The 72,089-nt window shown below is 34.7% G+C and overlaps 3 protein-coding genes across 4 annotated transcripts; all 3 read left to right on the top strand.

Moving 5' to 3' along the window:
- The first annotated feature begins 5,998 nt into the window (after positions 1 to 5,998).
- LOC112706051 (uncharacterized) lies at positions 5,999 to 12,035 on the top strand. The gene is made up of 4 exons (XM_025757140.3): positions 5,999 to 8,423; positions 9,011 to 9,225; positions 9,702 to 9,925; positions 10,703 to 12,035. Exons 1-4 carry the CDS (start codon positions 6,794 to 6,796, stop codon positions 11,496 to 11,498), a joined length of 2,865 nt encoding a protein of 954 aa, XP_025612925.1. The 5' UTR covers positions 5,999 to 6,793; the 3' UTR covers positions 11,499 to 12,035.
- A 7,298-nt stretch (positions 12,036 to 19,333) lies between these two features.
- On the top strand, positions 19,334 to 22,739 carry LOC112706050 (protein disulfide-isomerase). 2 transcript variants are annotated; one of them, XM_025757139.2, is made up of 11 exons: positions 19,334 to 19,705; positions 20,082 to 20,112; positions 20,219 to 20,506; positions 20,584 to 20,772; positions 20,875 to 21,000; positions 21,157 to 21,294; positions 21,378 to 21,497; positions 21,651 to 21,768; positions 21,859 to 21,971; positions 22,107 to 22,331; positions 22,405 to 22,739. In XM_025757139.2, the coding sequence occupies exons 1-10, from the start codon at positions 19,521 to 19,523 to the stop codon at positions 22,326 to 22,328; spliced, it is 1,530 nt and encodes a 509-aa protein (XP_025612924.1). In that variant the 5' UTR covers positions 19,334 to 19,520; the 3' UTR covers positions 22,329 to 22,331; positions 22,405 to 22,739. The 2 variants fall into 2 exon arrangements, with proteins under 2 accessions (XP_025612924.1, XP_025612923.1); XM_025757138.2 differs by having other exon boundaries at positions 19,356 to 19,705; positions 22,433 to 22,739.
- A 15,410-nt stretch (positions 22,740 to 38,149) lies between these two features.
- Positions 38,150 to 69,046, top strand: LOC112706048 (solanesyl-diphosphate synthase 1, mitochondrial). The gene is made up of 12 exons (XM_025757137.3): positions 38,150 to 38,490; positions 56,795 to 56,881; positions 57,658 to 57,738; positions 57,867 to 57,938; positions 58,176 to 58,310; positions 64,203 to 64,289; positions 64,714 to 64,785; positions 67,023 to 67,108; positions 67,354 to 67,486; positions 67,693 to 67,782; positions 67,986 to 68,084; positions 68,658 to 69,046. The coding sequence occupies exons 1-12, from the start codon at positions 38,425 to 38,427 to the stop codon at positions 68,832 to 68,834; spliced, it is 1,185 nt and encodes a 394-aa protein (XP_025612922.1). The 5' UTR covers positions 38,150 to 38,424; the 3' UTR covers positions 68,835 to 69,046.
- The last annotated feature ends 3,043 nt before the right edge of the window (positions 69,047 to 72,089 follow it).

The raw sequence follows: 72,089 nt of genomic DNA, 5'->3' as shown, positions 1-72,089 counted from the left end.
AAAAGATTACTCATTTTTTAAATTGGTCCTAAAAGATTTTTTTTAATCAAATTTGTCTTTTAAAGATTTTGAATTAGTCATATTAGTCTTCGGTCACTTTTATTGTTAACGGTATCAAAGTTTATTGATGTGGTACATTAAATAACATCACAACACATACCTAGTAGTCCTAATTGACTATTAACATGATTAATTGATGAAATTAGATCAAATCAACTTCAAATTGAGGGATTCCAATAGCTTAAGTTCTCTCTTCAATTAAGTTTTAATTTGATCTAATTTCATAAACTTATTATGCTAATAGTCAATTAAAACTCATAGGAGTGTGTTATGGTGTCACTTAACATGTTATATTAGCAAATTTTGACACCTATTAATAAAAAAATTAATGAAGTGACTAACATAACTAATTTAAAATATTTAAAGAACGAATTTGATTAAAAAAACTTTCGAAAATTAATTTAAAGAATAAGTAATTTTTAGAAACTAATTTAACCATTTATTCAATAAAAATACACTACTAATCCATAATTAAACATGACACGTGCTCATTTTCCACTACGAAACAAAATGAGCCCAATTCAATTCATATACTTAGATAGTTTAGATGATTACTAGATAATTAAAGTGACAAATATTTAACTGAAAAGATATGATAATAATTGTAATTAAATATTGTAGAAATTGTAAAAGGCAATTACTCCATGTGAAGAGAAAACAAATAAATAATAATAAAATTATACATTTAAGTAAAATACTTAACTAAATTTAATTAAGTTTTTTTTTTCTGTTGCTTTTTTATTTTCATTCTTCTTCATTTTTAAATTTGGGCATACAGATTTTTTTTCTCTTTTTCTTTTTTCGTTTTTTTTTTAAATTTGTACACGCATGTCTTCTTTTTTTTTCTAATATTACTTTTTTTTGTGTTATTGTTATTACTAATAACACTAATATTTTATAAATATCTTTATTAATTTTGATTTTTTATAAAAATAAAAATAAAAAATAATATATATTTGTGTTTAAAATGTGTGTATATATACTAATGTGATAAAAATAAGTTTTATTAAATTTAAATTAATTTAATTAAATTTAATTAACAAAAATATTTAAATGTATAACTAAACCGAGTAAAAAACTTGGTACTGTACTAATAGGACATTGGAATACTAACCTATACAGGTATTATTTATTATGGAAAAAATTTCACTAATTTCCACACCTTGTTGTTAAAAGGCGGGGATAGGATACTTGACGCGCATTTATTGGTATTTATGCAGCCAAGTCAGTGGTCGCCCGCTCGCGGTACCGAAATTAAAGGGTAATTATCTAAATCAATTTTTAAGAATTTTAAAATTTGGTATTTAAATTTTTAAAAGAAATTAATATATAAAATAATTTTTAAGATTTTATTTTAGTAAATAAATTAATTTTTAATTATTTTTTAGTAAAGTAATTACTTAAATAAGTCTTTAAAAATTTTTAAAATAGATATTTTAGTTTCTAAAAAAATTTAATGTACAAATTAATTTTAACATTTTTCTTTGTTAGATATAACAGTTTTCTGTCTAAAAATAAAATAAAATAAAATAATAATAATTATTATTAATTATACAATAATATTGTACTATATTTTTTTGAACAAAAATAATATTAAATTTATTCATTAGATTCTTATTTATATATATATATATATATATATATATATATATATATAGTCACTCAACAATAATAATAATAAAATTATTAGAAATTATTTTATAATGAGTAAAGTATTGTTTTTATTCTCAACGTCTAATAATAATAATAATAATAATAATAATAATAATAATAATAATAATAAATTATACAATAATACTGTACTATATTTTTTTATATTTTTTGGACAAAAATAATAATAAATTTATTCATTAGATTTATATATATATATATATATACAAAAATAATAATAAATTTATTCATTAGATTCTTTTATATATATATATATATATATATAGTCACTCAATAATAATAATAATAATAATAATAATAATAAAATTATTAGAGATTATTTTATAACGAGTAAAGTATTGTTTTTGTCTCCAACGTTTGGGGTAAGTCTCAAAGTTGTCTCTAACATTTCAATCATCTTGTTTAAGTCCTAATGTTTCAAAACTAATTCAATGTTGTCCTGCTGTTAGGGATCCGTTAACAAAATTGACGGCGAGACAAAATTGAGACGATTTTGAAACGTTAAGGACTTAAATAGGACGAAAACATTGGAGACAAAAATGATACATAAAAATAAGTTTTAATTTTATCTTTCAATAATATCATATTTTTACTATATATAGTATTCAATTATTCTTTAATCACATATAAGTAAATTACACTTAATCATATTACTTTCATTTTAAATAAATTAATTTTTTTATAATTTTACTCTTAAATATTTTTAGTTATTATGAAATGTTTGTAGAATGACTAGTATATAAACTTGCAGAAAAGAAAGAATATATATATATATATATATATAATAAAATATAAATTATACCTTTTTGTCTCTGATGTATCAAAATTCTTTAAAATTATAAAAAAATAAATTTATTTAAAATAAAAGTAATGTGATTAAGTATAATTTATTTAGATGTAATTAAAAATAATTGAATACTATGTATAGTAAAAAAATTAATATTATTGAAAGATAAAATTAAATTACAATTTATTTTTATGTATGTTTTTGTCCCTAACGTTTTCGTCCTATTTAAGTCCCTAACGTTTTAAAATTGTCTTAATTTTATCCCGCTGTCAATTTTGTTAACGGATCCCTAACGACAGGACAAGATTCAATTTTGAAATATTAGGGACTTAAATAAGACAATTGAAATGTTAGAGACAACTTTAGAACTTACCCCAAATATTGGGGACAAAAATAATACTTTACTCTTTTATAATAAATTCAAGGTTAAAATCATTTGATATTTTTGTATTTAATATAATTAAAAGATGTGTTATGTAAAAAAAATATGAATTAAAAGAAAATATTTTAATTTGAATTTATATTAAATACAAAAATATCATATGATTTTAACTTTGAATTTCTTGTAAAATAATCTCTAATAATTTTATTATTATTATTATTATTATTATTATTATTATTATTATTATTATTATTATTATTATTATTATTATTATTATTATTATTGAGTGGCTATATATATAAATACATATATAAAAATCTAATGAATAAATTTATTATTATTTTTATCTAAAAAATACAAAAAAATTATGTTACAATATTATTATGTAATTAATAATAATAATAATAATAATAATAATAATAATAATAATAATAATAATAATAATCAATAAAATTATTAGAAATTATTTTATAAGAAATTCAAGATTAAAATTATTTGATATTTTTGTATTTAATATAATCAAAAGATGTACTATTTTAAAAAATATGTTTGTATTAAAAAAATATGTATTTAATATAAATCTAAATTAAAATATTTTCTTTTAATACATATTTTTAAATATAAACATATATATATATATATATATATATATATATATATATATATATGACATCTTTTGATTATATTAAATACAAAAATATCAAATAATTTTAACTTTGAATTTTTTGTAAAATAATTTCTATTATTATTATTATTATTATTAGGTTTAATTACTCTGTTGGTCCCTATAGTTTTGCAAAATTTTCAATTAGGTCCCTATAATTTTTTTTCCTTTTAATTGACTCTTTGCACCAAATTTTTTTGCTAATTGGACCCCTACAGTTTTTTTCTTTTATTTAGGTCCTTATACCAATTTTTTTTAGTTGGGTCCCTATAAAATTAAGCTAATTACTACTAAAAAGGACTTAATTGAAAAAAAAAATTTAGTGCAGGGACTCAATTAAAAAAAAAAGTATAGGGATCTAATTGAAAATTTTACAAAACTATAAGGACTAACAGAGTAATTAAACCTTATTATTATTATTGAGTAACTATATATATATATATATTTAATGAATGAATTTATTATTATTTTTGTCCAAAAACTACAAAAAATATAGTACAATATTATTATGTAATTAATAATAATTATTATTTTATTTTATTTTTAGACGGAGGACTATTATGTCTAATAGAGAGAAACATTGGGAGATTGATTTGTACATTAGTTTTTCTTTGGGACTAAAATGTCCGTTTTTAAAATTTTTGGGGCTGATCTGAGTAATTACTCTGCCAAAAAATGAACTGGAAACTGTCGGAATAAAACCTTGAGAATTATTCTGTGCATTAATTTTTCTTAAGGTCTAAAATGTCCGATTCTAAAATTTTTGGGACTGATTTAGGTAATTACTCGAAATTAAATTATCGATAGGTTGTAAACATAAATAAAATTTTGTATAGAATATTTTAAATATTTTTTTAAAGTGTTTAATAAAAATATTTTTTTAAATATTAGATAATTAATTTTTTAGTACATTTATAATATAATTATTAAAAAAATTAAATTATTTTTAATAATAATGATCCTAATCAATACTCCAAAAATATGGCAACAAAAACTTTATTTTAAATTTGTTAATTAAGAATAATTATCCAAATTAAAGTTTTTAAAAGTAGATATTTTAATTTTTAAGATTTTAAAATACGTAAAATAATTTTTAATGTTTATTTTTGTTAAACAATATATCTTTTCTAATTTAATCTGTTTAATTAAAATAATTATTTAAAATTTTTTTAAGTATTGTTTTGAGATTTTTTTATTTTTGAAAAATATTTTATATTCACTATTTGAATCAAAATTAAAAGAAAACTTTATTATCTAATAAAAATAAATTTTATATATTTTAAAATTTAAAAGTTAAAGTATCCATTTAAGAACTAATTTAAATAATTATTTTTAATTAATATAATAATATCTCTATTTTTTTTAGCCAAATCTTTCAATAATTAGGAGGTAAGATTGAATCTGAATAAAGTCACTTTATGCACGCTTCTGGACTATTGCTCTCGCACACTTCGAACCCCCCCCCCCTTTTCCCCATTCGATCAGTCTCGGATACATAAATCATAAACTCCCAATAGAACAATGAGAATTACAATAGTGGTATTGCAATAAACAATGCAGTAACAAAAATTACAATAAAATTAAGTTTTAATAACTCTCGTTTATGCAAATTGTAAAGTTTATTATGGAGGAATTGGGAGGGAAAGGAGGGGGTGTCAATTGTTTATAAGCAGTACCATTGACCTCAAATTTGAATGAGTAATGACTAATGAGGAATGACCACGTGGTTTGAATTGTAGATGCCCTTTCTCCACCTTATTGCAATATGTCCCTCAACACATCCAAAAAATATATATAAATTCATATCATAATTTAATTAAATTTATCAAATTATTTAATAATTTATAACTATTAATTTTATATAAAAATAATTATATATAAATTTTTATTATATATATAATTATAAAATAGATATTGTTATTTTTATTTTAATAATATCATTTTTTATAAATTTATACAAACACATAATATAAAAAAATTATGTGTGAAATAATATTATAAAAAATAAAATAGACATTATCATTTCTCAAATTTTATTGAATTAATTAGCTTTTACAAAATTGTTTCCCTTTTTGGATGAAATATGAAAAAAATTTTTATTTATAAGATAATACATAAATTAGGTATTATGTATAACTTTTTTATATTTATTTTAATGAATTATTGTTTTAAAAAATAATTTGTTTTCCTCTTTTGTTGCATTATGTTAAAATGCTTTTATGTTGGAAAACAAAAATTAACTTCTAGATTTTAAAGATATGATATTATGTTATAAAATTATTTTTAAAATTTTAAACTGATAAATGATATATAAATAATTATATTTCTGTATTTATACACGTTCATAAATGGTAATGTACTTTAAAAAATAAAAGTATTAAACTCCTTAAAAAGATATGCCAATTGAAGTAACAAATAAATTACTACATTTTTTTAATTTTAACAAAAAATGTTTAACTTTTATCTTTTCAAATTATTAATATAAAAAACAAAAAACATAATTAAATAGCAGCACTCCTTACTCTTTAGTCTCCTTAGATGAGCCTTACAGATGATCCTTTATCAAAAATTAAATTAATGAAAAATGGTAATAAATTATAATAATGGGGAAGGGGCCCGTTGCAAATGGCGGGTGCGGGTTCCACGAGTTTTTTTCATTCTTCTCCTCCTCTTATTTTTTCCTTCCTTCCTTCCTTCTTCGTTCTGTGTTGTTGTTTTTGCTGCTGCCGCTGTTGCCATTGCTATTAACTATTCATTCTGTGACCCTCTGAATCAGAAAGCCCCCCCAACTCTTCACCAATCTCCATGCTACTTTCCTACTTTCCTCCATTTCTTTATCATCATTATTAATTATTCACACACTATAATAATAACAACATAACATCCCTCCTTCCCTCTTCAATTTTTGACTAATTTAATAATATTTCCGCTTAAATTAAATTTAAAAATTAATATCTGAGGGGTGATTGGAAATGATTCTGCTGGTTCCCTGAACCCTGATGAATCCATACATCTCTCTTTGCATTTTAACGGCTTGATCTCTCCCTCGTTTTCCACCCCAAACACACACGCATTTTCATGCTCTCTCTCTCTCTCTCTAAAAGAATGCAGAGCTGACTGAAACACTGAACAGTACGAAACTCATCAACACAAATAAACACCACTCCTTCTTCTTTCTTTGTCTCAATGGTGGAATGACCATCATGACCCTGCTTCTGCCGTGACGAACATGGGATGCGGAGGCTCCAAGGTGGACCACCTCCCACTCGTCACTCTCTGCAGAGAACGACGGGACTTCCTCAGAGCCGCTTCCGACCACCGCTACGCCCTCGCCGCTGCTCACGTCGCCTATTTCCACTCCCTCAGAGACATCGGCGAAGCGCTACGTAAATTCGCCGACCACGACCTCGTCTTCGCCACCGCCTCCGCCTCCGTCACCGGCTCCTCCCCCTCCCCTCTCAGCTCCCCCGTCCTCACATTGCCCTCCGACCAAGGAAAACCCTCTAAAAACACAAAAACCAAAACCAAAAACAAAATCAGGGCCTCAACTTCTTCAACTTCCATTTCGCATGGCGGCGATGCTTCCGGGAGCGACGAGATCGACGGTGGGTCACACATACACCTGTCCGATTCAGATTCCGAATTGCGCTCTTCTTCTTCGGGCCACATCCACATCGAAGAGGAAGAGCACGATATTGAAGAAGATGACGAAGAAGCATCACCACCTTACGGGTACGGATATTACCATGATCATGAACCACAAGATTGGGGGCACAATCCACAAGGGGAAGGGTATAATAGTAATCATACATATGCTTTCTACATGAAGAGAACCGCGCCTCCTGGAAGATCCATGATCTACGAAGAGCCACAGACCCGTGTTGCAGAGTCGGGTCAATGGCCCGACCCGCAAAATAGTTATGGTGGATACGGGTTTGGTTACAATGGTGGTGCTGGTGGTTATTTTGGGTTTCCGAGCGGTTCTTCTCCGCCGCCTCCGGGGGCGGAGTATTCTTACTACGGTCAACAGAGGACAGCTTCGCCGGCGGCGCCTCCGCCGCCTCCGGCACCCCCATCTCCGCCGAGGGTTTCAGCATGGGATTTTTTGAATGTGTTTGATAGTTATGACAATGGTTACTCGGGTTATCTATCTTCTCAGGGGAGGTATGGGTTTGGTTCGATTTCTAGTAGCCCGGATTCGAATGAGGTGAGGGAAAGAGAAGGGATTCCAGAATTGGAAGATGAGACTGAGCAAGAAGTGCTGAAGGAGGTTCTCCATAACCACAGGGAGAAGGAGAAGAAGAAGATATTGAATGAGGAAAAAGCACCACCAATGCAAAACCACCAACAACAAAAACAACATTTTAGGGAGAGGGATTTTGGAGAAGGTACCTCAAATTCAAAGGCAGTGCCAGTATCAATGCCCCAACAACGAAAACAACGAAGGAAAAATGGTGAGGGGAGTTCCAATAAGACCGTGAGGTTCCATGGAAGCAGTGATGATAGTGGTGGTGGTTCTGGTTCCCTTCATGAGAAGGAGATTAAGACTAGCAGCAGCCCTGACACCATTGTTTCTAGGAGCTCCCCTGAGGAGGAGGAGGAGGATGGGGAGCGGTTAGGAAGGAAGAAAGGGGTGACTTTTGAGGTAGAAGCAACCGTCTCGGCAGTTGATGGGGGTGATTCTTCTTCAAAAATGAGTAGCTTGACCACTTTGTCTCCTCATGGAACCAGGGATTTAAAAGAGGTTGTTCAGGAAATCAGGGATGAGTTTGAGACTGCCTCTAATGTTGGGAAGGAGGTTGCACTTCTTCTTGAGGCTTGCAAGCCACCTTATCGGTCCAGGGTTGCTCCATTCAAAGGTATCAATGTGATTCTAGACGTTCTTCGTTTCTAGCATTCTTGTTAGATTCTTGTGGTTTGTTAGCTTTTGATTCTGTGTGTGTATACTAGTGTTGTTGCTCCATTATAGACAGCTATTAATGTGTATTATGTTAATGTTGCTTTTCTTTGCTTCTTTGGTTGAGTGATGAACCTGTTCAGGTGGGGGAACTTCTTTAAGCAATCATTAGAAGATAAATAGAGGCATGTGTTGTACCACATTAACCTAATAATATTAGATTTTGATGTTATCAATGAGCTGTTTACTTGATTAAATGGAAGCAGGTTTATTTTGGAATAGTTGTTTTAAGGCTTTCAGCTGTAGATTGATTGTGATTTCATAAGCCTCAAGAAAATGCAGGTGCCGTCTGACATAATGGTCTATGTAAGATGAATTCTTCAGATGATTTTTCTACTAAATATATGTTGTGGGATTTTATTGATTTCATTCTTTGAATTTTTACTCTCCATACCACCATAAACAGTGGCCTCTAAGTATTTTAATGAACTAAATGTTGTGAATGTTACTGTTTCCAGATCTAATATCCTGATGTGTTTTTTCCTCCAGTTATGTTTTCCAGAATCGTACATTCATTGGCACCTTCTAGGTTACCGTCACATCCTCCATCTAGGCCTCCAGTGCAGTTATCTTCTAGGGCAATGAAAATGGCAAAAGCATATTGTGGTGAACCTGGGAGAGAGTTCAATACAAATCCTTTAAACCTTTCATCTACTTTGGAGAAACTTTATGCATGGGAGAAGAAACTGTATAAGGAAGTTAAGGTATGAATATGACTATTGAAATTAACCAAGAGGTTAGATTCTTTTACGGTGGAAACTCACATGTAGTTGGGTGAAAGTGATAGTTAAGAATTGTTAAATGATAATTTAGTCAAACATGTCAAATCTTTTAATAGTTTTCAACAATCAACTTCACATGAAAACAACTGCATGTGAGTCTCCATCTTCTCTTACACAAATGATCTGTTAATTATAAATGGTAGGACCTAAAATGATCTATTTGTCAATATAATCTAATTTTTTAGGGAAAAAAAAGCTTCTACATTCCCTTCATATAGTTTCCGTTTGACAACCACGTGTTGGAGAGGATTAAACTCTGTTATTTGAGGTCCAGTATGTCTTGGATATGTCAATCGTGAGCATGGATTGTTTGTTTCATATTTATTCTAGCTTAGGTAATTTTTTTCTTTGCTCATTTCAGTTGTGTTTACATGTTCATAATTTTTCTCTGTTCTCAGGATGAAGAGAGGTTACGATCTATTTATGAGAAACAATGCAAGAGGCTGAAAACATTGGATAATCGAGGAGCTGAATCTACTAAAATTGATGCTACTGAGGCATCAATAAAAAAGTTGCTGACAAAAATAAATATTTCCATCAGAACTGTGGAAGCCATATCATTGCGGATACACAAATTGAGGGATGATGAATTGCAGCCTCAACTTGCAGCTTTGATTACTGGGTATTGAATTTCTTCACTTAATCACCATGTTAATGTTTATCTGTGAGTGCTTGGTAGCGTCTTACCATCAAGACGGTCTTTGAAAGGGAAATATTTTTGGTTGGGAAGAGGAGCAGGGTGGGTGGGGGTATTATTTCAAATATCAGTTTGTTTGGCTGTTTCTTCTTCCCTTTAAGGATTAGATTGAAGTGAGTAATGATGTATTAATGATTATTCTTATCTAGTCCCAGCAAAAGTTGAAGCGTCACATCATTTTGGCCTTGATTTAATTTCTTTGTGTGTGCATTTAGATCTGAGACAGTGAACCTGTAATTGTTATAATGTATCTTTCGGGAAATTTAACCAAGTTAAACCCTCCTTTTGTCCTCAAAAGATGCTTCAGCCAATTGGTCTCCATCAAGTTTCATTAACAAAATATCACCCTCTATCCATGCCCATATAAGGATGGGAAATTCCTAGTGGAAACTCTTGGATGAAGGAGGTCGAGAATGGATGGTGATTATGAGGTTTTTAACATGGCAGCTCAGATATTTAATTGAGGATTTTTATCTTCAATAACGTGTGCTTATATCTTTTGGAGGCTAAATAGATGATAAAAGGGATCATCTCTTGTAAAATGGGAGCTGGTTGAACACTTGTTTGAGGTGTCATTATTAACATTATCCTTTCTGCTTTTGTATGTCAAAATCTTGTGTTTTCAATCATGGTTGAATTGTTCTTGGCTTCTCCCTTTGCTATATTGTCTACGACTTGATTTGACTAATCCATTTGAAACAGATTGACAAGAATGTGGAAATTCATGCTCAAATGCCATGAGAAACAGTTCCAAGCTATCATGGAGAGTAAAACTCACTCTCTTAAAATTAACACTGGTTTACAAAGAGACGAAAGTTTGAAGGCCATCCTAGAACTTGAAAAGGAGCTTCTAAATTGGTGCAGTCAGTTCAACAATTGGGTCAGGATGCAAAAATCATATGTTGAAAATCTGAACGAGTGGCTCAGAAGGTGCCTTCTCGATGAACCTGAAGAAACCGCTGATGGTGTTGTCCCCTTCTCTCCTAGTCGAATTGGAGCTCCGCCAGTTTTTGTGATCTGCAATGATTGGCATCAAGCAATGAGTAGAATATCAGAAAGGGGGGTGGCAGATGCCATGCATGAATTTGCCCAAAGACTACATGAGCTATGGGAGAAGCAAGACGAGGCGCAACGTCAGAGAATCAAAGCAGAGTATCTGAAGAAAGACTTTGAGATGCAGCTTCGAACCTTGCGCAGGGAAATGGGAGATGCAGAACATGTGCATGATAAAGTTTCGCAGAAGACAGCACTGTCAAAGGGTCATTCTGAAAGTGGTGTTTCACCACTAGATGATCTAAAAGTGGATCTAGATTCTATGAAGAAGAGATTGCATGAAGAGAGAGCAAGGCATAAAGAAGCCATCAAGCAGGCCCGCGATGCAGCTTCTAATAGTTTACAAGCAGGTTTAATTCCCATATTTAAGACATTAGAAAGTTTCACTTCAGAGGTGGTGAAGGCTCATGAGCAAGTCAGGCTTCAAAACACTAAAGCCTCGTAATAGAGATGCTAGCTGTCTTGTTTCGATTTTATGGCTTGAGATTGCATTTACCCAAGTGTGGATCGAATGAGGGAGTTTAGAGAGCATGGGATCTATTATGCATCGGAGATTTAGCACTAACCACCATTTTTGCAGCTAGAATTAATGTTGTACCGTAGGGAAGTGCCTCTTGAAATATACCATACAAGAGGTTCTATCTTAGAATAACTTTCAGCAACAAAGGTTTGGGGTGCTCAATGTTCAGGAAGTAGTTATCTTAAATCATGTCCTGTAACACACTTCATCCTACAGTTAGGTAAAATTTTGTACAGAAAAATTCATTTATTGGTTAATTGGTTGTAGGTGGTTGTATATTTTATTCCATATGCCTAGGACTCTAGGAGTAGGAGGAGACAGGATGTTAGCAAGAGTTTCAAGAATGATCAAGTGAAGCAAAATGTGCTTTAATTTGTTGTATTATCCTTTCTTTCTAGTTAGTGTTACTAGTGTTACCCAAGTTGTTATATGCAATTGCTAGGCCAAATTTTGAATTGTGAATCTGAAGTGCATATATATGAAGGACTACCAGGTCTAGAGAAAGTGAAGGAAGAATGGAGAGTTTGAAGATGAATGGGAGTGTGTGAAGAGAGGTTGAACTCTGCTTGGAAAGCAAGAGTCGTAGCATTGTTGGTGGGTTTTTATTTAGCAAAAATGCTATTCATACACCAAAATCAGCCACTAAAATTAGCCATCAATATATTTGTGTAGAAATATATGTGGTTTAATTTATTTTCAATGTGTATCTGTAATTTGTATTTCGACATATATTTTATATTGGTGACTAGTTTTGGTGGTTGATTTTAGTGTATATGCATTATAGTTGTTTATTCAATCTTACAAATGCACCATATTTTTGGTGACTGAAATAAACTAAACAAAGAAAAACAAAACAAATAAAATAAAGAACTGCTTAAATAGAGGGACAGTCCCGTTTAAGATTATTCTTAAAGTCCCGTTTAAGATTATTCTTAAATTCCTCCTAAGGTGAAAGAAGCTCCATTTGATGCAAGAGCTTTATTTTCTGAAAGTGATTACTTATATAACAATAGAAAATCGGTGTATAATTTAATGTGTTAATATTTTAACTATATCTTTTTATCATATAGTTAATTTTAAGAGAAAAACCCAAAGAGCTTTATTTTCTGAAAGTGATTGGTTATATAACAATAGAAAATCGGTGTATAATTTAATGTGTTAATATTTTAACTATATCTTTTTATGATATAGTTAATTTTAAGAGAAAACCTAAAATAGTCTCTGACAATTATTTCGAAAGACAACGAGGCATTTGAAAAAAAAACCCAACTCGACCCCTGACAATTACCTCAAAAGGACGAGGTTTCTGTGCCAAAAAAAGTCAATGTTATTTTTTTTTGGCACAGTGGCTAATCAGTCCCAAAAAAAAGATCAGGGACTGGATTTGATGTTCTTTTTTCTTGGGGGTCTCGTTCTTTCGATATAATTGTCAGGGTCGGATGGGGTATTCACTCTGATTTTAAAAGATACTTAATGAAGTGCACTGTTTTGGTATATCAAAAGCGCGCTTTTTTTGGGGTCAATAAGAAGCGCAGTTTCATTTCAAACATTTTCCTCCTTCGAGCTTATTTTTCATTTTTGAATCTTCAATTTTTTTTTTGGCCATCAAGTGGAAGGAAAAAAATAGTTTTGGCATCAAGTTTTATAGGATGCAAGCATTATATAGATGACTTATACTATGATTTGTGTTGTAATTTGCGGTCATGTTGGTTATCCAAATTTGTTTATCACTTTCATATGTAATTTAGAATGGTCAAAGATCAAGCGACTCTTAGACTTTTTACATTTTAAACCAGTAGATCATCTTGATATTGTTTGTCGGATGTTTAAAATAAAACCTGATATACTAATTAAAGATTTGAAAAAGAAAAGATTCTTTGGTAAATTTGTTGTTGGTAAGATGTACATTAAAAAAATAAAGTATATACTATTTTAAGAAGGTTAAGTATTTTTTTCGTCCCTAAGGTTTGTAGTGAAAATCAAATTCGCCACCGACACTTTTTTGTTATTAAAATCATCCTCAACGTTACAAAACGATATAAAATTGTCATTTTTTACTTCAATTTTATTTTTTGACCAAATTATCCTTAATAATTAATAAAAATAATAAAAATAATATTAACAAAACAAAACAAAAACAAAAACACCCCCCACACCCCAGTATTCCACCCTCATCTCCAATCACTCTTTCCTATTCCTTTCCCATTCCATTCCTCCTACTATCTTCCAACTCCCCCCTCCCCAAACCCCAATTTTTCTTCTCTTCTTAAACAAAAACCAAATTCAGCAACAGCAACAGCCAAATTTAGCGACAACAAATTCAACAACAATCGCAAAATAAATCAACAGAAATTTTAGATTTAACAACAACTCAACATTCATCAGCTACAACTTCAAATCCAAAATCAACAACAACAGAAATTTTTTATGTTCTTCAAAAATAAAAAAAATTAAAAAAAGGAAGAACGAAAAGAGGAGGAAGGAAGTGACGGTGTGGAACATACTGCTGTTGGCGCTGTCTGTAGGTGGTTGAAGAGGATGCCGTTGCAGGTGAAGATCCCGTAGGCCTTGCGGTAATTGACAGTGTACCAGTGCGCCACGCACTTGGATGCAACGTAAGGAGATCTCGGGTGAAACGGTGTGGTCTCATCCTGAGGGAGTGGTGTAGACCTGTACATCTCCGAGGATCCCGCCTGGTAATACCAGATGTGCGAGCTCCCGGTGGCGGAGATGTGGGAACGCACGGCCTCCAGAAGGCAGAGGGCCTCGATGGCGACGACGGCGGCGGTATAGTCAGGGATCTCGAAGGAGACGACGACGTGGGACTGGGCGGCAAGGTTGTAGACCTCGTTGAGGAAGATGGTGTCGAGCCACGACGGAGGGAGGAGGCGTCAGAGAGGGGGGATTCGAAGAGAGTAGGAGGAAGGGGATGGGGAGGGAACTCAGGAAGAGAGATCGGGGATGAAGGTGGGGTGTGGGATATTTTTGTTTTTGTTTTTTTAATATTATTTTTATTAATTATTAAGGGTAATTTGGTCAAAAAATAAAATTAAAGTAAAAAAAGACGATTTTATAATGTTTTGTAACGTTGAGGATGATTTTAATAAAAAAAAGGTTGGGGACAAATTTGATTTTCACCCCAAATGTTAGAGACGAAAAAAGTACTTAACCCCATTTTAAGAACATCAAATACATTTATACTTTCTAATATGTACTATATTATTTTTTATGCGCAAATGTTCATAAATTGAATTTCAAAAGCAAGGTCTACCACATGCTCACATTTTAATATTTTTGGATTCTTTAAGTAAATTTTCATATCCGAAAGATATAGATAAAGTAATTTGTGCTAATCAATTTGAGCATACAAAGTTGTACAAGGTTGTTAAAAAATTCATGATTTATGGTCCATGCGATTCTGCAAATATATTTTTACCATGCATGAAAGAAGATCGTTGTTCAAAGTTCTATCCCAAATCTTTTGCTGATTTAACTACTATTGATGTTAAAGGGTATCCAATATATAGAAGAAGAAAGACGCGTTGTTATGCTGAAGGAAATGTGACTCTAGTATATTGTTCCTTATGATCTTTCTTTGCTAATAAAATGTCAAACACACATGAATGTTGAGTGGTATAATCAAAGCAGAACAATTAAGTATCTCTTTAAATATATAAATAAAGGTTACGGTCGTGTTACTGCTATTTTAGATAATGCTCATGAATTCATGACAATATATGCATATCCCATTTATTCTAGAGAACCTGTTGTAGATATATATCCCCATGTGAAGTTGTTTGGAGATATATGCATATCCCATTCATTCTAGAAAATCTGTTGTATAGAGATTATTGAGTTTTCATTTGCCTGGTCAAATCTAATTCTATATAAAGATGGTAAATATATTGATGATACTCTGTCAAAATTCGGGGGTGATCAATCAATGTTTACTATATGGATGGATGCTAATAATAGTTACTTAGAAGCTAAAGAGTTGACGTATTATGAGTTTCCAAAATTCTTTGTTTATAATAAAAAAGAAAAAATCTAATAAAAAAGAAAGTGTGATTATACCACTTTACTATGTACCTTCAACATGTGGAGAGTTATTTTATTTATGAATGATGCTGAATTTTATTCGAGGTCCTACCAACTATGACCAAATCAAAAGTGTAAATGGCATTATTCACAATAGTTTTAGAGATGTTTGTTTTGCTTTGGGATTACTTAATGATGACAAAAAATATATTGAAACTATCAAAGAAGCTTCATGATTGGAGTTTAGGTGATTATCTAAGGAAGCTTTTCACTGTAATATTAATGTCAAATAGTGTGAGCATACTAGAACATGTTTAGGAAGAAACTTGAAAGCTTCTATCTGATGATATTTTGTATAATGAAAGAAAATTATCTAAAAATTCAGGTTCTCTTTTAATTCTAATAAAAATTTATTTTTTAACGATCCATATTATATTGCTTACTATAACTTTCTTATTTGTTCTTATATTTTTGTTTGTTTGCAGATTTATCTTGACTGATGATCAACTGAAAAGAAGATGCTTATATGAAATGGAGTTGATATTGGAAGATAATAAGAAGAACTTAAAGAAATATCCTCCTATGCCTTTTCTAGAATGTTTTGTGAAGTTAAAATTTCAAAATGGTTTAATTTATAAAGAGCTAAACTATGATAAAAATATTTTGAAAAATGAGTTTCAGACATTATTCTCATCCTTAACATAATAATAACGAGGTGTTTTTGAAAAAATTGTAAAAGTAGTTTCTAAAGAAAATGGTGGAGTATTCTTTATATATGGCCATGGAGAAACAAGTAAAACTTATTTTTGGACAGTTTTAACTTCTTTTCTAAAATCAACAGAAATAATTGTTCTTGTTATTATATTGAGTGAAATTGATGCTTTGCTACTACTTGAAGGTAGAACAATTTATTCTAGATTTGTTATACCATTAACAGTACATAAAGATTCTATATGTAATATCAAATAAAATGGTGAAATAACTGAGTTGTTAAAGCAAACAAAGTTTATCATATAGGAAGAAGCGGCTATGATTCATAGATATAATATTGAGGCAGTTGATAAAAATTTAAAAAACATTATGTCATCTATAGATAAGAATAACGCTAATTTGGCTTTTGGTGGAAAGGTAATGATTTTTGGTAGAGATTTTAAACAAATTCTTCTTGTTATTTTTGGAAGTGATAGGGCAGAAATTGTTAATGCAAGCATATGTTCCTCTTACATATAGGACTATTGTAGCGTTTTGAGACTTACCAAAAATATGAGATTAGAGAAATCTTCACATGCTAATAATGATGAATTGTCTTTGTTTTCACAATAGATCTTAAATGTTGAAGATGGCAATATAGACAGGCTTAATGATGGCATCTCTGAAATTATGATTCTTATCGAGTTATTCATATCAAATTTTGAAGATCCTCTTAGTTATATTATGGATAGTATATATCCAAACCTGTTTGAAAATTACTTGGATTTTAATTGGTTGCAATCACGAACAATTTTTTGTTCTATGCTTGATGTCGTTGAGAAGGTAAATTACCATGAAAATTTCAAAAAATAAAAAACTTTACTTGAGTTTAGATAGTATTGACAAATCTTATGAAAGTAGCGAGTACGCTGCTGAAACACTTATTCCAGAGTTTTTAAATATCCTCCAATATTCAAGATTACCTTATCACGCTTTGAAGTTGAAGGTTGGGATTTCTATAATGCTTTTGAGAAATCTAGATCAATCTACAGGTTTGTGTAATGGCACCAGACTAATTATAACAAGATTATCTAATCATGTTATGGAAGTAGAAGTATTAGTTGGAAGCTATCTTGACAAAAAAGTTTTAATCCCATTCATGTGTATGTCTTCTGGCCTTCTCAATCACAATGTCCTTTCAAATTGGATAGGAGACAATTTTCTATTGTTGTCTCATATGCCATAACCATCAATAAAATCAAGAGCAATCTCTTAGCAACGTTAGAGTGTATCTTTCTAAATTCGTGTTTAGTCACCATACAATTTTATGTTGCTATATCTTGTGTTTGAAATAAGAAGGGGTTAAAAATCTTTATTCACAACAGAGAAGGACATACTTTGAGAAGCATAACAAATTTTTATATTCAAAAAAATTTTCTCAAATTTAAAATAGCATGTTATTTTTTTATTACTACTATTTGTTCTTTTTCTTATTTATTATTTTTGATTCTACATTACAGTTAAATATTTTAGATATTTTTATTATATTCTATCAGTTAATTTTGGTCTAAATATATCTGTAATTTTTTACGGATAAAAGTACTAATTTGTGTATAAATATATGTAAGGTTTAATTTATTTTTAATATATATTTGTAATTTGTATTTTAACATATATTTTATACTAGTAACTAACTTTAGTAGTTAATTTTAATGTACACATATCATAGTCGTTTAATCAATCTTATAAATGCACCACAAGAACGTGATTTTCTAAAAGTGATTGCTTATATATTAATAGAGAATTGTTATATAATTTAACATATTTAATTAAAATATTTAATATAATTTGTGTTAGTACTTTAATTATATCTTTTTATGATATAATTATTTTTAAAAATACTTAATGGGGAGCAGTTGATTTGAAACTGGTGTCGTCATTGTAAAGTGATTTTTTCTTTGTGGAGTGATGGATCCGGGTATTATTGGGTGCTGGAAGTGGAAGAGAAGGTGACGACGTCTTTAACATCTTTGCTGCTCTTTGTTGGATATTGTAGAAAATACGCAATAAAAAAATATTTGAAAATGAGAAGATCCATATCCAACAGATTTCAAACTCAACAAAAAAGATTTGTCAAAAGAGAAGACAAATTTCTTAATTTTCTAATGTATTCTTTTTTCTTAATTTATTGGACTATTGGTTATTACTGTAGTCACTTATTATGATTTTAATTGGGACAATTCTGCTGCTATTTTTTTAGTTACATATTAAACTTTGTATAACTTTCTTAAAGTAATATAATTATCTTATTTTAGAAAAAAAAAAGTTAATGAAACGCACCGTTTTGATGTAAAACAGATGCGCACTCTCATTTCAAACATTTTCCTTCTTCGAGATTACTTCTCATTTTTCAACCTTCATATGTTTTTTTTCGGGTCATACAAACGTTCCATTAAATTGTGGTAAACGTTCCATTAGCCGATGAACTTAACCAAAAAGGCAAAAATGTCCCACCATATTCACTGACCGTGTATTACCGGCCCCTAACTTTCAATGGGCCACGCAATTACTCCAAATCTTTAAGTCTACAACCCAAAGTGAGAAACAAAAACGGCTATCATTCGCAATTTCGCGTTACCAATTTCTTTATTACGTAATAAGTACCCTTCCTAGCTTGGGGGTCCATTCTGCGTTTGACAAGTATATCAAGCAAGCTCCGTTCACACATGGCACCATTTAGTGACTGACTAAAAAGGAAGTATATATTAAACAAATTAAGTTTGCAATTAGAACTTTCTACACAGCAAGAATCTCTTTATTAAAGATTTTTCAAATTTATTAAAATCGTAATTAATTAATAAATATTCTTAAGATATCCCGGTCAACCAAAATTCAAATCATAGGAAATTTACCATATATTTACCAGAGTTACCAAATTTACAAGAGAAAACACAGGTGTGACAAGATTGGTCCAATGGGGATCCACCACGTAAGATACAGAGGCCACGTGGGGACAGTAGATTCGGTGTTGCTCGCTGGAGGCACAGTTAGAGAACGCAGCCAAAAAATATCTGAGAGGTTCGGTCACGTGTTCATGCCATGTTTCTCTCACTGTACTTGTGAAATAACGCTGCTAATAGCTGCTTTTACTTATAACTATCTACACTATTTTTGGTACGAATCTGCATAGAAACTTTAGAGAGGAAGTGAGTTGAAACGATGTCGTTTAGGGTTCCGATCTGCTTCCTCTTTCTTTCACTCCTACTCGCGGCTCCTCAGATCTCCGCCGATGAATCAGCATCGGAGGCCAAAGAGAAGGAGTTTGTGCTAACGTTGGATCATTCTAACTTCTCCGATACCATCAAGAAGCACGACTTCATCGTCGTCGAGTTCTACGCACCTTGGTATGCTCCGATTCTCGCTTCTCTTTTTTTTCCGTGTTGTAGATCTTGTAGATTTTGCTGATTTCTGGTCCCAATGTCATAATTTGTCTATTTTGTTTTGTGTAATTATATATTCGATTAGTGAAATCCATTGGTAGATTTGTATATTTTTTTGTCAAAATTAGTCAAAAAACTGGTTTCAGCTGGTAAATTTTGCTGTGTTCTACTATTGTGTGTAGCTTAATTTGGTGTGTTTTTTTACTACGCTGATAGAATGCGAGAATTTTAGAATGCGTTTTCATGCAGATTATGAATTGTTGGTAATTTTAGCGCATTGCGATTTCGGTTGTCTTATCTAGTATCATAATTTTCAATGTTCTTGTTTTCGTCTTTTCAGGTGTGGCCACTGTAAGAAGCTTGCTCCGGAGGTAATAATAGTAGATTGTTGTCACATTTTATTTTTGTTTTTAAGTTTTAAATTCACATGGTAGGTTATGCGCTTGCTGAATTTCTGTTGTTTTTTCGTTCATGCAGTATGAGAAAGCTGCTTCCATATTGAGCAGTCTAGATCCTCCCGTTGTTTTGGCTAAAGTTGATGCCAATGAGGAGAAGAATAAAGAGATCGCAAACGAATATGATGTTAAGGGCTACCCAACAGTCAAGATTCTTAGAAGTGGGGGAAAGCACATTCAAGAATACAAAGGTCCCCGTGAAGCAGATGGCATTGTTGAGTATTTGAAGAAACAGAGTGGCCCTGCATCTACTGAAATTAAATCCGCTGACGATGCTGCCGCTTTCATTGGCGAAAATAAAGTTGTTGTTGTAAGTGACCAACCATTGTGCTTTTGCATGAGTGTAAGATATATTGGAGTGTAATCTTATTTTTCCTATGTTTCCAGGTTGGGATTTTCCCTAAATTTTCTGGGGAGGAGTATGAGAACTTTATCGCATTAGCAGAGAAGCTACGTTCTGATTATGACTTTGGTCACACCCTTGAGGCCAAACACCTTCCACGGGGAGAATCATCAGTTACCGGGCCTGTTGTCAGGTTATTCAAGCCATTTGATGAGCTTTATGTTGATTTCAAGGTAGTGTTGATTCCTGCATATTGATTGTTTCAAAAATAACATGCTTTTAGTGCTATCTTATTAGGCTATATCTGACTTTTCATTGATGTCACATGCTTGTAGGATTTCAAAGCAGAAGCTCTAGAGAAATTTATTGAAGATTCTAGCATCCCTGTTGTGACTGTCTTCAACAATGACCCAAGCAACCATCCTTTTGTTGTCAAATTCTTTAACAGTCTTAATGCTAAGGTAGCATGCTATCTAATTCATTCAACGTTAAGCTTGTGTATATATCATACTGATAGATGTGTTTTATTTTTTTATTATTTTAATTTTTTACTGAATCCCACCTTCAGGTATTAATTTCCCTCTTACTTGTTTATGAACTCATGTTGGAATTTGTAGGCAATGCTGTTCATCAACGTTACCAGTGATGTTGCTGAAGCGTTGAAATTGAAATACCGTGAAGCTGCTGAACAATATAGATCACAGGGTGTGAGCTTTCTGGTGGGAGATGTTGAAGCTAGTCAAGGAGCCTTCCAGGTTTGTGTGAAAATATTTAACATTCTTTAGTTATCTTTTGCTTAGTACCAATGTTTGACAATATGAATGGCCTGTTTTGACAGTACTTTGGACTTAAGGAAGAGGATGTACCTTTGATCATCATACAACATAACGATGGAAAGAAATTTTTCAAACCTAATGTGGAGCCAGATCAACTTACAACCTGGTTGAAGGATTACAAGGTGATGATTATTATTTATTATTGTCATTGTTGTTATTATTATTAATTAGCCTATTACTTAAAGGATATATTGCATATTCGACTTTAAATATTTTATTGTTGCTGTAATTTGTCATGGTGAATATTTATAATTTATTTTCTCTGAATATTTCAGGAAGGGAAAGTTGCACCATATTTGAAGTCTGAGCCTATTCCTGGAACTAATAATGAACCTGTCAAAGTGGTAGTTGCTAACAGTTTTGACGACGTCGTTTTCAAATCAGGGAAGAATGGTATATTCTAATTACTTCCTTCTATTTGTAATCATTTTTGCTTAGCCCTCGGCAGCTAAAATAATTTAACTAATAACATGAACAATGCAGTTTTGCTGGAGTTCTATGCCCCGTGGTGTGGTCATTGCAAAAAGTTGGCTCCAATATTGGATGAAGTTGCCGTCTCATATCAAAATGATGCTGATGTTACCATTGCCAAACTGGTAAGAAATGTTTCCAGCTTTCGCCTTGCATGATTGTGCTGATATAATTGTTTCAATTGGTGTTGTAAGATGCTTGGTGCCAATCAGTTTGATACAATAATAGTCCACATAATTACTTCAAATGTATTGGTGCAGGATGCAACTGCCAACGATATCCCAAGTGAATCCTTTGATGTACAAGGTTATCCAACAGTGTACTTCAAGTCTGCAAGTGGAAAGATATCACCATATGAAGGTGACAGGACTAAGGAAGACATCATCCAATTCATTGAAAAGAACAGAGATAAACCTGGCCAAGAACAAGAACAAGCAAAAGATGAATCTGTCAAGCAAGAACAAGGAAAAGATGAGCTTTGAAAGGTAAGCTTATTTTTAATTTGTGATTTTAGTTTCCTCGTCTTTTCCATAGTTTCCCATTCATATTTTGATTTAGTCTTTTCTTTTCCTCCTCCTTTCTGCAGGAAAAGCAGCGGTTCCTTTTGGCGGATATAGACACACTATGACACTAAGTTACATGTAGATGAATCTTTGTAATTCAGAATCAAGCATGTTTGTGAATCTTAGTGCCAATCTGTCTCCCTTGGTTTAGTCTTTTATCGGGTTTTTATTTTTATTTTATGTTCTTCCTTAAAAACAAGAATAAAATGGGAGTTTTTGTTTGGCGTAGTAGTGCTAGACTGCTAGTAATCTAGTAGAGTTACATACTGGAAAATGTTGTGGCTGTAAAACTTTGATTCGCGTTAATTTAGATGCTGTTATATTCCCTCATGACCCTGACCCTGACCCGAGTGCATTCGATTCTCTCTCTCTCTCTCCCCCCCCTCTCTCTCTCTCTCTCTCTCTCTCTCTCTCTCTCTCTCGTGATAATTTGAAGTTCAGGTTACTATTTTCCTTTTATTATTTTTTGTGCTTAAATTACTGTTTTCCATTTTGGTTGGATAATTGATGTTTTAGTTGGCGCAGTAGTTGGATTAAGCATGAACTTAAAATGTAAATGGACATGAACCCAATGCTTCAAAAATCTTTATCCGACAAAAGTAACTGTTAGATTTTTCATGTGGATCAAATTCCTTGCGGTGTTATCACTCTTTAATCTTGCTTTGAATGATTCGGTTACACGATTTATTATCTCGAGTGATCCAAGGACATTCCTTTGAGACATTCCTGAGTTTCTGTATCTGCATCTTTATTGCACCGATTTAGTGATTAAAATTTGTTAAGACTAAAGTTCTTTTCGTCGTCCATAAAAATTCTTCAAATGGATTTTCCATTTTTATTTTAATATTTAAACCGGGCCTAGACCAGAAACCAAAGAACCCCTTTTCAAACACAGCTCCAATACACCCCAGTCTAGACTACACAAGGCCCAATCGTGAGAGACATTAAGGTTTCTTTTACAAAATATTAATTCTTTGAGTCAGTGAGTTTGTAGAGTGGGTATGATGATTTCAAGAGAAAAAAATAAAAAGAAGATTTAACTCTATATTTTACCAAGCAGTTATTCAACTATTCATCTCTCACACGATTACAGAACTAACATTTTATAATATTATAGGGTATTAGTATTAATGTTCTTATTAATCTATTTTTTGATAAAATTAAGAATAATAATAACAAATTTGATATTAGTCAAGATGGTAGTATATTACACTAAAATTAAAATATTATTGGTTAAACTTTTGGTATCAACAAAATATCTTTTATAAATATCGTAAAACTGAACCAAACGAAAGCACAAGCTATTTGGGACGTAAGTTATCGAATCAGATCGAAAAATACCATAAAACTGAACCAAAATTTATAACAACCGAACAAAAAATAAAAAAAATTATTTTTTTGTTTTTTTTTAATTTAACTGATTGGTTCGATTTGGTTTTCGATTGGTTTGGTAGAAACCAAACCGAACCAAGAAAGATGTTTCATAGTGGTTTTTTTACCTGTTTATTCTTAGTTTAGCCAAGCCTAAATCGAAATCTCTAACTCTCTTTCTCTTTCACTTGTGCAGTCACCGTCACTCAAACATCCACTCACCCGCAGCTCACTTCCATCTTCCATTTTCCCTCCTCCATGTAACCATGCTTGAGAGAATGAGAGCCTGAGAGAGTCAGAGAGCGTTGTCCACCATCAAGGTAGTCATCCATCGTTGTTCGAAGTCGTCGCAAGTCGTCCATTCATCTCTGTCGCAGACTCACAGACGTAGCAAAGAGTTGGAGAGCGTCGTTGTCTAGCCCGCAGCGTCTTCCAATTTGCGCCCTCATGCAGTCCACGCTGTCGTCTAGTCCGCGTCGTCGCAACAAACCCTAAGCAGAGTAGCACTCAAGTCGCTGAGCCCTCTCCTGCAAACAGCAACTGAACAATGTTTTCTTCGGAGGTTAGAATTTGAGTTTTAATTTTTTATAGTTGATTAAAGGCACATATATTAGTTAAATTCACAAATCAATATATTGTTCAGCCATTTTGCGAAAAATAATCCATATTTTTTAATTTCGCAAAAGTTGACAAATACTGTTTGTAGTCTGTACATTGAAAGTGTCTCTTACATTTTTCAAATAAATCAACTTTAAAGTAATTAACCAATTTAATTTATTATCAACTTATCTTAATTAGGAAGATGAGTTTGACTAAAATTATTGTCCCTGATTGTTGTTGCTGGTCTGTTGTTAATTAGGAAAACGAGTTTAACTAAAATTTCTGTCTCTGATTGTTGTTACTGGTCTGTGCTTAATTAGGAAGATGAGTTTGACTAAAATTATTGTCCTGATTATTGTTGCTTGTATGTGCTTAATTAGAAAAACGAGTTTAACTAAAAGACGAGTTCGACTATGATTGTTGTTGCTGATCTGTTCTTAATTAGGAAGACGAGTTTGACTAAAATTATTGTCTCTGATTGTTGTTGATTGTTCAATAGCTTATATTTATAGTTTATAATCTATATTGATTTCTTTGTTTTGTTTTTGTAGAAATTGTACCAATCGGAGAAGATGATGATAAATCTGGTGTGAATTCAGATTAAACATGGTGGTTGTTTTGAATTTTCTTTAGTTTTAAAGTGGCTGTTTTGGTCTTTATTTAGTTTTACAGTGTATTCTTTTTTGTTATTTGTTAGACATTTCTAATTATTTCTGTTTTTATATTTAATTATTAAGACAAGTTAAAATTTTATTGAATTTAGATGTGATGTACTCTTGTTATTTTACTTATTTTAATTTATTGACTATTTTAAACTTTATTTTATAATTATTTAAATTCTATTTATTAACTTTAAAAAATTAAAAAAGTCGATCGAACAAAATCACTGTTGATTCAGTTCAATTGTGCCACAAACAATAAATTAAACAGTTGATGTATCAAAGAACCAAACACATGGATTCAATTGGTTTTTGGTTCAAAATCAAATCAAACGAAACCAATTATATCCCTACATGCCATGTAGTTGCCAGTGACAATAAAACATAACATAACACCTTACTCCTATTTGGAATTGAGATCCACACATATAAGAAGGGATTTGTCTCTGAAAAACTCTGATTTTACTTTTTGCGATAAATTTGACAATTTATTTATGATTCACATACATAATAAAATTATGACAAATTTTAGTAATTAGTAAATTTTGTAATTTATAATAATCAACTATTATTAATATTTTTAATAGTATAAAATTATATCTAATGGTATAAAATTATTTATTTATTTTTATCGATTAATTGTTGGTCAAATTTTAATAAAAATATTGGTCCGTTAATTTTTTTAATTATTTTTAATTTTCTGCAACTATAATAGTCAAAATATTGAATATATTTTATATTAAATTATTTAGTCAAATATATTAAATTATCTATAAATTTTCAATAATTACGTTTACATAAAAATATCTTCATACAACCTCACGTAAATGATTTGAAGAGGTGTAACATAAAATATAGTTGAATTGAAGCTTGCCAAATTAAAAGTTTCAAAGTGTTCCTTTTATTTGTCGAAATCATTTCTCATTAACACTATCACTTTCGTTTTATAATACTAAGACTTTAAATATTTAATATAGCTAACATATTTAGATACAATTGATCTAATTAATCAAGATGAAATATAAATGCCCAAGGTTTTTGAAGTGGCAAACATTGTGAGTGTGATTTAGTCATTGACAATGTAGTCATCATCCAACATTTAATAATAACTTAAAAGATAAATAATTAGGTAAATTCTATGGTATAGAAAAAAAATTCTTTTTACACCTATAGAAAGACACATGTTGACATTGAAAGAAGGTAAAGAATTATGCACGTAAAATTAGACAGTATATTCTATAAAGTTAGGTCCCATTAATCTATAGGTTTACAATTTGGTTAGTCTTACAATAAAATATTTTATGTACTAAGTAGATGCTGATCCATATTAATTACCATATTAATTATTCAATTGTATTTATTAATTTATTTATGCATTTTTTAGTAGGTATAAATATTTATTATATCTTTTTTAAATCATAAAAAAAGAAGAATATTTAAAAAAAAACTATTAAAAAAATACAAGAATAATACGAGAGGTTCAATTAATGCACATTCACATACATATTAGTTATTGAATAATCCTTGTTAATTTTTATTAGGTTAAAATCACTTAAATATTTTCAACACTCAACATAAATATATCTTAAATTCAACAAAAATATGAAGCTTATACCTATTTGACTATTTCTTTCACAAAATTAAAAATTAAAAATTAAAAGTAACAAATACCTCCTAAGCAAGGAGTAAAATAGGAACTTATCACAGTCATGCTTTTATGTATTTGTAGATTAATTTAAATCATCAAACATCAAAATTTAAATAACTTAATGCATTTAAATTATGATTTTTAAAATATGAATGTCATGGAAATGTAATTTTTTTTTATTTTTTTGTACATGACAAAATAAAAGTATGCATTTTCTGTCATAATCCTCCTGCAAACATTCTGTCATAATCCTCCTGCAAACAGTGATGGATCCAGAAAATTTGAAGAATGAGAAAAAATATATATATCTTAAAATAAATTTTGTTGAACTTTGTTAATTATATTAAAAATATAATAGAGATATAAAATTTAAAAAGAGTTAGTGAGGAACAGACATGTTTTATTTTAACTTTTAGAAAAAAAATATTTTTTTTATAAATTATATATAATAAATAGTAGGGATAAGTACTTTTTTGTTCCTAATGTTTGGGGTCAAAATCAATTTCGTCCCCGACTTTTTTTTCTTATTAAAATCATCCTCAACGTTACAAAACATTATAAAATCATCCTTTTATCCATAAAATAATATTTTTTGGACAATTCTACCCTTTTACAAAAATAAAAAATATTAAAATTAATATTAAAAAAACAAAAGAAACCTCTCCATCCATGGCGTATCTCTTACTCTCTTTCAGTCTTTCTCTTCTCTCCGTTTTCGCCACCCCACCACCGCTGCCCCCACCTCCTTCTCCATCTTCTTCTCCCTCTCCATCACCACCTCTCTCTCTCTCTCTTCACCACCACCACGACCACCTCCACCACCGTAGCACCCACTACCCTTAACTCTAACATCAATCCTACTAACTCTTCATCCATTAAAATCAACATCTGAATGGTTGAACAATATCACCCAATCGATTGAACAAAATCAACACCTCCGCACCAACATCAATTGAATGCTCAACACAATACCCGAACACAGAAACAAAACTCCCACAAAATCAGTACCAAAAATAATTTTAAAATCGCAACCTAAACAAAAATGAAGAAATCCATAATTTAAAACAGAATTGTAAGGGGGTTTGTTCCTATAATTTAAATCCATATTAGCAAACTACAATCTATGCCATCAAAATTTACCGACTCATCAACCTGAAGAAGAGAAGAACAGGAAGTGAAAAGAAGAATCGGCGTGGGCGGTGCGGTCGGAAAGCGAAGACATGAAAGTCACCGTGGCTGCCACCGCGGTGCAAGTGGTTAACCTAGCAGCTACCATGGCTTCAGAATGGATCTTGAGGATCTTGGATCTTGGTGACAGTGGAGCTATTGGTGGCGCGGAAGTAGTTGGGCCATCGTGAGAACAAGGCGGCGGTGGAGTTGTTGATGGCGTGGAAGTGGTTGGGCCATCTTGAGAACAAGACCATCTTGTGACTAATCCACCAACACTCTTGGTGGCGGTCTTCCCTTCAAATCGAGACGGAGGACAAAGCGGCGAGGGCTTGCAGGGGCAAGTGGCGGCTTCAGAAAGAGGCAAGGAGAACTCGAACAGCGAACAGCGGAGGGTCGGGAGCTAGACGGTAGCGGCGGTGCCTCCATGCAAGCTTGCGACGGTCGGTGGCTGCGGGTTGGACGCAGTGGCAGCAGCGGGTGCACCTCTGAGGCAGCCCAAACGATGGCATGAGGGGGTGGGAGGTTACGGTGAGGGGGTGAGGGGTGAGGGAGTGGGGTGAGGGGGTGGGAGTTACGTGAGGGGGTGAGGGAGTGGGGTGATACGGGAGTGTGGTGAGGGGGGTGGGGGAGGTTAGGTTTTGTTTTAAATTTTTAATTATTTTTATTATTTAATAAGGGTAATTTGGTAAAAAAAATAAAATTGAAGTAGAAAATGACGATTTTATAATGTTTTGTAACGTTGAGAATGATTTTAATAAGAAAAAAAGGTCGGAGACAATTTTGATTTTGACCCCAGACGTTGGGGACGAAAATAGTACTTATCCCTAAATAGTATTTTAAATAATAAAAAATATTTGAAGTTTAAATTTTAGAAATAATTATAAGTTATATATAATAAATAGTATTTTAAAAATGAAAGTATTCACTAACTCTTTTTAAATTTTATATCCTAACTCTTTTTAAATTTTATATCTCTATTATATTTTTAATATAATTAACAATGTTCAACAAAATTTATTTTAAGATATATATTTTTGTCCTCGCTCTTAAAATTTTATGGATCCGTCATTGTTTGCAGGACTATGACAGAAAATGCACACTTTTATTTTGTCATGTACAAAAAAAATAAAGAAAAAAATTTACATTCCCATGACATTCATATTTAAAAAATTATAATTTAAATGCATTAAGTTATTTAAATTTTGATGTTTGATGATTTAAATTTATCTACAAGTACATGAAAGCATGATTGTGATATATATTACTGATTTACTCCTTGCTTAGGAGGTATTTGTTACTTTTAATTTTTAATTTTTAATTTTGTGAAAGGAATAGCTGAATAGGTACAAGTTTCATATTTTTGTTGAATTTAAAATACATTTATGTTGAGTGTTGAAAATATTTAAGTGATTTTGACCTAATAAAAAATAACAGACTATTCAATAACTAATATGCATGTGAATGTGCATTGAACTTGTCGTATTATTCTTGTATTTTTTAATGGTTTTTTCAAAATATTCTTCTTTTTTTATGACTTAAAAAAGATATAATAAATATCTACACCTACTAAGAAAAAATGTATAAATAAATGGATAAATACAATTGAATAATTAATATGGTAATTAATATAGATCATCATCTACTTAGTACATAAAACATTTTATTGTAGAACTAACCAAACGACAAACCTATAGATTAGTGGGACCCAACTTTATAGAACATGTTGTCTAGTTTTGCATGCATAGTTCTTTACTCTCTTCTAATATCGACATGTGTCTTTCTATAGGTGTAGAAAGAATCTTTTTTCTACACGATAGAACTCACCAAACAAAGCTCTTTAAGAAAAAAAAACAATAATTAATTAAATAAGATCATAGCCATAAGCATAAACTATATAACATGCATAAATAATTAAACTAAAGAGGGCAAATGGGCCAAAATCCGTTGGATTAATTTTTGTAATTCACTAAACTTAAAAAATTTGCCTAACTTACACTGCTTAATCTGTGGATTTTGGCGGATTTTGGTGGGGGTAGGTAGACTTTTTCAATAGGCTAGACATTTTTTTTGTTAGGACCATTTTTTACAATAAGAGAATGAAGATGATAATTGAAGATCATCTAAGTTATATTTTAGATTATATTTTATATTTAATTAATTATAAACTTAAAGATATTTAATTATATATTTTGGATAATATTTATTTTATTTTGAACAATATTGGTTTTATTATTTTGTTTCAAAAAATTTGGTTTATGATTGTATTTATTACATATTTAAAATTATAAAGATTTTAATGTTTGTGAATTTAAAAATTATAAATTTATTAAAATGCTTATGAAATTATATATATTGTTTAAGAGTAAATGCCCAAAATGGTCCCTGAATTTCAAATTGGTATTCAATTTAGTCCTTGATTTTTAAAAATGACCAACTAAATCTCTTAAATTAAAAAACGTGCATCTCCGTTAGTCCTTTGCAGAAGCGCCGTCTAGACGTTGCTGATTGGAACGTTAACTGCTATGTAGACATTCCATTAAATGACGTCGTTTAATGTGAGGATGCCCTAAGTGTGTAAAACGACCTCGTTTCAAATAACATCTTCTCCCCTTTTTCATAAACTATTCTTGTTGGTCCCCCTTCCACTTCAACATTTTCCACCAAAATTTCAGAAAAGCTTTCTCTTCTTCTCTGTCTGTTCATTCTCCCATACTTCCCACTAACATTTGCTCGCCGAGGATCATCCCAAGAATCTGTTCTCTCCGGTCAGTGAAGGAGTTATCGACGAAGCATCACCTTCGTACACTGCCGACGGTGAGAGATAACAGTTCATATTGATCATTCTCTTCCACTTTTTGTATTTCATTGAGGGTTCTTGATACTTATGAGTGAATGCATTGTTGTATATGTAAGGGAGTGGTTTAGAATGTTGTGGTTGTTAATGGCGCAAATGTTAGGGTTTAGGGTTTCTAATATGAAACTTGTAACCACATAAATCATAATCTGGTTTAAGTTATAGTCAATAGGAAGTAAATATATGTGCTTTTATTACAAATATAGTGTTGATTTATAGTTTTTTGCAATATGATTGTTTTGCGACAAAATGATTAATGCTGTCTGTTTTGTGCATTGTGCTGTAAATTTCAGATGCATGATCGATTGAAACTTATTTTTCATCATGGTGAAAAGTTTAAGACAAATCCTGGTGGAAATTTTATCTACACATCTGACCTGTATGATGAATGGGTTGGAGTCGATGAAGACTATCTTGACGTGTTTGTGGTAACAGGTTATTATAGAGAACTAGGGTATGATAAGGCTGAAGCATGTTGATTTTTGGACCCTGAAGATGGGTTGGATTTTGGTCTTAGGAGATTTCAAGTGGACCAGGACTTTGTTAGTATGATCAAGCACTGCCATGAGAATAACAATGTCATCCACATCTATTTTGAGCATGGACCTTCAATTCCTGATATAATTGATGTAATGGAGTTGTCTGACGAAGATCATGCTATAGGTCAGAAGGTTGGAATGGAAGGCATGGAAGAAGATAAAGTAGAAGGTGTTGAAGCTGTGAAGAAAACCAGCACAATATTAAGTCAACTTGAAGAACTAATTACCTTTATCCCAGTTGAACTGAAATCCACTGCACGAAGTCTACTGTCCCCTACCCACTGCCCCATGTCCACTGCCCCCCAACCCATTGCCCCCCAACCGACTGCCCCCCAGCCTACTACCTCCAAGCCCATTACTCCTAAGCCCACTGTGACACAGCCCATTGCTCTCAAGCCCATTGCCCCCAGCCCATTGTTCCCAAGCCCACTGCCCCCCAATCCACTCCCTCCAATCCCATTCCACCAAAATCAACTGCCCTTAATTTTAATATCCACAAATCATGTTCACAGGTGAAGTCTCCTAAGTCTCTATCCCAACCAAATCCCATTACATCTAAACCCATATCTCAGAAAGTTTGCTCCCTACCTACTCCCTCAACCAACAATGCACAAATCAAGAAACCCAGTGCATCAAAGAAACAATTCAAGCCTATTAATTTTAAATTCAACACATCTACAAAAATGTCTAGAAGGTATATCACAAGATCACAAGGCTGGAGAAAACATGCAAGCAAGGAGCCAGTTCAATTGAATGTTGATAACTCATTTGATTCTTATGAGTCTGCAAAGGACAGTTTATACAAGCCACTTGACTCTGTAGACTCAAGCAGTGACAACAATGATGATGTTGGTCCTACCAGTGATAGGAGAAAAAGGAAGACTGGTAGTGATAATGATAAAGGCAAGAAAAAGGCTATTAATGATGAAGACACTTTTTGTCCCCCTTCAATGGATGCATCTGATTATGAGAAGGAGGTAGATGATGATGAGAAAGAAAAAACTTGCAATATATGTAAAGTATAATTTTATTATAATTAATGTGCATATGTATTGATTTTATTCTTTTTCTGTAAGTGATGTAATGCATGAATCTGTATGGCAGTGTCTTTTTCTGATGATAGTTGAAAATCTGATGAACTAAAAACTCCACCAGACTCTAAGGATAAAGCAAACCCAGCTGTGAATCCCATCTTCAATGATGCTGCCAAGTTTGGACATGTGAGGTTAGAGCTAGATATGGAGTTTACCACTAGGGATGCTTTTAAGAAAGGGGTTAGAAATTATACATTGCAAGAGGGTAGGATGTTAGGTACAAGAAAAATGATACTACTAGATGTAGGGTGGTATGCAAAAATGAAGATTGTCCCTAGATGGTGTTTTGTTCTTATAGCAAACCGAATGGATGTTGGCAGATTAAGACTTTTAATGATGATCATACATGTGAGAGAACTTTTAAGAATAGATGTGCAATTAGGTCTTGGGTGACTGATGTACTTGTTAAGAAGGTTAGGAAACTCCCAACATTTAGACACTGTGAGGTTTTTAATTACTTTAAAGCAAAAACTGGAATACAATTGTCTAGGACTACAATTACAAAAGCTTTGGGTGATGCAAGGAAAATAATGAGGGGTGATGAAGCTGCAAAATATGCTAAACTCAGAGATTATACAGAAGGAGCTATTGAGATCTAATCCGAGTTCAACTGTCAAGTTAGGTGTTAGTTCGATGCTTAACGGAGAAGGTTTTATGTCTGTTTGCATAGATGCAAGAAAGGTTTTGTGAGTGGCTGTAGACCCTTGATAGGACTTGATGGGGCTTTTTTGAAGACCTATTATAGAGGTTGGCTGCTGTGCGCCATGGGTCAGGACGCGAATAATCATGTGTACCCAATTGCATGGGCAATTGTTCATGTTGAGAACAAAGACAACTGGAAGTGGTTCTTGGAACTCTTGCATGAAGACATTGGAGATCAGACAGAGCATGGTTGGTGCTTCATCTCTGACATGCAGAAGGTAACCTATATGCTTCAATTAGAGGCACGTTATATGATTTTGAGGACCATTTTGAATGAATGAACACAATTCGAAGGGCTATTTTATATTAATAATTGATTCCAAACAAAATAATTCATTTTAATTTCAATTCGTTTCAAATAGCATTGTACTAGCCTTGCTGGATTTGTATAGTATAGAAACTTGGTTAAAAACTTGATTAGCCTTGTTGGACTTTTTATGCAATCAACTTCATTTAGTATACTATTGTTATTCCAATTGCAGAATTTAGGAATCCTTAAGCGCATAAGTTCAAATTAGACCCTGTTTTCAATTTATTATTATATAACTGGTAAAACTCAAGAATCTGTTATTTGCTCAAGTTTTTAAATGACTATTTTGTTATCTTGTAGAGTCTAATCCCAGCATTGCGTGAGGTTATGCCAGGTGCACATCATCGTTTCTGTGCGTGGCACCTTTGGCAAAACTTTCAGAAACAATGAAAGGACTCACACTTGAAGAGTTTGCTTTGGAAGTGTGTTAGAGCAATGACTGTCCAGGAATTCAGCGGGCATATGCAGTCTATAAAGAGAGTGAATGAGAAGGTGTGGGCATATTTAGACAAATTTCCTAGGCAGGCATGGACCAGGGCTCACTACAAGGATTTTCCAAAGGTTGACAATGTGTGTAACAACATGTGTGAGGTGTTCAACGCTGCCACCAAACAATACAGATGCAAGCCCGTCTTGACTTTACTGGAGGAGGTTAGGAGGTATGCCATGACTAGTATGGCAAGAAACAAACTGAAACTCTCTAGCCATGTGGGACACGTACCTCCGATTCAACAAAGTAGACTTGCAAAGGAGAGGCATTACAGCAGGTATCATACACCAATGTGGTCTAGAGATGCGGCTGAAGTCATGTTTGAAGTGCATGGTGAACCACATAATGTGGTGGTTGATTTGGGAAACCAAACATGTAGTTGCAGGTCTTGGCAGTTATCCGGTAACTAATATTTGATTTGATTTTATTTTTTTGTATAATTTCACGGTAGCATACCTATCAACACACTTAGTTACTCAATTTTATTATTTGCTAGGGTTACCTTGTCGTCATGCAATAGCTGCAATTTCAGTCATGAATGATAGACCTGAAAATTATGTCCATGCATGGCTAATAATGGGCTCATACAACAAGACTTATGAGTACCATATTAACCCGGTAAGAGGCCAACAGTTGTAGGAAACCTCACAATACCTTCATTGCTTACCACCTGTAAGGATCAAGCCCCGTGGCAGGCCATCATATTATGCAAGAAAAAAAGATGCACATGAGGCACCTGTTCGGGGGAGCCAAGAGCGCACTGCAACAAAATTGAAGCAAAAATATGGCAAATTCACCTGTGGGACATGTGGAGATGTTGGTCACACAACAAGGAGTTGTAAAATAGCAAAAAAACAAAAGGCTGATGAGTTAACAGCTGCTGCAAAGGCTGCTGAAGATGCTGCACATGAGGGTGATGCTGGTGCTAAAGGTAAGGAAGGTGAAGTTGTTAGTGCAGAATATAAGGTTGGTGCTGAAGGAGGACAAACTAAAACTCAAACAAAAGTTGCTGCTGAAGGGGGTCTAGGAGATGAACAAGAACCTACAACTCATGTAATAATAATATTAAAAACATTAATCAAAATTAGAGCTTGAGTTAATCAATCTGGAAACAAACAAATCCATTTTCTTGTTAACTTGAGAGGATATATTTTTGATCAGCCAATATGATTTTTGACAATGTCATCATCCATATAATGACACTTTTTATTGTTGTTATTCCTATCATAGGCTGCAAAGACTACAAAGATTGTCAAGAAAGGGCTTCTGAGAACTAAAAGTGAGAGACACATAGACAAACTCCCTGTCAAGAGGACAACTTCATCCACTGCTGCTACTGCTGCGGCTGCTCCACATCCAACTGAGATTTCAAGAGAGACTATTCAGGGAGTTAGTGTAGCAACCTCTGAAAAACTGTCCTCCTTCTTGAAATTTGTTCCAACTTCAGGATTCAACCCACTAAAAAAAATGTCTAACTAGCACAAAGTGTAGTGGCTTTTTGAGTTCATGTTGTTGTAGTTGAATGCTATGGTTAAACAATGTGTATTTTTGTAATGTAACCTTTGAAACCTGTATGCATGGCCTTTGAATATTGTTATGGCCTATGATGTTTTGGGTTGTGATAGTATGTTATGCACAATGTGCTTTAGTGCAAACAACACTTGTTTCATGTTCCGGAAATAGTTATGTTATGTTAAATTAATGAAGTTTTTGGTTCAGTTCATGTTTTGATTTATCTCTTTTTGGTTTAATTGAACACAATTTTAGTAGAACAAGTGCAACATCAAAAGTTGAACTCATGTAAAATTAGTGTTTCATTTCATTCCATCTTCATCAAGACATTACATACCATTTAAGATATTTAAAATTTCATAACATAATCATCATTTGTTGAATATAAACCCCAACAAGCTAACACCTAAACACACACCAAAAGTAACTACAAAAGCCAGCAGCACCATTGTCATCATCTTCACCGTCTTAACATCACTCTCCAAACTTTTCATCCTCCAATTTAACTCATGCAAAACTTCTTGTGGAATGGGTGTTGCACAAACTGATTCTTCACATCTATCAGCCTAGCGAAAAAAATTACAATGGATTCCATACTGTAAAGTAAAAAATGCAGGTGAATCCAAACTCAAAGTGAAACCATGTTAACATTTTCTTCAAAGCCATAACCTTACCTCATAGTTTGGACAACCATAAAATGGTCTACCAAAATTTTCTGCCATCGTTGAGTATTTCATCACCGTTCGAAGCCCACAATTACAGAAAATGGCGTTCTTACCTCCCCTATTGCGCATTCCTTTGTTGCCATAAGGTCTGTCTGCAGAGTTGTTCCTACTTGAGCTACTTTGACTTCGCTCGCCACCACCCACCATCACTCACGCAGACGAGAAATTAATTTGGGTATTAGGGCGAAGAAGAGAGGTCGAAGAAGAGAAAGAGATAAAAAAAGAGAAGGACACAGCATATAGTTCGAAGAAGAGAAGACAATTAGGGTTTTCTAATTGAAAAGGACCAATTTGGGTATTATTAGACAATTCCAGATACCAATTTGAATCAAATTCAACCTTGGTACACATTAGCATACAACTGGAGCAGTTAACGTTCCACATCAGCAACGTTTAGACGATACTTCTGCGAGGGACTAACGGAGAGGCACGTTTTTGAATTTAAGGGATTTAGTTGGTCATTTTAAAAAATCAAGGACTAAATTGAATACCGATTTGAAATTCAAGGACCATTTTAGGCATTTACTCTATTGTTTAATATTTAATGGTTTATATTTAAAAAAAAAAAGAAAATTTGGCGGGTTTGACTCACCAACCCGCCGTTAAACGGGATGAGAGAGGAATTTAAAACTGCCTCACTAGGCGGGACGGGGCGAGTCAGCCCACCAGATGACAAACTTTTGGCAGGGCGGGTTTCTCCTTTTGCCACCCCTATATCAAACCACTCTATATTTTTATATTTTCATTTTGTTTATACCACTTCCAATTAGGGATATCAACGGGGTAAGGCGGGGGCAGGGGATGCCTCCCTGCTCCCCATCCCCATTTGCTTCCTATCCCTGTTCTCGTTTTTCGCTGTGAAAAAATATTTGCTCCCCATTCTCATTTTTCACAGGGTTCTATTTCTCATGGGAACCCCATTTCCATATCTCTGATGGTTCTGACTAATTATTAATTTCAGAACAGAAAGTAGTGGACGATGTGGGGGATGCGACAGCAGAATAGAGAATGGACACGACGACAAAGTTGTGAAAAGGAACGTCACGAATACAAAGAAAGACGTATTGAGGATGATGAAACGGTGAGGGGTGACAACGTGGTGAGACGAGAGAGTGGCGAGAAAGTAGTTGCAGAGATGTTGGATGGAGTCTGAACAACGTTAGGGATCTATGAATTGAAGAAGGATTATGCATATAAGGATCTCTCAATCATCAGAAGACATATCCTTCCTTTTGCTAATGGAATTTTTTCAGAAATAAAATAAAAAAGTTAATTATTTTTTTATACTTGATTTCTTAACTTTAATTTTTCAAATATGATTTTTTTGGATTTTGAATGAGTTCACAGCTATGCCGAACTCTATCTTTTTTATAGAGTTCACCTAACTCCGTTGAACTTCACTTCAATTTTTTCCAAAATCCACGAAACCCAAATTTTTAAGTCATTATCATCGTATCCAATAATAGAAGTACACAAAAATACACCGACAATAAATATGGCTTCTTCAAAAAATACACAAATATACAGAAATAAGCCATATTTAATAAGATTTTTTTCTCCTTATAAATTTTAAAAAAATCATTATTTCCCGAGAAAAATATTGTGTACTCTTATGTAGTCCTATGTACTTTGGAAACGATGATAATGGCTGCTTTGTCTATTGTGAAGTTTAGAAATTTGAATTAGCTATTTTTTTTAGAATTTGAGGAGAAGTTCGCCGTAGTTAGGCGAACTCTATAAAAATTATAAAGTTCGCCGATGTGCGATAAATTTGCTTTAAATAAAAAATCGTATTTAAAAAATTAAAGTTAAAAAATAGAATTTTAAAAAATAATAATATTTTTTATATTATTTCAGAAAAAAATTCTTTTGCTAATACTATTAGTATTGTTGATTATTAATTAGAACCATTAAACTAGTTTAAATGAAACGAAATATTTGAAATTTTCTGCTCGTGTCAGTGCTTCCCATTCTGCAACGTAGTCAGATTATGGGTCCAACAATAATAATTTGCTTATCAATCGGGTTCCTTGTTGCAATAATTTAGCCATTTATACAGTAACATTGACCGAAAGATAAATCTTCAAAATGTGAGGTCCTAACTCCTGGCACGCAGCATAAGAGAGACCAAACACCCATTCTTCAGCTGTTGGGTAGCTGTTGTGTGCTATTCTCTTCTCCCTAATCAATCACACAACTCCCCCATCCGGAACGCCCGGCAACGCTGAGTCCGCATTCCATTTCCACACCGCCTTGGGTCAGTCAGTATCCACCGATAACTAACAAGGGCGGTCGTGTGTGCTCTCTCCTTTGACTGTGAACTTCAACTGCTGTCTATACGATGCTGTTTTATCGCGAATTGTCTAAGATTTCAGGAAATTTCAGAGGCAGCGGTGGCATCTTCAACGTAAGTCGGTTCCGTAGTCTCCAATTTCTTACTTCTCATGAACACCACTTATCCATAGGATCTGTTGAAATGATAAATGTCTCTTCTCAACTTTTAACTTCACTTTGTGTTTGTAGTTAGGATCTAAAAATAGTTAATTCCTTTTAAGTTTTAATTTACAAGACAGTGTAAATTTGGAATCAGTTTACAATTTACATCATTTCGTTTTTTGAATTCTATGTTACTATTTTTAAAGGGTTGCTCTATTAAGAACAAGAGCACTTGTTAGGATTAGAGTACCTATTAAAGATTACAAAATAATTTATTTATTAGAAATATAAAAATTTAAATTTTAATATATATTTCATATTTAATAAATAAATATTGATAAGTTTACAATTTATATTTTATATTAAATCAATAAACTTAGAATCAGTTTACAATTTACATCATTTCATTTTTTGAATTCTCAGTTACTATTTTAATTTAAATTTTAATATATATTTAATTTTTTTATTAATAATAAGTTTATCATGTACATTTAAAATATATATATATATATATTAATTAATTAAATTCATTTTTAATACGATTAAATTATTACCTTCAGTGTATATAAGATAGATAAGTGGTAAATTTAGCAGCGAAAGGGTTAATATCAATCAAGATTTAAGCATTTATTCTTTGGATTTTCTTTTGAAATAAAATAAAAAAATTATTATTTTCTTAAATTCTATTTTTTAATTTTAATTTTTTAAATATAATTTTTTTGTTCAAAGTAAGTTTAGTTTGTTGTCTATGTATTTTTATGTATTTCTATGTACTCTTAGAGACAATTATGATGGTTTAAAAATTTGAGTTTTGTTGGTTTTGAAAAAAAAATTAGAGTGAAGTTTGCCCGTAAATTAGGCGAACTTTAGAAAAATTATAGAATTCTCCAGGTTAGGTATAGAGTTCACCGTGGTGTGCGACGAACTCGCCCTAAATAAAAAAAATCTTATTTAAAAATTAAAGTTAAAAAATGATATTTTAAAAAAAAATTCTTTATTCTTTATAAGATAATTAAATATATTACATATTATAATAATTAAATACAATATTTTAAAATTAAATTTAAATATTATAAAAATAAATTATTGTATTTAATTATTGTAAATTCATAATTTAAATGTTACAAATGATTTTTTTTTTGAAACATAGAAAGCTCAACACATTAAAGTGGAGCATAAAATAAAGAAGAAGACACACAACGAGCTACCAACCAAACCAACACCTAACACCCCAGACCTATCAACAGCCTCCCCCAGAATCACCACCACGTCATTCTGTATAGCTCATCACTGTCTTTGTGTGGATTACCTCCAGGCTTGCTCTTGTATTCTTAAAGATTCGTGCATTCCGTTCCAACCAGATGTTCCAAATAACTGCAAAGAACACTGTCATCCACATCTGCTGCCCTTGTTGTCTATTATGCAAGCCATGCCAGCTTTCAAACATTTCCCTAATGGTTCCAGGGATCACCCACTCTCTACCTAGTGACCTCAACCACTTACACCACACCTGCCAAGCTACCTCACACCTAAGGAATAAATGCTCAGCAGATTCTAATTCCTTAGTACACATTACACACAAACTATCCCCCAGAATGTTGACTCCTATTTTACCCAGCCGCTCCTTGGTGTTAACTCGATCAACTAGCACAAACCACCCAAATAGCTCAATCCTCGGAGGAACAAAACCTTTCCAAACGGAGCTCGTGAAACTATAACTCGTTATTTCAGCCGAAAGAGTCTCCACTTGTATAGCCTGTATCACAGAACGAGTAGAGAAAACACCTTTATTGTCAAACTTCCAGACCACGCTGTCCTCCCGACCTGATGACAACCTCACTGGCCTTAACCTCTCATGCAGCTGATTGACAAGTTCTAGCTCCCATTGGAACAACTCCCTCCTCCATTGGAAATTCCAAATCCAATCAAGCCCATCCCAAAAGCCACAGTCCCCAATTAGAAGTCCTTGCTGGCTTGAGATAGAGTATAGTCTCGGATAACTCCCTTTGAGAACACCCCCTTGAGTCCAGTTATCTTCCCAAAATCGGGTTTGCATACCATTGCCTATTTCCATTGCCAGTCCACTTACCATTTTATCCCGAATCCACGGTTCTTTTATATTCAGCTGACAGATGTCCCTCCAAGGCCCTCCTTTTACTTGTAAAGGCTGAGTTGCCAACATTACATTCGGGTTCAACTTGTTACACGAACAAACAATCTTCTTCCACAGCGGGCAATCCTCCTTTGAAAACCGCCACCACCACTTAAACAGGAGCGCTGTGTTCCTTAGCATTGCATCACCAACCCCCAAGCCCCCCACCTTTTTTGGAGCCTGTACTAGCTCCCACTTAACCATAGGTATACCAGAGTTACCATTCTCCTTACACCACATAAAGTTCCGTTGTAGAGTGATCAGCTTGTCTGCCACAGCTTTCGGCATCTTGTACAGACTAAGATAATATATGGGAAGACTATTCAGTACCGACTTGATAAGGACCAGCTTCCCTGATTTATTCAACACCTTCGCTTTCCACAAGCTAAGCTTCTGTTCCACCTTATCAATGATTGGTTTCCAAGTCTTTACTAGCCGCGGATTTGCACCTAAAGAAATTCCCAAGTATCTTACCGGTAGAGCAGCTTGCTGGCATCCCAGTATTCCACATGCCTGATCAATCCATCTTTGCTCACAGTTCACCGATATCAGATTTGATTTTTCAAAATTGATGCTCAGCCCCGACATCAACTCAAAGCACCGCAACAGTCGCTTATAGTTAACAATTGTTTCAGTCTCCGGCGGGCAGAACAAGATAGTGTCATCCGCAAACTGTAAGTGTGACAGTTCAATATGATCTCCCCCTACCAGCAGTGGAGCAATGCGTCCGTTCCTGACAGCTTCCCCCAACATCCGATGCAAAACATCAACCACTAAAACGAACAGCAGTGGAGAAAGCGGGTCCCCTTGTCTTAGTCCCCTCTCCATCTTGAATGGCTTAGACGGTGACCCATTCACCAAGACTGCCATGGTAGCCGTAGTAACACCCTCCTTTACCCAACTCCTCCATCTTTGGCCAAAGCCCATTTTCTGGAGCACAATGTCAACAAAACTCCATCGCACTCTGTCATAGGCCTTTTGAAAATCCAGTTTGATAATGACTGCTGTCTTTTTCCGGGTCTTCAACCAATGAACCGTCTCGCAGGCTATGAGGGCGCCATCATGAATTTTCCTTCCCTTAACAAACGCAGTCTGAGTCTCTCCGACCAACCCCGGCATCACAGCTCGCATTCTTCTCACCAACACCTTCGAAATCACTTTATACACACACCCCACCATACTAATTGGCCGAAAATCCTTCACCTCCTTTGCACCTTCAAACTTTGGAGCTAGTGTCACCCAAGTGACATTGGCATCCGTTGGCATCTTCGCACTTTGAAAGAACCCCAATACCGCAGCAATGAAATCCCGCCCAATGTCCTCCCAGCATTTCTTTATGAAGTTCATGTTATACCCATCACTCCCTGGGGCCTTGGAAGATTCGCAGTCCCACACAGCCTCCTTGATTTCCTCCTCCGTTGGCATTGCTTCTAAAGCTTCAGCCTCAGCCCTATGGATACACTTTACTAAGCCATCCCTGATTCCAATCCTCGGAACATATTCTTGTCTATATAACTCCTTATAGAATCCTCGAATCGCACCTTTAATTCTCGCCTGATTCCGCACAAGTCTTCCATGTATCATTAGTGCGTCGATCCTGTTATTCCGTCTTCTGGCTGAGGCAATGTTATGAAAGTATCTGGTATTCTTATCCATGTTTGCAGCATGCTTAGATCGAGACATCTATTTCCAGTGCAATTCCTTTCTAATGTACCATTTTGAACAAAAGCTCACAAGCGCCTTCCGTCGAGCCTCTGTTGTACCATCATAAATTCCATCACTGACTAAATTGTCTAGCCTGGTAAGCTCCTCCTCAAACCTCATAAGTCTCTTATCCATGTCCCTGAAGTTCTCCTTGTGCCATTTCCGCAATGGTTCTGTTAAAGCCCTCAGTTTGCACGTGAACTGCGCTTCTCCGAGGCTTTGCCATTCATCCTTCACCATTCTCAGAAACCCCTCATGCGTAAACCAGGAATCCAGACTTCTGAACGGTCGAGGTGCCCCTCCGAATCTTGTCCCGTCCAATATCAATGGACAGTGATCGGATAGCCCCCTTGGGCCACCCTTTATCCTAATATCCAGAAACTGCTCAGTCCATTCAATAGTCACCATCACTCTATCAATCCGACTACAGGACCGCCCCCTAAACCATGTAAACTTCCTATCCGTAAGAGGCAAATCAATCAACTGCATGTCATGCACCCATCCCTTAAACTCTTCCGATGATGCCGGCAAGCTAGTAACTCCTTTACGCTCCCCAACTTGTAAAATTTCATTAAAGTCCCCCATAAAACAGAACGGAACCTGACACAGCCCTGCCACATAACTCAGTTCCTCCCACACCCCCCTCTTTGCCTCCCTCCCATGCTCCCCGTACACCAAACAAAAAGCACAGTAAAAGTTGGTCCTTGTTAAGATGCCTTCAACACACAGCCACCTCTCACCTTTATATCTGTGACGGACTTGAAACACTCCATCATCCCAAATTAATAACAGACCCCCACTGTTCCTACAGCTTCCACAAAATCCCAACCAGCATTACTAGATCCCCAAAGCCTTGCAACCTCATATTTAGTAATCACTTCTTTTTTTGTTTCAACCAACCCCAACATGTTCAATTTATATTTACTTTTCAAAGACTTCAGCATGCTCATTTTACCGTCCCCCCTCCACCCCCTAATATTCCAACTGCCCACAATCATTTAAATAAAGTTTTGCTCACCTTTTGTTTATTTTTTGGCCGACTCCTTCTCGCCTTTTCCTTCTGCTTCGCTAGCCTTCTCTTTGCCGCTATTTCCTCATTTTGTGCTTGTAGAATCGCCATAATGTCTTCTTCCTCATCGTATAAAACCGCTCCCGATTCCACAGCCAGTGCCCAGGTTGCTATGTTTTCCTGGCTCTGTACTCCCTGCGTCCCCTTGTACTCCTTCCCTTCTACATGACCACCTGGGCCCAGCTCATTCCCTGCTCCACCCCCCGGGCGTCGCTTTTAGCAGCCACCCCCAGTATGTCTCCCTCTGTGTTGCCTTTAGCTTCTGAGGTTTCACCCTTCCTCGTTTTTCGGCTTAGACTCGTTTGGGAACCATCATCGTGGAGACCGGTCTCACCACCACCGTGCTGCGCCCCTTGTATCTGCCGGCGATTTGCTTCCCCCACCCTCGTCCCCTCATGCGCTACACCGCCACAATCCAACTCAACACCAGCCTCCTCAGTTGGCCCTACTCCCTCCACCTTCTCTTCCAAAACCTGGATCCTATCCTCCAACGAGCCCCTAGCTGTGTGCCTCACCTCTCCCTCCTCAAGTTCCTCCTCCTCTTGGCACCCCAGCCTCTCTCGCAAACCTACCATTTGCGCCGCATCACCCAGATCTCGTGGGACCTGCCGGATCATAAGACTACCCGACCCGGCCTTGCCCCCAATGGAGAGAGGTCCATGGACCGTTGCATGCAGTAGACTAGTCTGGCCCAGCCCAACAGCTGGCTCCCTTCGCAGGCGTGTTTCGTACACAGTCAACCTCCCATCTACCCCCTGATTTGCTATTGGGCCAACTGAAGACCAGCCCACCCCTCTACAATAACCCACACACGCCCCAGCCTTGTAACACACCTGATGGGCCTCGTCATACATACCATAAGTACCAGCCCATTCCACATGATCTCCTCTCACACCTCCACAAACCTGCGTAACCGTATTCTCCGACTCCCCCTCATGAACCACCTCACACCCCTTAGAATCTGCTACTCCACCTTCCTTGGTACTATCTGAATCTGGTACAACCGTATCCTTTTTGAAATTCAAATACTCAACGTTCACATCATTCAAAAAGACATCAGAAGTTACTATTCTGCCCTCTCCTTGCGCAGCCTCTGTAAGCCTGTCGGAAACCAATTCTGCCGCCGGATCCCAGTTACCCACCCCCATTTCCAGGGCCGTGCCAGCGGCGCCAGAAGCTGCATTCTCATCATAGCCACTTCTGCTTCTCTCCATACTGACCGCAACATCCTCCTGGCAGCCTACCTCCTTCACAAAAATCCCAAATGCTGTCTTCCCAACAACAATTTGCATCCATTCTCTGATTGCATCGAACACCCCCGTCTCAACTTGAATCCTTCCCACTGTGAAGGAGGCTTTTTCCCCAGTAATTACATCACACTGAAGCACATTGCCCCGCTGCCCTCCTATTTTCTTGAACGTTTCCGGCGACCATGCATGCAAAGGAATTCCGTAGCACTCCAGCCACGTTCTTCGAGTAGTACAACGTTCCGATTCCTCCCAACGTGAGATCCTATGAAAGACTTGCAGCAAAGTATCCATCTTGAACGTAAACACACCCTCCGCATGCTGCACAGTATCAAATATTAACAGGACTTTGCACGCCCCGATCTCCCGGACATCCACAATTTGAGGTATATTTTTAGAGACCACCCTCTTCACTGAGCAGAGGTCCACTGGGTGCAATGTTTGTCCCACTAAACTCCTCGCCAACCATTCCATATTTGGTTCAACTATTGGCACATCAATTCTTTTCATATGTCCACTCCCCTTTCTCGCACTGGCTGTTCCCCAAAGGATTTGGCAGCCGCAACCCCGTTCCCATGATAAGACGCCCCTGCTACGCCTCCATTCTTACGTACGATTTCCTTCCTCACTGATCCACCCATCGCTTGAGATTGTCTTCTATACTTCGCTTCTCCAACGGTAATTACCTTCCCCCGTAATCTCCAGTGGTTCATTTCTGCAATCGCCTTGAGGGCGCCCCTTTTGTCGTGTAACGAACAAAAGCAAACAGGTAAATCAATCCACTCTTTCGTTTCCGGGCAAGATATATGTCGTTAATTCTTCCTGTCCAACAAAACAAGCGATGTAATTCTCTCCTAGAGATATCATCCGGTAGGTTGTCCACGAATACAGAGAACGAAGAATTTTCCAAGCGATGATATGTATCCCTATTCCAAATTCTGGTATCCTTTGCTGTTGACTGTATTCCTAACGTACTCTCTCCCCTAGAGTACTCACCTCTCACAGCCTCTCTCTCCCTCATCATTTTTTTGAAATTTTTTGATATATAAAAATTGTCAAGAAATATAAGCTAGGTTAGCATTCTAATTGCATAATTAATATCTTTAATTTTTTTTATAAAAATCTAGATATTAAATGAATAAATAAAAGAATTGAAAGAAATTAACTCACAAATCACAAAAATGGAGTGATAAGGTGATGGAGGGAAGGAGAAGCTCATTATTGTTGCCACGCTTATGATGGAACCTTGAGAACTAGGAGAATGGAGTGATGGCATTGCTGGCTTGTGCGAAAAGTGGGAAATTGGAAATAGAGCAAAAGAAAAATATCGAATCTGATTAATTGAATTAAGAAAGTAAAATCACAGTGGTTAGAAATAAATTGGTAATCAAATCGATTAGATTATTAATTTACTAATTTATTAATTTAACCGATAAGTTATTGAACGGTTAGAATCGGTCTTATGTAAATAAAAAGTATAAAATATATAAAATAGTTAAAAATTTAAAATTAAAATTTAAAATATATATTGTACCGTATCTCTTATACATCGAAAAAAATTGGCTTATACCTCGATAATATCAAAATTAAATCAAACTATCCAATGTAACAAAACCCTATTGCACTAAACCTCTCCCCCAAATATCTCGCACTGACGTCAGGCATGAAGATCTCGGTACCAACCAAGGAATAATTCAACCTTGCACGAACTATAAATCAAGTTGAAGGTCGATGATACAAGGCAGATTATGAAACAACCCACTGACTTGAACGTCAGAGTCCTTTTTGCAGGTACCATGTTCGGATTCAAGTTCGCAAGGATGCTACGCTTTCGGACCGAGATGTCGTCGTGACGGAAAGAACAAAGCCGAGCTATATCTCGGAGAAGAGTATCCTTGCCAGAATATTTGGCGCCTACCGTGGGCTACCACCTTGCTTTTAGTTTCGATCTAACGCTATTATAGTTGAGTTGTGCTTTCTTTTCTTTTCAGAAAACCAAAGCATGACGGATCACTCAATAACTCCTCGGGCCAATCCAACTAATGCCGAACTCTTGGCTGCTAATGCTGCTTTACAGGCGGAAAACCAACAAATGGTCGAACTGTTAGCAACAATGCAAAACAATGGCGAAGAGAAGAACGACTATAAGAAGGCGAATGCCGACCTCCACGAGGAACGTCAGTTAGAATCAAATGCGAAGACAAGGGAGACACCTCCCAAAGTAGAAAGACGACGGACAAATCCCTTCTCAGAAGAAATAATGAATTTTAAAATGCCTATAAATTTTACACTTCCAATGACCTTAACGCTGTACAAGGGGATCGGAGACCCTAAAGTTCGTGTAACAAAATTCGAATTCATGATGTTTCTCAATAGTGACTCCGATCCCATCTTGTGCCGATCTTTTCCAACTTTCTTAGATGGAGCTGCTTTATTATGATTTTCTACCTGCATGTTCGATATCAAGCTTCGAAGAGTTCGACAAACTATTTATAAACCACTTCGCAGCGACCAAAATCTACGTGCGAGACTCAGATTACCTCAGTACAATCAAGCAAGGACAACATGAAAGTTTGTAAGATTACATGACGCGCTTCACAACAGCAGCCATGGAAATCCCATACCTCAACCCAGAAGTACTATTGCACGTGATAAAAAGTGGCCTCCGACCTGGGAAATTCTAGGAAGCAATAGCCATTGTAAAACTGAAGACATTGGAGGAATTTAGAGACAAAGCAACCGGGCAAATTGAAATTGAAGAATTACGTGAAACTCGGAGAAACAAAAGACCGTTATCTTGGATGGAGGAGAAAAAACCTACCAGATCTCAAAACAAGGATTCCAAAAAGCCTTTCAAATTAACACCAAAGTTCGACTCATACACCAAGTTCAACACCAAAAGAGAGGACATCATCAAGAAAATACTACACAACAAACTAATTAAACCACCAAGCAGAGCAGGGACATATTAGGACCAGAAGTATGTAGACAGAAGCAAGCATTGCACATTTCACTAGAAGTACAGCCACACCACTAACGAATGCATAGTAGCCGAAGACTTATTGGAGAGGCTAGCAAGACAAGGCCTACTAGATAAATATGTGACTTCCAGAGGCCATAAAGAAACAAGGGACACTAACAGACCGAGCTATAGCTCTGACCCCAAAGAAAAAAGAACATGGTATGGACCAGTCGAAACTCCTGCATCTAAAGGAATAATAAACTACATTTCAGGTGGCTTCGAAAGAGGAGGAGGAGCAACCAGTACAGTTAGGAAAAGGAGTTACAGAACCATGATGACAATGGAAGGGTCTCGGCAAAGGACTCAAATTTCGGCAACAACTGCCCAGATCATTTTCGACGCATCTGACCTCACATCGCAATGCCCAAATCTGGACGATCTAGTATAATCTTAATACAAATGGGAGAGCTAACAGTAAAAAAAGTTCTGCTTGATCCAGGAGGTAGTGCCAATATCTTATTCTATTCCATCTTCAAGAAAATGCAACTCAGTGACAAAGCACTGCAACCATCACCCGGGAAATTAGTAGGGTTCTCCAGAGAAAGAGTCCATGTATCAGGTTATGTATGGTTGAGAACAATCCTAGGGGAGTCTCCGAACTCAAAAACCTTAGATATTCAATTTTTGGTAGTTGATTGTCCAAGTCCCTATAATGTTATTTTGGGGCATCCGTCCCTTAACTCCTTTGGAGCCATTATCTCTACAGTTCGCTTTTGTATTAAGTTTTCTATGCAGGATAACATAATAGCAACAATCCATGCAGATCACAAAGAAGCTAGACAATGCTACAACGCGGGTTTGAAAGTCACCCCAAAGGAGACTATCACAAGAGTCCATTCTGTTTATAACTCGGAAAATATTCCAACCTTGGCCGAGCTAGATCCAAGAAACAGCAACAGTCGTCCTGCTCCAATGGATGGCATAGAGCAGGTACAACTTGGGAAAGCTGACCAGTTTACTAACATCAGCTCTGTTTTCTCTGCAGGGACAAAACATAATCTTATTGATACATTAAATTCCAACTCCGACCTGTTCGCATGGATACCTGATGACATGCCAGGAATTGATCCAAACTTTATATGCCACAAGCTAGCAGTCAACCCTAACGTCCAACCTATAAGACAAAAGAAGCGAAATCCAGGCACAGAAAGAAGAAACACAACAACTGTAAAAACACAGAAGTTACTTGATGCTGGCTTCATCCGAGAAATTCGCTTCTCGTCATGGTTAGCGAATGTGGTAATGGTTAAGAAGAGCTCGGGAAAATGGCGCATGTGCATGGACTTTACAGATCTGAATAAAGCCTGCCCGAAGGACTCTTATCCATTGTCGAACATTGATAGACTGGTAGACGATACCTCAGGATATCAAGTGCTAAGTTTCATGGACACCTATTCCAGTTACAATCAAATACAAATGCACCCTGATGACGAAGATAAAACAGCATTTGTATCCGACCAAGGTAACTTGTGTTACAAAGTCATGCCTTTTGGACTGAAAAATGCAAGAGCAACCTATCAAAGACTAATGGACAAGGTCTTCAAAGATCAAATAGGATGAAACATTGAAATATATGTCGATGACATGGTGGTCAAATCAATCTCGGAACAACAACATGAAGCTGATCTTAATGAAATTTTTCAACAGCTCATAAAATACAACATGAGACTAAACCCAGAAAAATGAGTATTTGGAGTACATTGGGGGTAAGTTCCTTGGATTCCTCCCAACAAACAGGGGTATAGAAGCCAACCCCGACAAGTGCCAAGCCGTGATAAACATGTAATCACCTCGGGCAATCAAAGAGGTACAACAACTTACAAGTCGCATGGCAGCACTATCCCAATTTTTGCCAGCAGCAGCCGCCAAGTCATATCATTTCTTCAACACCCTGAGAAAGACCGAGAAGTTCATCTGGACAGACGAATGCGAAAAAGGCTTTGCTAAATTCAAAAACCTCCTGGGCTCACCACCTATACTAAAGAAGCCACAACCAGGTAAACCACTTTCTGTATTTCTTTCAATTTCAACTAACACTGTCAATTCTTTGCTTGTAATAGAAATAAGGAAAGAACAATATCCAGTATATTTTGTGAGCAAAGTCCTACAAAATGCCAAAACAAGATACCCGACGATAGAGAAATTAGCATTTCACCTGGTCATCATAGCTCGGCGTCTGTGACACAATTTTCAGATACACCAGATAATAGTCTGGATTGGCCATCCATTGCGGAAAATATTATCAAAACCAGACTTAGCAGGTCGACTCACGAAATGGGCGATAGAGCTCTCTAAATTTGACATCTCCTACCAATCATGAGAATTTCCTAAAGCCCAAGTATTGGCCGACTTTATCTCGGAATTATACAAACACAGAAGAAACGATCAAGACATGGCAATTGTATGTAGATGGAGCATCAAATGAAAGCGGATGTGGAGCGGGAATCCTACTAAAAGACGACACCGGCATACAAACCAAGCAGTCAATCAAATTTCTCTTTCAAGCCACCAATAACCAAGTTGAATATGAGGCACTCTTAGTAGGCCTCAGGTTAGCAGAGGAAATAGAAGTAAAAAATCTAAAGGTATATCATAATTCCCTCCTCGTAGTACAACAGGTAATTGGTGATTTTCAGGTACGAGATCCACTCTTAGAAAAGTATTTAACTTTGGCAAAAAACATGATACAACATTTTCAAAATTTTGAAATATCACATGTGCCTAGAAAACAAAATTGTAGAGCCGATATTTTATCTAAACTAGCTACATACAGGGTAACTGATTCATCATATAAATTATATCACCTCACACTAACAGAATCAATTTTAGATATCAAATCTATTTTAAGTATATCACAGGAAGAAGATTGGTGAAACCCGTTCATTCGCTATTTAATAACTGGGGCAATACAGGAGAAAAAAAATTCGAGGTCATTTAGACGTAAAGCAAGCCATTACACCATGATAGGAGCCGATCTATACAAAAGGGGCATCTCTAGGTCGTTACTAAAATGTCTCAGCCGAGAAGATGCAGCGAATGCCATCGTCGAAGTTCATGATGGTATCTGTGGACACCACACTGGAAGCAGAAGCTTGGCCACAAAAATCCTAAGAGAAAGATACTAGTGACCGAGAAGACTGTAGAAACAAGGTACAAAAGTGTGATGCCTGCCAGAAATGTGCACTACTCATTCATAGCCCGACCAAACTATTACACACTTTGGACGTTAGTTGGCCTTTTCATAAATGGGGGATGGATATATTCGGCCCATTCCCAATAGCACCAGAACAGGTAAATACTTATTAGCTACAATTGATTACTTCACAAAGTGGATAGAAGCACAGCCACTTGCGAGAATAACCTCGGACAAGGTACAAACGTTTGTTTGGAAATTTATTATATGTAGATATAGTTTGCCTATGGAAATTATTTCTGACAATGGTTGGCGATTCACTGATAAGAAAATAGCTTCGTTTTTAACTAACCTTCATGTCAAACATCATTTTTCCTCTGTCGAGCACCCCAAAGTAGCGGGCTCGCAGAGGCCGCAAACAAAGTCATTTTATAGGCCTTAAAGAAAAATCTAACAGATGCTAAGGGGTGCTGGGCCGAACTCATACCAGAAATATTGTGGATTTATAACGCAATACCGCAATAGACAACGAAAGAAAGCCCGTTCTGATTAGTATATGGCATGGACTGTATGATTCCTATTGAAGTAGGTCAGAGGTCAACTCGGACCGAGTACTTTGACAAAAATGCCAATATAGAAGCCAGATCAGCCGAGCTTGATATAATAAGCGAAGACTGATGCCTGCTTAGACAAAGATTTATACAAACAGCCATGAAAAAGCAGTATAGTAAGAAAGTTCGACCGAGAACTCTAAAGGAAGGAGACCTGGTGCTAAGACAAATAGAAGAAGTCTGGAAATCCCCAGGACATGGAAAATTAGCTGCTAATTAGGAAGGCCCCTTCCAAATTTCCAAAGTCATTGGAAAAGGGGCGTATTGTTTGGAAACACTGGAAGGAACAACCCTCCCCAACACTTAGAATATCTCATCTCTGAAGATCTACTATAATTAATCTATTATTGTAAAGTGGCGTGGGCAGGTTTTAACGAGGCCGACCACCCCCACACCTTTCAAAAGCTGAGAGGTACTTTTCACATACAAATAAATCTAATTCTTTTTCTCTCTCTGTTTATTGCAACAAACTATACTTTGTCAGTCAGTAATGGCGAACCAACAAATCAAGAGTTGGATAAAGTATTCCAAAAACAAAACCGATTCAAAGATCAGTATCCAAACTACAATACCAAAACAAAGAAAATCATGTTTTTCAAATTAAAAATATTAACTTTTTCAACAGGGGGAGGAACATTCTCAACATGACCCTCTCCCGCCTCGACCTCTACAAGTTGTCCATTAATCACGATCTTCGTCACATCAAGCCTTCCAACATCAAACTTAGGAGAAAACACAAGCACCTAACTGACAGCACGATCCAAACCAGCGGCAAACATCTCCAACCCCTCATCTTCAAGTTCATGAATGCGAAGGGTCAACTCGCCCTTGACCTTATCACTATCTTTCATTTGACTCTGCAACAAATGGATTTGATCTTGGAGCTGAGAAATCTCTTCCTCTCTTTCCTTCATCTTAGAAGTAGCATCTATAATTACATTCTCTTGCTCTTTAACAAAACGTTCAAGGCTGGCGACCTTATCAACAGTCACTTGCTGCTTTGCACCCAAGAGCTCGATAACACAACCAACATACAGTAAACGAAATGCAATGATCTACAAACAGAAACCAAACGACAGTCACAAACATGCATTCGTGAAAACAAACAATAACAAAGAAAAGAAAATAACACAAAAACCTAAACAATTTTTCCCATCGCTAACAAGAAATGATGAAAATAAACTCCTAAAACTAGTAACAACTAACAAAAAAGCAAAAGACAAACATATTCATAATATTCATATATATACAATAACCAATAACAAGCACACATTGCAATTTCTCGGCAATGGCGCCAAAAACTTGATGGAAGGTTACCGTCGGTTTAGAATTTCTTCTTGGTAAAAGAAATCACTTCGTTGCAAGTATAGTTCCAAACTGACAAATAACCTTCAATCAAAGTTTAATTTTGGTTGTCACAAGTTCAACCCAATAAAAATAACCGAGATTATTGCTCCCAGGTCATTCTCCCTAGGAATTACAATCGAATGCTCAATTATTAGTTATGAGTTTCACGGGGTGGGTTGATAAAACAAGAAATTAAAAATGCAAGAATTTAAATGACAAGAAAGTAAATCAAATAATTAAAGATAACAAATAATAAAGAGGCCTTCATGGCAAGGATGAGAATCTAGATTTTCTATCCTAGTCATTAATCATAACACAATAATCACCAAGAGATAATCCTATTTTGTTATCTCTAACATTGGGAGAAAATCAAATAAGACTAGTTAATCTCAATCCATAAGTTTTAATCAACTTACTAATTAAATTAGCAAAAGATTAGCATCTATGAAAACAATATTAACTAACAACTCTAGATCACCAACATAAGTTGGGTATTAATGATTCAAGAGCACATAATTTCTCTTTTCAAGCCAAGAATGCACAAAATCTACTCTAAACCTAAGCCAAGCATTTTGTCAAATACTTGGTGTGCATAAACGTAAAAGCATATTAAATTGCAAAAATAATAAAATCTAAAACTACCCAATGCAAGAAAATAACAACAATAACTCAAACAAGCATTAAAAGAACATAAAATATAAAATTGCATCAAAAGAAATTGAAATTAACAAGAGTGTTCATAAACTAAAAAGAGACATAAAAGAAAAATTAACAATGTAAACTAAGAGAACAAAGATGTAGGAACAAGAAATTTCAAGAAAAACTAATTGAAAATAAGAATTAAATCATAAATCTAAGATGAAATCAAACTAAGAACCCTAATTTCTAGAAATAAGAGGGGGCTTCTCTCTCTAGAACTAACCTAAAGCATGATTTCTACACTATCTAATTACTCTCCCCTTGATCCATCTTGAATTCAGCCTTTAATAGCTTTAGAAATGAGTTGGATTTGGGCCTGGATAGCTCAGAAATTGCCCCCAGCGTATTGCCTTTAAGTTGGTCACATGCCGCTTGTCACGCGTACGCATCGCCTGGCAGATTTCCTCCCCACATATACGCATGGGCCACGTATATGCGTTGCCTGGTAGATGTCCTCCCCACGCATACGCAAGGGCCACGTATACGCGTCGCCCTGAATTCTGCAAATTCTCATTTCTTCATGAATTCTCCACTTTGCATGCTTTTCTCTTCACTTCTTTCCAATCCTTGCCTTAAAAATCTAAAATCACTCAACAAACATATCAAGGCATCGAATAGAATTAAAGTGAATTAAAATTAGCAATTTAAAGGCCTAAAAAGTATGTTTTAACTCTTAATCACAAATTAGAAAGAATTACAAATCCATGCTATTTTAGTGAATAAATGTGGGAAAAGTTGATAAAATCCACTAAATTCAACACAAGATAAACCTTAAAAATGGGGTTTATCAGGACACTCGATCAGCAAGCTCAAAAAAAGGAAACTTTTCACTCCAAACAGATTGAGGATTCACACCATCTATGAATCCATGAAGCTTCCTCTGCCTCTCAAAAGCCGGCTTATCTCCGGTATCATAATCCCCCTCAGACAAAAACTCAAGAGACTTCTCAGAATCCATTTTCCTCCTTTTGGGAGAAGGAGGAACCTGAGCACTACAGAAAGTGGCATCTCCCCCCTCCACCTCCCTCACAATGCCCGATCTGCTCACACCCTTCTTGCCTTTCCTCTTCAAATAAGATTGAAGACGAGAACTGTTCAAATTTGGCACACGTCCACCTACAAAACAAAAAAATATCAGTAGCCAAAACAATACAGATAAAAACCTAAAAACCACATGCATTACCTATATAAGCCTCCAACCCTTGTTTGTCGTTTTCTCTATCAAATATCAACAATTCCGGAATAGATAAGCACTCACCCTCAACAAAACATTCTATTACATATTCCAAAAACATATTTTCCTCCTCACTCCTCTCTACGACTTTCAAAATCTGCAACGGTTCCAGACACCAATACAACGGAAACCTCTCTATCAACTTGTTATCTAAATAAAATGGGTATTCAGTCTCCAAGGACCGAACCTTAACAAATATCGATTTAAAATTTTTGACTGAAACAACGAAAGAAAGATGTTAAGAGAAACAGGAAAATTCAAAAAGTACATTAGACACTCAAACACTCGAAGGAATGCCCAAGAATTGGGATGCAACTGCGATGGAGCGCAACTAAGCTGGGTCAAAACCTTACACTGAAAGTCAGTAAAAGAAAACTTCAGATAAAGCCCAGTAAAACATGGGGTATACATATAGAAGTAAATATCTCGCACTGACGTTGGCCACGAAGATCTCGGTACCAACCAAGGAATAATTCAACCTTGCACGAACTATAAATCAAATTGAGGGCCGACGATACAGGGCAGATCATGAAACAACCCACTGAAACACCTCATTGATTACTCACTTTATTCAAGTAATCTCCCACTGACCTGAGCGTCGGAGTCTTTTTTGCAGATACTACGCTCGGGTTCAAGTTCGCAAGGATGCTATGCTTTTGGACCGAGACATCGTCGTGACGGAAAGAACAAAGCCGAGCTATATCTCAGAGAAGAGTATCCTTGCCAGAACATATACATTCACTAATATTTTAATATGTAAATATTTAAAATATTTAATATTTATTTTAGTAATGATATAAATTCTAATAAAATAAATATTTAAAGTTATAATAAAATAAAAATATTAATAATAAGAATAAAAAATACAAAATTATTATTAAAAGATAAAATAAATATTTTATATAACTTAAGTTTAATCTAATTAAATTATATAATTATAATATAATATGAATTCTTATATAACATATATATTTTATATGTACAAATATATATAACAAATAAAAACTATTTTTTAAAGTTGTACTAGGTTTTAATATATAATATTATAAACACATAATGTAGTAAAAAGATAATTGAGTAAAGAGGCATTTTAATAAGGCTCATGGGCACGGTTTCGAATCCTTGTTGCTGCATGTTGACATTAGCGCAGTTGACCATGATTTGACCGATTCGATTTAGTAGCGAGTCACACATATTTTGTTCGGTTCAAATTAGTTTGATCGATTCTCTTTATTTTAAACGGTGGAAATATCAAACCAAATTAGATAAAAGTCTAATTCACTGATTTTTTTTGTTAAACTGTTTCATCCGGTTCGATTTTTATAAGTATACTAACTTTTTTATTTTTTATTTTTTTGTGGATTAATCCAATGGTTAGTTTACTAGTCTGTTTATGCAAATGTCGCAAGTTCGAATCCCGTCTTATGCTTGCAGCAACTTATTAGCCAGTCACAAACCGAACTCAGTATTTGACCTATCAGATTGGATGATACCGAAAAAAACAAACAAAAAAAATTTACAAGTAAAATTAATCAACGTAGCTAGTCGTCTTAGTGAGTTCAGTGACAGTGTTGTTGTAGAACCAGAGTTTCGTTTAGGGAGGGAGTGGAGAGAGGGGGAACCGTTTTTGTTTTTTTTTTCTTGGACTGGAGAGAGGGAACAGTTTGAATATGGGGTAGTGGGTCTTTAGAGTCGGGTCTGTCCGGCCCTATCATGTTCAGAAAAAAAAACGTAGCTTCGCCCCTGGGTAAATTGATGCTGACTGCTAGGTACATCATCACTAGATAATTTTTGTCGGTTCTTATTTCTTCATTAATTTGAAATTGATGTGAAGCGAATCATGAATAATGGTTCTTGCTACAGGGGTCAGGGGTACGTGGAGGGTTAGACCAGTGAATTATGAATTACCAATTATGGAGATTTATTTTCAGTGGTTTTACAGTTTGTGTTAGTTTTAAAATATTATGGCTGCGGAAGATTGATGCTATTGAAATTTGGTTGATTAACAGAGCAATTGGAGAAATTTACTTTACTAATGCTTCAATTGTGAGATGCAGGTCAGAAGTTTTGTTTTTACAAAGGGTTTGCCAGCATTGCATTGTAGTAGATATCAAATCCATCAAAAAAGCCGCTCCATTTCTGAGGTTAGTTCATTTATGCATACTTCTAACACTGTTCTGAATCCCATTGCTTATAGGTTTAAAGGGTACATTTTCACGTTGGTCTTAGCTATTTTAGTGTTGTAGCTATCGTGTTTCGTGTGCCATGTTAGAGTGTACAAAGGGCTAGCTTAGCTGGCGAGATTACAATTTGTATCCAATTTGATCCCTCCCTCTCTATTTAGTCCTAATATTCTTTGATTCTTCCCAAATCTTATGAACGTTAAATAGAGAGGGGAGATTAAATTGGATCCAAATTATAATTTTACCAGTTAAACAAGTTGTTGCATATTCTAATGTGACACATGATAGTCACATAAGCACTGAAACAACTAAGTCGTCACGAAAGATGCCCAAAGATCACTATAGTGCTGGAGTTCAATGTGAAAGACCACTATAGTGAAATTAAAACTTTGCGGACCAAATTGGATAATACCGTAAATTTCAAAAACCATTATGGGAATTTACTCTAGGTTTAAAGCTATATCATTTCACTTTCTTTACATAAAAGCTTCTACATTGCAGAACAAAATATGAAAAATCTATTTGAGTTGCTGCATTATTTATAAATTTTACTCTTAGGATATCCATAACTTTAAATGTTATCCAGAGAAGCTTAAACTGGTTCGACTAGTACAGGTTAACTAATTCATCATTCCTTTTAAGAATTTAGTTGGGAATGTCTCTTCAATCTTGCATTTTGCAATGATTTTCACACTCTTATCTTCTATTGAGACATATGCACTAATGTTACTTCTCAGGATAAATTTGATCCATTTTCCATGGTTGCTGATGAACTATCATTTGTTGCTAACAACTTGCGAGCAATGGTAGTTGCTGAGGTATTAAGCTGTTTGTAAGTTTGTTCTTTACTTTTAATGTATATGCTTGGAAGTAAAAAAAAAAAATTCAAAATTTATTTCTGTTTAAAGTCAGGTGTAGCTCATGGTGAAATTGAATATCATGACAGGTTCCTAAGCTTTTCTTAAGTGCTGAATACTTCTTCAGAGTGGGGGTTGAAGGAAAAAGATTTCGTCCAACTGTAAGAATAGTGTTAGTTGTAATCTGATCTAATTTTTAATCTCTTATCCAAAAATTGTTTTCTTCTTTGTTTTATAATATTGGAATTCGTAAATATTTGGGAAACCTAAATGGTTAGACTGTGCGATGGACTAGGCTTTTCAAACTAAATTCCAATTTTATGTGGAAAGTGAATTTGGCAGCAACATGTTTTCTGTTGTCCTTGATGCTTATGGTTGATGTATGGATATCTCTACAGGTTTTATTGTTAATGTCAACAGCATTAAAACTATCAACACCCAAACCACCTCATCATTTTGACCAAGGAGGCAGTGTTGCGACAGATCTACGCACAAGACAGCAATGCATCGCTCAAATAATTGAGATGATCCATGTGAGTCCTTCAAAAAATATGCTATATTAAATAAATATATTTTTTTTGACAATGTTGATTCTCTTAAGAATAAATAGAACTTACATGGTAGTTGGTTATTGATCTATATTTTTTCTTTGGCTTATGATTGTATGATGGAATTCCTATGAAATATAAAACAGATAAATCTGAACTTATTAAGTTCATTGATTTGTAGTCAGAATTGGAAGAAGAAATATCTTGTACTTAAGTTTGAACAAACATGGAATTGTATTTATGATCTTTGCCTGCAGGTTATAGTTGTTTTTAGGGAAAATGCATATTTTTTTAGGCTGAGAGATAGATAATTTTTGGTTTAATTATCCTGTTGGTTGTATAGTTTTATCAAATTTATAATTAAGTCTTTATACTTTTTTAGTTTTAACTTGGATCTTTAAACCATTTAAAATTTTTTAATTAGGGAGTGCATAAACAACAAGAAAAGCAACTAAGCCTTTTTTTTTCTCTCCATAAGGTGGAGTTGGCTATATGGATTAGATAATACCATAGTGTTTTATTGTGAACCATATAGCAATTTACACCATTTATAAGACTTATTTTCTTTTATATGGAAAAATTTGTGGTGTTTTGGCTGGAATGGGCAATTTTAGTGTAATTATAGGTGGGTGGACATTGCAAATGGAGCAGGACCAACACGTAGGAGGCGTGCTGATGAGTTAGCACGTAAGACGAGTATTGGACACGTGGTGAGCTTGAGGCCAACACACAGGGGCGTCTTACACACATGGCGAGCAGAGCAGCCAGGCAACACGCAGGGTGTTGATTTGATCCGATTTCAACACGTGACTTGTGTGTCGGGTGTTCTGCCTATAAAAGTGAAACTCGTTACCATTTTACTTCATTGTGAGAGAGTTGTTTTAGTGTGTTGTTGGTGTGATGGGAGGATACTGCAAATATAATCGTATATCACAATGGTGAGATTATAGAAAATACACGAGGAATGAGTTTTGCGTGTGAGAATCCGTTTTTTTTTTTGTGGTTCCATACACTATGACGTTCGCGGAGCTACTGTACGGTCTCTGTCAAAACATAAAGAGTGATATCTTAAAGAAGATATGCAATATTATGTACAAGAGTTTTGTTATCATATTTGATGGCCTAATACAGTTTGATATTATACCGATCATTGACGAAGTAAGTATTTAGTATATGTTTCATATTCGCCAGTAGACTCAGGTGCAAAAGTTAAAGATTGAGTTGTATGTTGAGTTTAAACATATAATTGTGGATAGGATTCAACATGACTCAGACATAGAAGATGACAGAATTGAAGTGTATGAAGGAATGAACAGTGACAACGAAAAGGACTTTGAAGTTACCTACGAAATCGATGACGAGGATGAGGATAGTGATGAGGGAGGCAGTGGTGGAAAATGTGGTAGCTCCACCCACAGTCAGTCAATTCATGGATGTTCCATCTTTTATGTGTATCTTGAATCTTGACGCCATGCATACATCAGAATTCCCCAAATATGTGAACATAGATATGTGAGGAGTGAAGAATACTTTTTTTTAATTTATATTTTGGATCAATCGGTAAATGACAACACTTTTTCTATATGTGTTACTGATTCTGATGATGGGGAGTTCAAGATCAGAATGGAATACAGTTTTAAAAAGTTGATCATCGCGGCAATTAGTAAATATACTATCTTCAGAGGAGTCGATTACAGTATTTATGAGTCTGACGTTTTATGCAAAATGCAACTTATCCGAGCCAGCTTGAGACGGAAGAAAGGGTGTTAGGAGATACGAAAATATACCAGGAGACACACGTGCACCATGGGAACGATTTCACAGGATTATTCCAACTCGGACTCAGACATGATTCCTAAGGCTATAAGGCCATTGGTTGAAACTGACCCATCCTTAAAGATAAAATCTATGATTGCGGAAGTCTAGTCCAAGTTCAACTACACCATCAGTTATCGAAAGGTTTGGTTAGTAAAGCAAAAGTTGATCGAAAAAGTTTTTGGTGGCTAGAAAGAATCTTATCAAGTTTTATCATTTTGGCGCATGGTAATGGTTTATATGCCTGGCTCAGTTGTCCAAAAAGAAATACAACCCCTGTATAACAGGAGTGTAGAGGTGGAAGATGTCAAGATAATTCACCAGATATTCTGAAGTTTCAATCCATGCACTAAAGCGTTCCGGCATTGTAAGCCTCTGGTTTAGGTTGACGGCACACCCCTTTACAAAAATTATAAAGGTGTTCTTTTGGTTGCAGTTGCACAAGATGAGAACCAAAATATTGTACTGATTGCTTTTTCTATCGGGGAGGATGAGACTGCTGATTCCTGGTATTCTTTTCTTAATAATTTACGAAGAAACGTTGTTAGGAGAGACGACTTTGATATAGCAAATCCATGACAGCTTTATGTAACATTTGAAGGAACTACTGACAGTGGGTTCACTGCCAAAAATCGTTATGCTCTGGTTGACTAAGAAGTCCTTACTACTATCTATCTATCCAGTCACAACCTCTCCATTAATCGGTAGGCCATATTAATGTGTCTTTCTTTGAGTGTCACCGTAACTTCACTCACTAAAAATATGAATGCGTGAATCTCAAGTATCCACCTTTCGATTAACCTGGTAGAACCCCATTGTCTGTAAGGCGTTATCAGTAACCGGATGTCACATCTCCGGTGAATCAAGTTTACGGATCTGTCCTTGTTAGCCTGGTACAACCAAAAGATATTTATTAATTACACAAATATTAGAATTAATAATATTTTAAAAATATTAAAATTAAATATATTTATTAATTATTATATTATTTATTTTATTAATTTCAATAATTTCAAATTAAAATAAAATAATATTATTTTTGAAAAATGATAATACTATAACAAAGAATCAGAAAAAATTTATTTATTAATATATATTATTTATTAATTTTAATAATTATAAATTAAAATAAAATAACATTATAACAGAAAAATAATCACATTTATATTATTTATTAATTTTAATAATTATAAATTAAAATAAACTAATACTATAACAAAAAATAATCATATTATAATAGAACTTTTTTAAAAATATTTATTAATATTTATCAATTCTAATAATTACAAATTAAATTAAAATAATATGATAGAAAAATAATTTGCAAAAAATAATATTAACCAAAAAATAAAAAGAACTTACAAACTAAAATAATATCAACAGTTTGCATCCATATTTTTCAGAATTTGTACACATGAATTAATAAAATTTATTTGTTAAAGACAATTTAATGTTTATGTTTGGCTAAATAATGGCCAAAACTGTTAAATATTGGAGTGAACTACCAACCCAGCCCTTGATCATTTCGCAGAATGACAAAATAGCCCCTGACGAATAAAACAATACACTTTGGTTCCTGTCCCATACCTCCGTGACACAAGGCGGCCCCTGTGGGTGGATTTTCAGTAACTACGATCGGAAAACGCTGAGTTGGCACGGTGAACGTGTGTTACCTTGATGATGTGGACGAATGCTACAAACGTGGATACCTCAAATGGTCACGGGGTTAATTGTCCTCATCCACCTCAAATGGTGAGGGTAAACGACCTCCCTCTTCCATCTTCGCTCAACTGCTACGCCGGAATGGAGGAACCGCCACCACCGCCCACCTCCGGCCATCCCCAACGCCCACACCCAAAGCTACTGGCGGTGGAGTAAGCAAGACTTCTTTCCGGAGCCCTCATTTTAGAGCTTCACCACCTACCGGGGCGCCTTTGCCTCCGCGTGTCCCCGTCTAAGGGATCGCCTCCTCAGCCGCTCCTCTGACAACAACGAGCTCAACGTCCTCCCTCACACTAGCGAGAATCCCATGCGCCGCTGCCTTACCGCCTGGGACCTCACTCGGCTCGCTTTCGGCTTGGTCATCAGCTCCAAAATCTTCGTAATCACCAGCCAGGAGGCCCGCACCGACGTCGGTCCCTCCATCGTTCTCAACTACGCCATCTCTGGCTTCTCCGCCCTCCTCTCTGCCCTCTGCTACACCGAGTTCGCAGTCGTCGTCCTTGTCGCCGGCGGCTCTTTCTCCTTCCTCCGCATCGAGCTTGGTGACTTCATTGCCTTCCTTGCCGCCGGAAACATCCTCCTCGAGGCTATTGTAGGGTTGTATATTAGTCTTATACAGGCTTCGACATGGTGGCAACTATGGCTGAGGATGGAGGAGGTTGGTTGGGGATGGCGGAGGTGGGCGGTGGTGGTTGTTTCTCCATTCCGGCATAGCAGTTGAGCAAAGATGGAAGAGAAAGGTTGTTTTGGTTGACGTGGCTGGGAACAATTAAACCCCTGACCATTTGAGGTAGATGGAGATAATTAACCCCCTGACCATTTGAGGTGTCATCCACATCAACAAGCTAACACACGCTCACCATGCCAGCTCAGCGTTTTCCGATCATAGTTACCGGAGATCCACCCACAGAGACCGCCTTGTGTCGCGGAGGTATGGGACAGGGACCGAAGTGGATTGCTTTATTCGTCAGGGGTTGCTTTGTCATTCTGCGAAATGGTCAGAGGCCGGGTTGATAATTCACTCTAAAAGTTGTTGATCTCCGAGAGTTTCTCAGTTGATAATATGTTCTTCCAATATTGTATAATCACGTACCATTTTTGTTAAACACATGTTTATCATTTTTTTATGTATAAATCTTACTCTAAATACACTAAACTCCCTAAACTCAACACTCAATGTTTTTGCCTCTCTCCCTAATCTTTCTTTCTTACGTTCTCTCCCTATTCTTTGTTTCTTCTCTTCAGAGGTAGTAGTTTGGTAAAAAGGTGAATGTATTATTGCATACAAACCAAAGGAGCTTGTTGAGCAAATTTAAAGGGCGGAGTCTTCATCGTGCTGCTGTTCCTGGAGCATACTTGTCTCCTGCATGTAGGCAACACAGTCAACACGTCTCTTGTGTGTTACTCGTGGCACACCACATGGCGAGAAGCAATGAAGAATCTCTAAAAAGTTATAAGGAATCTATGACACAGAGTAGTCAACACGCTCCCTGCATATTGCTCCATATGTGCCACATGTCCAAAAACAATAACAAATCTCTGAAAAGTTGCGAGGATTCTTTGTCAACACGCTCGCTGTGTGTTGCTCTCGGCACACCACATTTTCAAAAGTAGTCACGAATCTTTTAAAAGCTGCAAGAAATCTCTATCAACACATTCTCTACGTATTGTGTTGTATTGTGTCAGGACAACTCTGAACATCCACAAGACTACAAAATACCTCAAATAATAATATTCAACAAAAATACCGCTACTTTTTCATAGCTAATGTATAATTTATTTTCTTGTTATTTTTTACCGAACAATCTTCACTCCCATATTGCAATGATTAGACAGTTGTGGAGTGAAATCTATCCTTAAGCTTTAGTGGAAATTTTTGTTATTAAATAATCTCAAAAGATAGCATGCCTCCATTTTGTCCATCTGGCATGAATTTTATTTTATTTACATCTTCATCCATTTTAGTTTAATCACTTTATGCGTTAATTGTTGTTTTTTTTATGTCAATCAAAAACTTTTCATTCAAGCCATACATGATCATTTCTCCTGGTCTTTCTATTTTCCCCTAATAAAACCATAAAATTACCTTTTGTGCACTTCTGTCTTAAAAAATGGCTGCCTCCTGCTCTTCTATTATGAATGAGTTACTGTCTCTTAAGTTTTTGAGAAAAGCACTCAGTGATATTAAATTAGTTGTTTTGTTGCAGTTTGACTTCACCCCCTCCTCCCAAAAAAAACCGTGGCTATAATATTAAGTTTATTTATTTGTTTTGAGAGGTTTTTTTTGGGGGAGAGGATTTTGGATTTCTGCCAAACTAATGGTGTTATAATTTGCCACAGGTGGCTAGTCTTCTTCATGATGATATTCTGGATGATGCAGACACGAGACGTGGTATTAGTTCATTAAATATTGTAATGGGCAATAAGGTATATTGAGTTTCGATCATATTAGCTGCATAGTATTTTCGATTTATTCTCAAATGTTTAATGATATTTCCACAGTTGATACAACTAAAATTGTTCTCTATTTTTTATAACACTTACAAAAATATCATCCATTTTTTATAATGATGAAAATATTCTTAAAATATAAAACGTGATAAAAATAAACAAAAGTACTTTTTATAAATGACAAATAATTTTTATATTTGACAAACCATTTATGTATTAATCTAAAATTTATAGGAACTTTTTGAAAATATATATTTATCGGTTGGTATTTTTGTCGTGTTTAAAATATTTTTGAGGATATTTTTAACGTAAACAAAAATAGGAGTTTTTTTTTTTTCCAAATTCAAGAGCGATTTTGGTAGTTTGTCTTTATCTTTCTTTTTTATAACTTTTGATGCAGTTGGCAGTGTTGACGGGGAATTTTTTGCTCTCTAGGGCTGTTGTTGCTTTGGCTTCTTTGCAGAACACAGAGGTAAGGCCCAAAGGCGTGTGGCTGATATTTTGTATAGTAAACTGTAAAAGTATAAAGATGAGTCCGCCCATTTCCCATCTTATGTTCGCGGACGATCTTATTCTTTTTGCTGAGACTTCGGTCAATCAACTGGAAACGGTTATGGAGATTATGGGATCATTTTGTGATGCTTCTGGCCATAGAATTAATCAGAACAAGAGCAACATCTATTTCTCTAAAATGTTTCTGTTCAGACCAGACAGAACATTTCGTCTAGAAGTGGTTTTTGTGAAATGAGAGACATTAGTAGATATCAGGGGCTAATATTCAAGGAGTGAGAATCAATAAGAACCATTTTGCCAATATTACTGATAAAGTTCAGTCAAAGCTTCAAGGGTGGAAAGCAATGACCCTCTCTATGGCTGGTAGAATCACGCTTGCCCAATCGATGGCTCCATGGCATTGTATCCTATGCAGCATCTGCAATTGCCGAAGAGCATTTGTAGTAATTTGGGATGTGCGCAAAGAGCTTTCATCTGGGGGCACAATCCGGAGACTAAGAGAGCTCATCTCATAGGGTGGAACAAGATCCTTGCCCCTAAAGAGTGTGCAGGCTAGGATTTCGAGATCTTAAGTTGGTTAATGATGCTTTCATAGTGAAGAGGGGTTGGAATCTGTTAGTGGATCGTGATTCGATTTAGACCAGAGTGCTTTGGGGAAAATATGGAATGGAGTGCAATCCTCTTCAGGGAATCATGTGCAAAAATGGGGACTCGACACTTTGGAAGGATATTGTTAAATGGTGGCCAAAGATCCTTTGCAACACAGGTTTCATTGTTGGAGATGAAACTAAAATTCACTTTTGGAAGGATGAGTGGTTGGAACAAGGAGTCAAGCTTGAGACTTTTGCTTCCCCTTTAGTTACTAATGAAGACTCGGAAAGAAACCTGAACTGGTATGTTAAAGATAATGGAAAGTGGAACATCATGTGCTTCCCGAGAACATGATAGCCAAGCTTTCTAACTTTCCCCCGCCGAAGTCTATGGATGGTGTTGATGATCTTTTTTGGGGACCCAACCCTAAAGGTGAGTTCACCATCAAACACACCTATAACCATTTGTTTGTGAATCAATTCCAAAATGACCCTGTTTGGAAAAGGATCTGGCATTGGAAAGGAATTCAAAGGGCTAAGTTTTTTATGTGGCAGCTGTGCCATAATAGTCTCTTAATCATGTCCAGAGTTGCTAGGTGGAACAATGGTAGTGAACCGACCTGCTTTTGCTGCAACAGTGAAGCCGAAACACCCCTGCATGCTATCAGGGATTGCCCCAGAGCATCTAGTCTTTGGATGCAATTTCTAGATCCCCAGGCCACAAACCTGTTCTTTACTCTAAACTTAAAGGACTGGATAAGAGTCAATCTTGAAAAGGATCTTGGGAAGAACGGTGATATGAGATGGCAAGATGTTTTCATGATCACAGCTTAGATGATTTGGAAGTATAGAAATGAATTTTGGCATAATAATGCCAACCCCCCCCCCCCCCCCCAGTGTGGATTAAAGTGAAGAATATTAATAAGTTTTTGCTTGATATGGCTGTTGTCTGGAGTGATTCAAAGGAGGACCGATTTCACCGTACTATCAATATAGTTTGGACACCTCCGCCGGAAAATTGGTACAAACTGAACACTGATGGGGCGTCTAAAGTTAATCCTGGTCTGGCCAATTGTGCTGGTGTAATAAGGAACGAGGTTGGAGGATGGATCTATAGGTTTGCTGTGAAAATGGATAAGGTTACGGCTATTGAAGCAGAGATTAATGCCATTTTTCGAGGCCTGGAAATAGCTTGGTAGAGGGGGATCAAGAAGCTTATTGTTGAGTCTGATTCCAAAGATGCTATTGAGATTATTAGAAACCCCCCTATAAGCATCCTACTCTAACGCATATTATTAGATGGATATCTAATCTCCTTAGTCGTAACTGGAGAGTGGAGCGGAGACATGTTTACCGGAAAGCCAATCAAGTAGCTGATGGGTTAGCCAAACTCATTCTGAACTTCAGGCAACATGAAGCCTATTATGAACAAACCCCCAGCCAAATTTTCTTGCTGGTTTTAGCTGATTGTAGTGGAACGTATTTTCCTAGAGCTTGCTAGTTTTTTCCTTCTTCGGCCTTAGGGCCTCCTTTGTATATATATATATATATATATAAGGATGAGGAAAATACACCACATATTTACCTAAGGACTGTACTTCTGCAGGTTGTATCATTGGTGGCAAGAGCTATAGATGATCTTGTAACAGGAGAGATCATGCAAATGAGTACGACAGCAGATCAGCGGTATAGGTATGCATTGTATTTGTGACGACTGACGACTATGCTTCTATGGTCTCTGTACATGGGAAGTTTATATTCATTCTACATAATTTGTACCACTATATCCAAGTTACTTATGGTTTGTGTAAAAACTTCCCAATGTAATTATTACTTAGATAGATAGTAAAGTTTAATTGATTTTCTCTTGCACTACACAATTAGGGGCAAGTCTTGGAAGCGTTTGTTGGATTTCTAAGAATTGTTTATATTTTCAGTATGGAATATTATATGCAGAAGACATATTACAAGACTGCATCATTGATTTCAAATAGTTGCAAGGCAGTAGCCGTCCTAGCTGGCCAAACAGCAGAAGTTGCAATGCTTGCTTTTGACTATGGAAAAAATTTGGTTTGTATTCCTGGGTTTTCATTTTTAAGTATCATATTACACTCTTAAATACCGAGTCCTTACAGAAAGAAAGTTATTGCACCAAACCTTTTAAGATGTGCCCGTCATTTTATATACCAGTGCTTGTTTCATATGTGAATGTTGGTGAATTTATTTTTTCTGGACAGCACATAATCTGACCCCCCCACCCCTTTCCTCTTTTGTAGGGGTTGGCATTTCAGTTGATAGATGATGTGCTTGATTTCACAGGCACATCGGCTTCCCTTGGAAAGGGTTCTTTGTCAGACATTCGCCATGTACTTTCAAATACTTCTGCTTCTTCATTATTCCTGAGTTTTTATCTAATATAGTTTAAAATATTTTGATGAAAGCATATGAATCCACGATATGATCATTTTGTCAAATGCATTATCCATGTTCATTCTTGTTTCCCATGACTTGATTTCTGCCTTTCTTCGACACTGAGTTCTTATGACCCACTATCGATCCGATTTGGTAGGGAATTGTAACTGCTCCAATATTGTTTGCAATGGAGGAGTTCCCTCAGCTGCGTGCAGTTGTTGATAAGGGCTTTGACAACCCTGACAATGTTGATATTGTAAGTTAATATGTGACTGATTTCATCAATATTTTCTCCCTTTGGAAAGTAATAAATTACCCTGTCTTAAGACAAAGCTCAATTATGATAGTATCCCCATTGAAATAACGTGTGAAAAATTCTCTGGGCTTAGAAGCATGAAAAATACTTGCGCCAATTTTATCTTATGGTTAATTAAGAATTGGGAAGGAAATGGATGAAAAGTTTTAGGCTAAATAGATTATTGATAAGTACCAGGAAGCCTCCAACTATCATATAACGTAACTTAGTAAGAGCAAGTATGCATGTGATATACTAAGATTCTTGGCCCCTCAAAAAGTTTCGGATGTATTAACCTGTAGCAAGTTCTGCTATGGCATTAATTATAATTTATAGTGGTTGATTTGAAGTTCATTTCATTCTTTCTTTGATCATAATATCATATTTTTACATCATGCGGTGTTGACATGCAGGCTTGTCATTTTAACAACAAATATATAAGGGTTATCTTTGGAAAGTTCATAATTATGTATTTTAATTTCTCTTTTTTTCCCGGTAACATGTTTAATTATATTTTTATATTTGCAAATATAGGCTCTTGGGTACCTTGGAAAGAGCAGAGGTATACAAAGGACAAAAGACCTGGCTGTAATTCATGCTAACCTTGCAGTAGCAGCAATTGATTCCTTACCAGACAGTGATGACGAGGAAGTAAAAAAATCAAGGAGAGCCCTTGTAAATCTTACTCAAAGAATCATTGTTAGTCACTAGCTTAGCTCTTTACTTGTAACTTAAGTTACTGATATAATTGGTTGGTTAGTTGTTGTAGTAATAAGTGAAAGCTTTTCAAAGATGCTGAATTAATTACGAACATAAAAAACAAATTCACTGTCACAACTAAAATAGTCCTGAAATTAGTGTTGTGTACTAAAATTGTCCCTGATATTTCAATTGCATTAATTATGTTCTTGAGATTGACAAAAGTGCACTATATTAGTCTCTGACTCATTTTTTATTAATGACGTGATGACATGGCTTGATGATGTGGACTGTAAGTGACACGTGTCACTCCATGATTTGGCTACGTGTAATGATATGATGATGTGGTGACCAGTGACACGTGGCATGCTGATATAGATAGTTGTGTCACGTGTCCGTTTGTGCCACATGTCGCAACAGTATTCGTCTACGTGTCGTTCATTATGTCATTATTGTAGATGCATCAAATTAGTCCCTTATTTTGCATTAAGTGATTCATTTTAGTACCTGAAATTGAATGTCGTGCACCAAACTAATTTTTTCACCAATTTTTTCTTATTTTTTTCTATAAATTCAAAAAATTCTCAATATTTTTGAATGCATTAATTTTAGTTCTATTTTTTCACATGTTAATCAAATAAAAATGCTTTTATAAAATATTTTTTCTCTCGTAAATACCCTAATTACCGACTTGGAATTGACGTGAAGCCGTGAAAGCATTTCAAGCACCTTCACTACCATCTCCGGCCTCTTTTAGGCTTTTATAAAATATTTTTTCTCTTGCGGATACCCCTAACTGCCGTTTTGGAGTTGACATGAAAGCATTTCAAACTTCTTTCATTACCATCTTCGACCTCCTTCATCTAGACTGCAGAGGTCGGAGATGATAGTGAGGGTGCTTGAAGTGTCTTCAATCTAACTTATTTACACATAACAAAAACGTGCATTTCATAAGAACAAAAAAATATTTATTTTAATTATTGATTTCTTGTTAAAAAACATGTTTTTTGATGAAAAAAATGTGTCTAATCAATCATATAATTATTTTTTTATAATAATATACTTATATATTACAAAATTTACCAATATTAAATTATTAAAAAATTATATAATTAAAACTAAAATCTTAAAACTTTTTATGAAAGCACTTGTATTTAAACGATATATGAAAAAATAGAAATAAAATTAGTGCATTCAAGATATTGAAAATTTTAAATTTTAAAAAATGAGAAAAAAATTGGTAAAAGGACTAGTTTGGTGCACGACATTCAATTTCAGGGACTAAAATGAGTTACTTAATACGAAGTAAAGGACTAATTTGATGTATCTACAATGATGACATAATGGACGACACGTGGACGAATACTATTGCGACACGTGGTACAAATGGACATGTGGCCAAATAACGTGACACGTGACACAACCATTCACATCAGCATGCCACGTATCACTGGTCACCACATCATTCTACCATTACACATGATCAAATTATGGAGTGATACGTGTCACTTACAGTCTACGTCATCAAACTATGCCATCACGTCGTTAATAGAAAATGAATCAGGGACTAATATGGTACACTTTTTTTAATCTCAGAAAACGTAATTGGTGATTAGAATTTCAAAAACGATTTTAGTATACGATGTCAATCTCAAAAACCATTTTAGGGTTTGACTCCAAGAAGCATTAATGCAGAGAACAAGAAAACAGGTAATGAATGATGGCTTAAGAAACAAGAAAATATACATTAGACTTCTCAAAGCCAATGAATCCCATCATACACACCTGTGAACAGAGGCTAAGAAAAGAGTCAGAAATTAAGAATTGACTAAAAAACCAAATAACAGATAATAACAATCTATAACTAAAATATAGGAAATGATATTGTAAATAACTACACTTAACAACGAGATACTCTTAATAATAAGTTAGTTGCATTCGGTCCATTTAAAAAGTTTTAAAAGTTACCTTTTTTTAGTTTTTAATTTATGAAAAATAGTAATAGTAATGTTTAATGTAATTTTTAAAATTAAATTATAATTTTTTTTAAAATTATTTAAATATTTATAAAAAAATTAAAAAAATTACTTTTCTTAAAATAAAAAAAATTATCATAATTTTTTTTAAATAAACATTTTTAAAATTAAAAAACTAAATAAAAAATATTTAAAAGTAATATAAATATTTATTATTTAAATTACTTTTTTTTTTAAATTTAATTAAACTGTTTACCTGGCCCCAAATCAGTTACCGTCTCAGCTCACACGGCCCGGATATATATATATATATATATATACACTCCAGTGAAATGATCAATCAATATCTCATTTCATTCCCCACGTTGTGGTGATCTAACATGTTTATTTTAATATTTAAACCGGGTCTACCCCAGAAACCTAAGAACCCCTTTTCAAACACAGGTCCAATACACCCAAGTCTAGACTAGATAAGGCCCAACCGTGTTTCTTCAAAAATACAAATAAAAAATTAATTCTTTGCACCACAAGGCTTTAGCCAATAGCCAGCATGTAGATAAAGAACGCTAGTCACTAGTCAGTGAGTTTGTACTTTGTAGAATGGGTGTGATGATTCAAAGGGAAAAGAAAAGGAGATTTAACTCTATATTTTATCAAGAAGTTATTCAATTATTCATTTCTCACATGATTACAGAACTAACATTTTATAATGTTCTAGGGTATTAATAGGTATTAATGTTCTTATTAATCTATTTTTCTAATAAAATTATGAATAACTAATATTTTTACCCGTAATATTATTATAGAAATATAAATTTTTTAGAATTACAGTCTACTTTGTTCTGATAGTTATAGATTATGCATGTCATAAAAGATTTATAAAATCAAAATACTTTTACAATAAAAATTGTAGGTTGATAAAAATCTCTGATTAAAAAGATCAAGGTATATGTAGATAAAAAATTAAATAATAAAATTTTTAGTTAATATTTTTATATGAAAAATTCTAATTTTTTATTAATAATTAATTTTAACATTTGTTATCTAAAATTTAAAACAATTTAACGTGTATAATTTTATATTTAATTAGGTGTTAAGTCTGTTGCACAAATAGAAATAATTAATTTTTATACTTGCTATCTAAAAATAATATTTTTTTCTCTATGTATATAAAAATATAATTAGATATTAGCATAAAAAAATTATACTGATAGTTATAAAATTAACTCAAAATTAATTTTTTTAAAATTATATAGAGTAAAAATAGTAGAGAAAAATAGAAAAATGGAAA

The sequence above is a fragment of the Arachis hypogaea genome, chromosome 8, assembly GCF_003086295.3.
Source record: "Arachis hypogaea cultivar Tifrunner chromosome 8, arahy.Tifrunner.gnm2.J5K5, whole genome shotgun sequence".
Taxonomy (NCBI): Eukaryota; Viridiplantae; Streptophyta; class Magnoliopsida; order Fabales; family Fabaceae; genus Arachis; species Arachis hypogaea.
Note: the sequence above shows the minus strand (reverse complement) of the source record. Positions and strands in the feature narration are given on the sequence as shown.

Coding starts and splice junctions, on each gene's coding strand:
- LOC112706051 (XM_025757140.3), top strand. CDS start 6,794: ATGGGATGCGGAGGCTCCAAGGTGGACCACCTCCCACTCGTCACTCTC. Junction 8,424..9,010: donor CAGGGTTGCTCCATTCAAAG/GTATCAATGTGA, acceptor TTTTTCCTCCAG/TTATGTTTTCCAGAATCGTA. Junction 9,926..10,702: donor CTTGCAGCTTTGATTACTGG/GTATTGAATTTC, acceptor CATTTGAAACAG/ATTGACAAGAATGTGGAAAT.
- LOC112706050 (XM_025757139.2), top strand. CDS start 19,521: ATGTCGTTTAGGGTTCCGATCTGCTTCCTCTTTCTTTCACTCCTACTC. Junction 20,773..20,874: donor AGCTTTATGTTGATTTCAAG/GTAGTGTTGATT, acceptor ACATGCTTGTAG/GATTTCAAAGCAGAAGCTCT. Junction 21,972..22,106: donor ATGTTACCATTGCCAAACTG/GTAAGAAATGTT, acceptor GTATTGGTGCAG/GATGCAACTGCCAACGATAT.
- LOC112706048 (XM_025757137.3), top strand. CDS start 38,425: ATGCTGTTTTATCGCGAATTGTCTAAGATTTCAGGAAATTTCAGAGGC. Junction 57,939..58,175: donor GAAAAAGATTTCGTCCAACT/GTAAGAATAGTG, acceptor ATATCTCTACAG/GTTTTATTGTTAATGTCAAC. Junction 64,290..64,713: donor ATATTGTAATGGGCAATAAG/GTATATTGAGTT, acceptor CTTTTGATGCAG/TTGGCAGTGTTGACGGGGAA.